The 72,089-nt window shown below is 40.3% G+C and overlaps 2 protein-coding genes across 2 annotated transcripts; both read right to left on the bottom strand.

The window, feature by feature from the left end:
• Positions 1 to 2,465: 2,465 nt before the first annotated feature.
• On the bottom strand, positions 2,466 to 2,913 carry LOC117031273 (synaptojanin-2-binding protein-like). Its single transcript, XM_033121774.1, has one exon. The coding sequence runs from the start codon at positions 2,901 to 2,903 to the stop codon at positions 2,466 to 2,468; it is 438 nt and encodes a 145-aa protein (XP_032977665.1). The 5' UTR covers positions 2,904 to 2,913.
• A 13,534-nt stretch (positions 2,914 to 16,447) lies between these two features.
• LOC117030247 (interferon-induced very large GTPase 1-like) lies at positions 16,448 to 50,642 on the bottom strand. The gene is made up of 2 exons (XM_033120180.1): positions 50,507 to 50,642; positions 16,448 to 25,531 (listed from the first exon to the last, which is right to left on the bottom strand). Exon 2 carries the CDS (start codon positions 25,527 to 25,529, stop codon positions 18,237 to 18,239), a length of 7,293 nt encoding a protein of 2,430 aa, XP_032976071.1. The 5' UTR covers positions 25,530 to 25,531; positions 50,507 to 50,642; the 3' UTR covers positions 16,448 to 18,236.
• Between the last annotated feature and the right edge of the window lie 21,447 nt (positions 50,643 to 72,089).

Here is a 72,089-nt window from a genome sequence, read left to right as displayed (position 1 = left end):
CATCAAAATCCCTATTATTAACCAAATCAAAACTTCTAGTGACGATGAGATAAGTGTTCTTTTTACGTATATATATCAACAAATGATAAATTAAATAGCTTTCCTTCCTGCTTGCCATTTTGCTTCGTTTTGCATGTCTCGGGTCCTCCCAGGAGTTAATGTCCAGACCCTGAGATGAATCCTGGGAGCAAGCAGACCCACTGCAGAAGCTACGGCACAGACCTCCAGATACAGGGAGGGCATCAGGGGCTGTGCCTCCACAACGGGGCAGGTTGCGGTGGGCACTGGAATATTCTCAGTGTTTCTCTGCAGAACCTTGAAATGCAATCGTCCGAGTGAATCTCAAAAGCACTGAACAGTTCAGGTCTAAAAGCATAAGTCACATCAGGATTGCTTAAAGCAAGTTTCTCCCTATACAAATAGTTGACCGAGAGGGCAAAGTCTTTCTGGGATTTTTATTATTAAAAGCCTTCCCTTTCTACTCTGGCCTCATGTCATTACATGACAGCTTTCTTTTTCTGAATTCCTAAAAAAGTGATGGTTGTCTGCACATCTTTGCTGCTGCATCGTGTTCTGAATAGTACCATTTATTTTATTGTTTTCAACTTTTATTTAATCTGATGATATACTTTTAACTTTCATCTATTTATGAATTCTCCTAACTAGACTGTGAGCTCAAGGGTCCACAACTTGTCCCCTTCCTCCATGGAACTTTCTCAAGTGTCTCAAATTCAGTAACCATTCTCTTTTGCTGTCTGCAATATAAGTGTGACACCAACTTACATTGCCCTGCCTGTACAGCTAATATCATTTTTATATGTATAACTTTTCTTGTCCCAACTGGAACCAAAAAACCCTTTAGGGTGGAGGCTATGTGTATTTTACTTCTTTGCAAAAGTGTCTTAACAAAGCTGATAAACAATATTTGTAAAATACTCATTAGATCATCCATGCTAACAATTAGACACAACTCATTACCTCATACTCTTGCTGTCAAGATTATATAAGGCCAATAGTCTTGCCAGTATGTTTGTAGGATGGAAATAACTTTTTTTTTTGGAAATTATTTCCTTGAAGTAAGAAAATTAGCCTTGGGAGCCCACATTAGTGCTTGAAAACCAACTTTCCATTCCCATCTCATTAATAACCTTAGTATTTCCTAGCACCCATTCATCTATATCCTTCTCTCAAGCTTTCCCTGTGAAACACCCACCAAACTTCCCTATCCCCTAAAACAAACAAATCTCTTTTTTCCCAATTTTCCTGCAAAATGGTTTATTCATTAAAAGCCATAACCACTATGTAGAGCTTTTCAAAAACACTAACAATCCAAACGCTCTAAACTTAACTGAAGCAAGGCTGATGTCATGCCCATCCTGCCAGGGAGCAGTTCGTTCTCTTGGATTCTGCCTGTTACTAGAACTGGAGAAGACCAGTAGACTGCCTGAGAGGGTTCAGGTGCCCCCTTGGAGGCACTGTCTTTTTAGAGTATTTTCTTTTGTTGGTTTGGCCCCATCACTATAGTTTTGACCACAATCATTCCAGCCGATCCTTTCATAGGACGTGAGGTAGCAAAAAAGTCACTAGGGTAAGATTTATTTATCTTTAAATCTCAAAGGTTTTTGAACAGATTGACTTGTGCAAAGCTGGATTATGGCATTTTACCTCAACTTCACCTTAGCTATTATGAGAATAAGATTTCTAAGATTTTAAATTACTTGCTTCAGTTTTCTTTTTTTTTTCAATGACTCAGATTGGGCATCCTGTAAGGCTCACTCTCTCTTACTCCCACTATATATCAAATACTTCAATTAAGATCACACCTTACATCATACTTTAAGATCACACCTTACAGAAACCTAGAAACTATCATACCTATTAAAGGCATTACTATTACACCATCATATATGCATATGTGTGTGTGTGTATATATATATATGTATATATATATATATGTTTTTAAAAGAAATAAAAATGCTCTCCTCATTATCTTTTGTTTGATACAGGCACCCAAGTGTGTAGTTAGAAAGTAAATAAAGGCCACAAAAACTTCCCAAGGAAGATCATTAAAAAGAAAAATCCTTTCTTTGTCTTATTTCACACAACAGGCCTTTGAGGCATGCCAGCTAAGAAAACCGGTATCACCTGCGGTGATGGAAAGACTGGACCTTTCCCTCTTTGGGTTGTAGCTGAACTTCTATTGGCAGTCTTAGTGAAATATATAACTGTTCATTTGTTCTAAGCAAGTCTTTTCTTCATCTTTCCTTCAAACAATGCCTTTACTTTCCCTTTAGAATATGAGAATTTGAAGATTTTGAACAGCAAGATCTGGTTGGGAAGGAGTCTCTTCCAATCATGTGTTGGCTTGTGCAGAGAGAGGGAAAGATATGGAAGAATGGCAGAGGAGCTAGTAGGAGAAGGACGAAATGTGTCTTCATCGGGAGTGCGGGAAGAAAGGAAGCTTTTCAAAGTTGTTGCCGGTATCTCATGAAGGCCCAGGCCACTACCATGGTGAGGGAAAACACTGGCACCAGCACCATGGCTCTGGGACCACCTCTCAGTTCCCCTTCACCTCGAGGTGCTATAGGCCCATTCTGCACCTGTAGCCTGTGCTGCACTCTCAGGGACACGGCGTAGCCTGCGTTACGAAAGAGGTCTGCAGCACCCTGGTGTAGCAGGTTCTTTAGGTCTTGACCATTCGCCGAGAGGATCTTATCATCCTTCTGGAGCCGCCCATCCAGGTCCACAGCCCCGTTCTCTTTGATGCGACTGACGTAGATGCTACTGTCATTGGAGACATCCTGCTGGTCTGTCCCACCGATGATGTTGAAGCCCAGTCCTGAGAGTCCTCTGGTAAGAGTAATCTCTTCCTCAGTGACCAAATAATCCACTCTTCTGTTCATGTTTTACTGCCTGTCTGGCTTCCTACCTGGGTCAACCAGGGCTCCCACAGGTGAAGGTGAATCAATCTCTGCGGGGCGCCCAAAACACACCACACTCTCCTTCAATTTTAAATGATAGCCTTGCTGGATAAAGCAATCTAGGTTGTAGGCCTTTGTTTTCCATCACTTTGAGTATCTCCTGCCACTCTCTCCTGGCCTGCAATGTTTCTGTAGAAAAGTCCTTTGATAGTCTTATAGGAGTTCCCTTGTATGTAAACCGCTGTCTTTCTCTTGCTGCTTTTAGGATTCTCTCTTTGTCTTTAACCTTTGCCATTTTAACTATAATGTGTCTTGGTGTGGACCTGTTTGGGTTTATCCTGGTTGGAACTCTCTACACTTCCTGGGCTTGTGTGTCAGTTTCCTTCACCAGGTTTCGGAAGTTTTTGGACATTATTACTTCAAATATGTTTTCGATCCCTTGCTTCCTCTCTTCGCCCTCTGGTATTCCTATGATGCGCATGTTGTTGGTCTTGATATTATCCCAGAGGTGTCTTAAACCATTTTCATTGTCTTTTATTCTTTTTTCTTTTTGCTGTTCCATTTGGGTGATCTCTGCTAACTTGTCTTCTAAGTCACTGATTCGATCCTCTGCCTCATCTAACCTGCTGGTAATTCCTTCAAGTGTGTTCTTTATTTCAGTTATTGTATTCTTTAGTTCTAACTGGTTGTTCATTATGATTTCTCTATCCTTCTTTATGTCATCACTAAGCTCCTTAAACATGCTTATCATCAGTGTTCTGAACTCTGTCTCTGATAGGTTGGTTACTTCTATTTCATTTGGTTCCAATTCTGTAGGTTTCTTCTGTTCTTTTATTTGGGACATGTTTCTTTGTTTCCCCATTCTGGCTGTCTTTATGTGTTTCCTTTGATGTATTAGGTAGATCTTCTTGGGTTCTTGGATTTTGCTGGATTATCTTATGTAGTATGTGTCCTTTATGTTTGACCAGCACCACTTCAAGACTTGCCAAGACTTGGAGTAACCCTGATGAGTTTCTAGGTTAAGCCTCTGAGGAGGTGTTGGTAATGACTATAGTTAGTCTGGCAGAGGTGAGGAAAGTGGTCCCAAGCAATGTCTGGGAGGCAGCTGAAGAAGAAAGATCCTAGCCTGTAGAAAAAATGTTAAGCATAAAATTTCATAGCTTCTGCTGTGAGAAGGGAGTTGAACCTGCCCGCACTACTGCAAAGAACCCCCGTGTGCTGTGATACAATAAATTGTCTTACATGCTGGTTCCTGACACAGACCATCAAAAACCCTTGGAACATCCTCAGTGATAGGTATAAAGGAGCAATTTTTGTTATTCATAAAATGTCCATTTCAACTATACCTGAGTTATACTACTGAGGTGACTTTTGGAGGATGAGTCCTGGATGAATCCATGTGATTAGAGTGATTAGAGAGTGAAGATTTCAGCATTTCCCCAACCCTAACCCCATAGGAGATATCTGAGATGACATAATCACCAATGTCCAGTGATTTAATCAATCACGTTTCCATTAAAAACCCTAATCAACAGGGTTTGGAGAGTTTCTGGGTTGATGAACACGTTGAGGTACTGAGAGGCTTAGCATGCCCAGGAAGGACATAGAAACTCTGCATTCCTTCCCACACACCTAGCCGTGTACATCTTTCCCATTTAGCTGTTCCTGAGTTACATCCTTTATATAAACCTGTAATAGTAAGTAAAGGACTTTCCTGCTGTTCAAGCTAATTATCAAAGTTGAGGAGTGGATCTTGAAAACCCCCAATTTATAGCCAGTTGGTTAGAGGTACAGGTGACAACCTGGGCCTTGCAATTGGTGTTTGAAGTGGGAGACTGAGCCCTTTACCTATGGTTCTGTGCTATCTTCAGGTAGTTAGTGTTAGAATCGAACTGTAGGACACCCAGTTGGTGTCTGTAGAGAACTGGAGCATTGCTTGGTGTGGAAAACCTACATATTTGGTGTCAGAAGGGTTGTAAGTCGAGAAACAAGCTTTTCCTTTACCCTGAATAACTGCATCTTATTCTGCTGAAGCCTCCATGGAGCAATGTCCTGGGAACCAGTACAGGAAGCTCAGCAAATGTTCAGTCAGGGATTTAGTGGTGAGCATGGGAAGCATTTGCCAGTTGGACCTCAAGCCAGCTTTTGTTCTATGCCAAGAATCAGAAAGATCTCGAAGTATAGGGACAGGCTCTTTCTTGATATTTTTTTTTGATTCTCAGGTCAGGGTCTTAAAACCTCTCTGTATCTAATGTTCTGAGAAGGACCGAAGAGAGACAGAGCTTATCTTTGGTATGAGATGGAATTGTGATATTAGGCTCAGTTAAAATGAATTTCTACGTTAGAATCACTAGAATATTGAAGATAACAATAAATCAAAAATATCCCAAATGGAATAAAGAAACCTTGTAAACAGTTGAGTTTAGGAGGATAAGTTCCTGATCTATATGCAACTGAAATTGAGGTGGTCCAGGGCTTAGAGGGACATGGAGTTTGGATAGAAATCAGCGTAACCCTCTATGGTGATGATGTTCCTCTGGAAATGATGACTAGCTATTTCCAACTTGGCGTACTCTTTTTTTTTTTTTTTTTAAGATTTTATTGGGGAAGGGGAACAGGACTTTATTGGGGAACAGTATGTATTTCCAGGACTTTTTTCCAAGTCAAGTTGTTGTCCTTTCAATCTTAGTTGTGGAGGGTGCCGTTCAGCTTCAAGTTGTTGTCCTTTCAGTCTTAGCTGTGGAGGGTGCAGCTCAGCTCCAGGTCCAGTTGCCATTGCTAGTTGCAGGGGGCGCAGCCCACCATCCCTGCGGGAGTCGAACCGGCAACCTTGTGGTTGAGAGCCCACTGGCCCATGTGGGAATCCAACCGGCAGCCTTCGGAGTTAGGAGCATGGAGCTCCAACCGCCTGAACCACGCCTGAACCTCTTTTTTTTTTTTTTTTAACAATATATCTGTGCCCATTATTTATTCATGCCCAAATCACATGGATGAAAAATACTAACCATTAACACCAGAACAGCAATCTTATGTTAATTGGGCCATTGCTTGCTTGCTTGCTTTCTCTTTCTTTCTTCCTTTGTTTCTTTCTTTTTCTTTGTTTCTTTCTTTCTTTCTTAATTTTTATTTAATTAAAGTTTATTGGGGTGACAATTGTTAGTAAAGTTACATAATTGTATGCCTGAAATCTATGTAACTTTACTAACAATTGGCTTACTCTCTTCATGTGGTGTTTTTCCCCCTCCCTGCTTCATTTCCATATATTATTAGTGAGATAACCGCCTGCTGTGGACATTATAAGGTCCTTCAGGTCAGAGAAGGACTCTGACTCATGGGTCCCATCTCCTCTCCCTCTGCGTCAGCTCCAATCTAGTGCTGTGCTTTTTCCCCCCTTTCAATACAAATTTGTAAGAAAGACCAAATTTATAAGAAAGACAAATTTGATTTCTTGTTTTGTCTGTGTCCCTTGATGATTTCACCTTTACTTAGAACAATTGTTTATCCTCTTCCTTGGGAGGAAAACACAAGGAAACAGATTTTTCCCTTAGAGACTCCAATAGGAGTGCAGCCCTGAGAATAATTTGTGTTTAGCTCCATAAAAGCCAATTTAGACGTTACCTCTCCAGGAATGTAAAGTAATTAATGTGTGGGTTTAAACCACCAAGTCTGTGATAATTTGTTACAACAGCAATAGTAAACTAACGGTGGGTTACACCGTGCTCTGTGAATGTGTATTGAGTGAATGGTCAAGCTTCCAAAATGTCTGATTCTGAATTATGTGAGAATTCTAGACCAGTAGTAGGTTGTGATGTGACCAGGCGGTTTTCTTCCAGTCTCTCTCCCTCTGCTCTTCAAACCTCCTGAAACTTTCCAGGCTGAACGGTCCGAAGCTGAAGTGAAAAGAGCACAGGCTTTGTAGTCATCAGACTGCAACAACATTGGGGATGAGGATGTGGATGAAGGTGGCATCCTTAGTCCATGACAAGAGTTTTCCTTAGCACATGAGAAGTGTTCAGTTATCAGGAGGGAGATTAGAATTCTTTATAAAAGAAACATAGAAAGAAGACTGAGGTAATATTAGTCTTTGGTATCCAAAATGGATTTGGCCATGTTTCAAGTTTAGGACTGAGTCACAGAAATGTAGTACATCGTGATCAGGAAGAGGGAGGCCCTGGGGTTTAGCTTTGCAAAGATGCCCTGAGTATTTGTGTGCTGTGGATGCTCAGCTGAAACCCAGTGGGCTGCCATAGGGCTACTGCAACAGACTGAGTGGATTCAACCATCACGTAGTGTGGACTGCTGGGCCAACTTTTGGGGTGGAGGATGTGGCAATAAACTCAGGGGATGTGCAGGCGGCAGAATCCATCTTCAGCTCAACAACACTGTCCCTGCTGAAAGTCTAGACCGAGGTTACCAAGCCAATTCAGCAGCAGGGGCATCCTGCAGCATGTTCAGCAGTTGGGTCCACAAAGGAGAGTGCTCCAGAGACCAGCAGGTGGCAGCCACCACAGCAGGAAAACCTTTCTCAATGCCAGGAGATTGCTGGAGCACACTCTTTCCCCCATACTTTAAAGAGAGACACAGGGAAGGAGAGACTCTCTGACTGTGAAAGCATTTTTTTTTTCCAATGGGGACCAAACAGTTCCTAAAAATATATTTAAATTGTCAGATTGGATTAAGTTTAAATTAGATTGAAACTTTAATTTTTTTCCTCCTGCTAACCACTGGATGGAATTTTGGAGGGATATTAGATTCTAGAATATTTTTCTACCTCATTTGAGTTGTAGTGTAAGCCTTAGGATTCATCCCAAATTGCCCTACTGTAGAGTCATTCAGATTTCTTCTTGGATAAGCTTTTCAGAAGAGGAAGGAGAGGATCAGAGAAGTAGATATTAATTTACATTTCACTCTTCCTCCCTCTCTTGCCCATCCCTGTTTCCGGGTCTGTCTTTGAGTTTGGGAAGTTGAGAGGGAATTTAAACTTGTATCCATAGCCAATTTGCTCCTATGTGATTCTCCCTTCTCTGTCTTTAGGAGAATGGTTTCCAGGCAGGAAGGTTTCCAATAAATATCCCCATTCAGCAAACCTTTACTGAAGACTCAGTATGTATGAGGCTCTGTGATAGGTACAGGCTACTTATAGAAGAAAATCTGGCCTTGGCTAATACACAGGGAGCAAAGGCAGGGGGAAAGAGGCATTTAAACACATGGTTGTTATAAATAAACTTTGAAGAAAAGGAACTGAAATTAGCTTTTGTACTGACTCTTTCTAGGCCCATGTCTGTGAAGCCATACCTGACCCCCATCAGTTATATTCTTTTCAACTTTAGCTAACATTTCTACCTTGCATTTCCATGCCACTTATCGCATTTTATTTTATTCTGTGTTCATTTTCCCTGCCAATCTGTGTACATCTTTGGAATGAGATCTCTACCTAATTCACTTTATCAAGTTCTGAGTCCTGGCAATATTCTAGATACACAGAATATGTTGAGTGTGAAACAGTGTCATTTTCGGCCTATGCAAAGATGTATGTTCAAAGATATTAGTTGCAGTGATATTTATTTTAGTGAAAACTTAGGAACCTGGTTGCCAACCCACAAAGATCTGGTTAATTACATACAACAGGATATTATGCAGGAATTAAAATTAATTATTAAAATAGACCAATATTGTTGATCTCGAAAGATGTCCATAGTAGACTTTGAGTGGAAAAGGAGATTGTAGGAGAGTATGTATGCTAAACATTACCATCTGTGCAAAATTGTACATATTTAGCTGTGTCCATGCTCTTGAAATGATGGTCATTAAAATGTTCACAGAAGTTAATCTGCATGGTAGGATTTTGTGCTTTTAATTTTTTTGTATTTTTTGACAGTTTTGAAGCCATTTCAATAAACACACATTATTTAATAAACTAACAGAGCTTTTAAAAATTTTCATCAAAATTTGATTTGGTTTCTCTTATGAAACCCTTCAGGGTCTCAATGCATAGTCGTTCTCAACTGAAACATTCCACCTGTCTCAGGGGCATGTGGCAATGTCTGGACAAATATTTGGTTATCATGACTACAGGGAGTGCTAATAGCATGTGATGGGTAAAGGCCAGGGATGCTGCTAAACATATGCACAGTACAGTCCCCACAACAAAGAATCATCTGGCTTCAAAGGTCAGTAGTGCAGAAGTTGAGAAATCTATCAGCGTTATTCTGCTCAGGTTCCTTCCCACCATCCAGTGGTAAGAGGAGGGCCTGCAACTTCCATGGAGTTTCAGCGGGAATCCAGATGTTTGAACGAGAGCCTCAGAAAGAAGATGGGAGGCTATAAGAAGGATAGCTATGGTTAGAATGGAAGGCAGGGGAAGAGGAAGGAAAATTCGTTGTGGAGAGGGTCTGTGGTACTATTACTGAGACCAGTATTTGCTTGTGAGACAACCATTCTGTATTTGTAAACCTACATTAAGAGTCTCAGTTTCCAGTTTTATTGTGACTCTAGAGACCCAGAATAACTAAGTACTGAGGATAGAAAGGCTTTGGGTAAACTTTATGGATATAACTTGGAAAACAAAAGTGGTTGGGAGAAGATCTGCAATTATACCCGTAGGTACCTCCCCACTACATGAGATGATGAAGCTGCTCTTCCAGGAATAATTCCAGCCTGGAGCACATAGGACTGAGGCTGGACTGCTTGTTTTGGCTCATGGTAACTATTACCTCCATTTCATTCCTCCTAAGGCATCCATGTGCAAGGTCTAGGCTTTCTTATTTGATCCCACCTTTCTTATCCCTACCCCAAAGGCCATTGGACAAAATCTATTCTTGCTCCGCTCATCAGTTTTACCTCTCTTGTTTTCACCCTCCAGTTTTCTGTTTTCTAATTATCACTTACTTATGAGTTGCCCATCGGGTGACTGTGTCACACTCCTCTCCAAGTTCCCAACAGGGCTGTGGCCACTGCTTACTTTCCTGCCTGCTGGTCACTTCTGGAAGTCCTGCATTCTCTCACCTCTTGAATGGATGCAGTTGTCTGATCAGAGTAGGAATGTTATGCAGACTTTATTTCCTTTTTTTGCAGTTTTCTTCATTCTCTACAACCCCATTGCTCAGATCCATTTGGGTGTAGCAGTCTTTACCAAGACCATGTTCCATTAGCCATCTTTACAACTCCCTGGGCTTAACGGACTGTTGGCTGTGCTCCTGTTCCTCTTGTTAGGGTACCTGCTGCCTCCTGGTTTCTGGTGGTTCAGTGCTTGCACATGACTTTTAGTACTTTAAATCTCCATCGTCATCCCCATAGGTGTTAATGAGCCCAGCTCTGGATCAGCACTTCTGTCCTCACCCCTGGCGTCAGAGGAGAGCCACCACTGAACTTCTTAGTGACATGGTGCCCCTCTCATTGGTACATTCCTATGCCTTGGTGACTGTTTTGTCTTTTGGGCTTTGCCATGAAATGTAAGTCTCTTGTGGGTCTCCTGGCCCTACAGAATATAATTACCCAGCATGCCCATCCTCCTGTCACCATTTAATTTTTTCCCTTATTACCTTCCAAGAACCTCAGGTATTTCTACTCTGCTCAGTGTGGGCTTTTGATTTCTCTAAACTTCTAAGAGCCTCCCTACTTTCTGTGATCCTCCATTCTACAGTGTATCCAATCCCCTAGGTCCTTGACTAAGTATTAAAACTCATATCCTGAGAAAGTGTCCCCAAGTCAATGAATTATTGCATATCCAGTCTTATGTTCTAGCTCCCTTGATCAGGCACCCTCAAAATCCAATCCTGGGGTACTCCTTTGGCTCCTGCTGAGATATCTTGTGGCTCTTTTGGGATGTAATCTCTTTCCTTTTTTAGTAGGCCCAGCAGGTCACCATCTGGGTTCTTCTGGGATTTTACCCTAATTAACTACGACAGTCAGGAGAGGTAGTAAGGTAGCTTCTTCTCTCCATTCTGAGAGAGGCACTTATTATTTTGCAGAGGAGACGCTTCTGCAGTATCATCCCAGGCATGAGAAATGCCAGCTCTTACTGTGGAGGGATGAGCTTCCTCTGCAAACTCTGAGGGTCCAGGGAGGCCTGCAGAGCTGCAATCCTTGGGGGTATATGCTGAGATGTCCAATTCCTGTTCCAGGTGGAAGCTGATGGAAGCAGAAATAAAAGCAGATTGAATTAATGGAGAGCTTGTGAGAAAGAAGATGGAAGCTCAGGGAAGTGGTCAGTCAGGTTAATGAATAGAAGATCCATGAAAATTTCTGACAGAGAAAATCAAACAGCTTGCTCTAACTGGCATTTTATTTTTAATGGCATTCTTTACTTGTGTTTTTCATAGATTCTATTAAACTATTCCTTTTTATAAGACCTACTTCTGGAATAGCAGTGTGTGGAATTTATGGAACCATTCCTTAGTGAAACAGAATAACTGGTGAAAGTGATTTAAAAAACCAACCCATTAAAGTTCCTTGGAAGTTGTCCTAAGTCTGTACCCCAAAGGAAAGAACGTTTATTCAGGAAAATTTATTAAAACTCGGTAAGAACACTGAAGGAATCTATGGCATGGGCCAGGACAGCTCCTTTCCTCCATTCTGAGCAGGTGTGGCCAAGAAGATGGGGCTTCCTGTCCCCTAAGGTCCCGGTCAAGAGATAGGGACTCTCAAGAGATAGGGTCAGGAAGCCAGCATTTCTCACCCGCTCCAGCACTGAGTTGCAGAGGCTAAATTTCGGGAGAGTGATATAGAGCAGTTGGGGCTCCCTTCTTTTTCCCAGCCCTACTCATAGGTACGCAAGTCCTCCCACAGGGATGGTCAGCTGAAAATGCTGGGACTTCCATTGTCCTTGTGTCAGCTCATCTGTGAGCAGAGCTTCCGGATGGGAAAGGCAAGCCAAAAAGACTAGAAGCACTAGCCTCACCCAGTGCCTGGATCACTGGCTCTGAGATTGTTCCCAGAGGAAAAGGTAGTTCATAAGAACAGAGAGCCCTCAAGCTCTACCCAAAGGAGTGACTTTATTTGAAACAGAATGTGGGAAGTTCAAGCCTAAGGGTGTTCTTGAAAAAAATGGAGATTCTGGTGGTAAGCAATTAAGAGGAGGCTGATAACTCAATGACAGGAAAACAAAGAATTGAAACAGTGGTTTTCCATTTAACTGTAACGAGGAAGTCTGTCAGTAGGGCAGGGTGAGAGGATATTTAGAATCCACTTCTGAGCTTGCACGAAGCTGGAGATATCTTTAAGACATCCAAGTGGAGGTGTTAAGTAGGCAAGTGTTTGATTTTGGGGAGCGGTGTGCCTGAGATACACGTATTAGGAGGCATGAATGTGTAGGTGGTATTTAATGCCACGGGAATGGGGACACATTAAGGGGGAGAGTCTAGATACAGAAGGAAGACCAAAGATTGAGCCCTTGGAGGGTGCTAGCACTGAGAGTTCTAATAGAACAGGAAGACCCAGTAAAGCAGAGTTATGTAGGAGGAAAAGCAAGAATGCAATATCCTCAAATCCAAGTGAAGAAAGTGCTTCAGGGAGGAAAAAAGTGATAAAATAATGCCAGTTCAGCAAGTAAAATGATTGAGAACAAAAAATTGGATTTAGAACAATAGATGCCATTGGTGACCTGTATTTAGTTAATTTCAGCTGCATTATATTTTTGAAAAATCAGAATCATCTTTGATTTCTTTTTTCCCCTCTAAATGTCACCACTTCCACCTCCAATATCTAGTCCTGTCAATTGTATTTAACAGCCAGCATTCATCATCTACACTGGGGTAAATACCATTCTATATGCTGAGCATATGGAGACGAACAAGACTTGGACCCACTTCTTCAGGAGCTCACAGTTGAGGATGGGGTCCAGGCATAACTGTATTTCAGTATAATAGCAATGATAATATTATTAATTACTAGAGTTTCTTCTATTAACATGACTTTTTCTGCTCGTGCTGCTGCTACCACTATTACCACCACCTAACATTATTGGAACACGTACTCTGTGCCAGGCATATGAATTATCAGAAGCTGTCTTCACACCTCATTTTGTAGCGGTAAAAAGTGAAGCAGAGACAGGTTGAGTAACTCACCCAAGGACATACAGCTAGTAAATGGGGGAAACTCTATGCAAAACCAAGCAATCTAACTTTCAAGGTTGTGTTCTTCACTTCAACTGCAAACTGGCATTCCATAACTCTGAAAAATTGACTTGTACCTACCAATTTATTCCCCTACTTTAAATTACTTCCCCCTTCTTGCTTCTCCTTTTAAATTTCTATTGGGATAACTTTTCTAATAATTCACTTGGACGTAAATCTGTGTCTTCGGCTTATTTCTGAGGAACTGTAATGACGAACGGGGAAAGGAGGGAGGAGGACACATGCTAGAGTGGGACTAATGAATTTATTTAGCAATATCTAATGAATTTATTTAGCAATATCTATTCAGTTTATTTAGCAATATGGAATAGCAAAAAACAAAGGCACTTAAAAATGTGCTAATGACAGAAAATAAAGGTGGTTAGGACTAAACTGTATACATTGATACCAATGTCATGTCAAAGGAATATACATACATATAAGTTTAAGAGATCCCAACATATGTTTACTATTGTTCAAAAATCACTTGGCTAAATACACAAATAACATCAGTAAGGAGTATCGAAAAGCAGTAATAAGTTTTATAGGATAGTAACTATTACAGTAGATGTCAAAAGCTCACCAAACCAGGGGAGGACAGCACTAGAAAAGTCATAAATCAAAACCTTGCCAGGTTCTGCAGCTGAGAGAAACTCAGGCATCTCACTGTTGCTTGCTAGTTCCCAGAATTCTGCTGCTGTTGTCGTCGTTGTTATTGTTGCTAGAAGTTAAGGCGTCATTTGATGTTGTAAGCTGAAAGCTATACATAAGTTCTCAAGATGCTAACAAGTTCTCAGGAATGTTGCTGCTGTTGCCGTTGCTGCTATGGTTGTTGTTGCTGGAAGTTAGGGCATCTTCTGATGTTACAAGCTGCAAGCTGCATACAAGCTTCTAAAATGCTAACAAGTTCTCAAGCAGACTATCCATGGGGAACAACACTGGAGAGATCGGGAACCAGCCAGACCTCACCAGGTCCGCGGCTGGATGTCAGGACATCTCCTGGTGTTGGGAGCTGCATGTTGCTGAAAGTCTTCAAAATGTTAGAATGATGAAGAATCACCAATGACAAATGACCAAATGATGAAAGTTTACACTGCCAACTGAGGTTTATCTTATTTTCTCAGGTATATTTTCTCAGATATACCTTAGAGCCAAGCTTCCTATTCCTGCCTCCCGCTCCAGGGATGGCCAGTTCCGGGAGGGTCCGACAGTCAATGATAAAAATATTGCTTATCTGGCTGAAGGCCTAGTTCATCCGGACAAGCAACATCTACTGTTCCTGCTTGTGGCCATTGGCCCAAGATCTTCCAAAGCCTGGCAACATGCCTGTCACGTCATCCTGATATAACTTAGCTACTTCTTCACATCATCTTCTGATGCAGGTGACACAGACAGAAAGCAACATCATCTTGTATCTCCCTACTCAGGAGAATGAGACCAAAGGGGGAATTTACTCAACTGCTAATCACAGCACAGAATTCTTTTAACCCTAAGCTAACCATTACCTCACATGCAGTAACAGAAAAAAGCTAATAGACAAAAGCTCACATCAACCAATGAAGAAAAATTTTCTTTAACATCTTTAAAGAAACTACAGGACCTACACACACTATCCTCCGTACTGCTAAAGAATTGTGACAGTGACTTCTCTACACCTTTGACTGGTTGATTACTGTTTGAAATAGGTGTAACTAGTGATAAAGTACCAAAGGACATCAATATCTTGAGATGTATTTGAGGTATACGTTAAAATCACATTTATTTAGAACTTACTGTGACCTCAACTGTGATTTCCCAAGGAGTCCTCGTTGAATATTCCTGCCAGTGAAGCCCAGATGAGACTATCTCAAGTTATCAATGTGGTTGTAATAAAATGTTACTCAAAAGCAAAGGAACAGGGAACTTGGTAGAAGTAGTGTAACATTATAATTACTTATACTTAGAGAATACTTATTCAGTGTATGGCACTGTACTAAATGCTTTCTCTATAGCAATTCATTTATTCTTCCCAATAATAGCACGAGAAATGTACTATCTTACAGATAGGGCACTTGAGCGCAGAGAGGTTAAATTACATGTCCAAGGTCTCACAGGCATCACTACTACAAAGATAGTCGTATTGGTAATTAGCATTGACAGTGTCAGTGATGGTGCACACACTTTCCTTCACTGCCTTGTCCACTCATGCAGCACAGCACTACCAGAAAGGGCTGAATGGCTCTTTCAGATCTTAGGGAAGGGTTAGAGTGATTAAAGGGAGTTATAATTTTGAGGAATGGGGAAAAAGTATGATTCATGTGTCTTTCCTATAGTCCCAAAGAAAAGTATACCAAAACTTAAGGGGGTCAATTTTTAGACATACGCTGTTGTAGTCAGCTCAGGCTGCCGTACTTAGATTACAGAAATTTATTTCTGACAGTTCTGGAGCATATAAGATCAAAGTGCTGGCTGATTTGTTTCCAGATGAGGGCTCTCTTCCCGGCTTGCAGATGGCTGCCATCCTGCTGTGTGCTCATGCCTTCCCTTGGCTCATGCATGTGGAGAGAGCGAGAGCGAGAGAGCGAGTAGACAGAGCTCTCTTGTGTCTCTTCTTATAAGGGCACTGATCCAATAATGAGGGCCCTGCCCTCATGAACTCATCATACCCTAATTATCTCCCAAGGCCCCCTCTCTAAATCACATTGTGAGTTAGGCTTTCAACATATGAATTTGGGGGAGACTCAAACATTTTGTCCAAAACACACCCCATTCCCTAGGCTTTCTCAGATTTATATCCTCTCTCTGAAAGAGAGAGACCTACTTCAAAACTCAATACAAGTTTTCCTCTTCATTTAAGAAACTCACATCTTATTGATGTGATTAGATCAGGCTTTAGAATCCACCACCCTCCTAACTCCATTCCTACAGGCCTCATGACTCCTTCTTTCCCACTGCACTTGGGATCTGTTGCTTAACTTACTCTGGAAATCTCCTCTATTTACTGATGTGATGACCCCCAATTCCTGTATTTCTATGTTCCGCACTTTCAACGACTCTGATAGACTCATTCCATGTGTGTCCTATCTCTACTGACCTCACAACTCTGGCCACCTCTAATCTTGTACCTACACGTGGGCCCAGTGTCTCCTGCTCTTTCTGATCATGTGATTCTCATCCTTACTGTCACCATTTCCCCAATTCCATTGGTCCTCAGGGCTCCTCCCTCAGTGACCCTAATCTAATAACACTGTAATCCCTTTAATCCTGACCCCATCTGATGACAGCTTTAGTATCTCCACTACTATCATAGGAAACCCCATTCCTATATAGTCATCTTCTCTCTATCCCGATTTACTTCTTGCCAGTTTTTTTTTAAATTTCTTGAGCACAGCCTTTGAATCTTATCAAATAATCACACTGCTTAAATACCTGAAGAATTTATCAAAGATATTTTTCATTTATACATAACAATTTTGCTTGAAAATCAAAGTTAATATATGATATATGATACTTGTTAGAACACCTTAAACTAATAATAATAAAGACATTATGGATTCATTAAACAAGTACAAAAAGCATTCAGCAAATGTTAACTGAATATTGCTGTTTTCAAGAATGTAGTGATGTGAGAGACAGGCACCGTGCTCTGCAGGGGTCTGTTTCTGTCACCATTTCAATGTGATCATATGAGAAGGTCCTTTCAACTCTTACTGAGACTATTTTCCAGAGAACAAAAGGAAAACCATACTGTTCAAGGACACCTGTGTCCTTTATAATTTTTCTGTTCCAGGATTTCTTCTGCAGACATGGGTCATTTGACCTCAAACTGGGAGTGTGCTTGAAGCCCTTTGAGGGTACAAAGATAGCAGAATCAGCACTGCTATCTCCCAGCTCTGAAGATCCGAGTTTGGACTGCTGTTCCATGGCTTGTCTGTTTTCACTGGCTATGGAGGGGTAGACAGTGTGCCTGTAAATTGAAGCCAATGGATGTTCTTGTGTCCAGCATGAAGAAACTTTCTTCTTTGTATCAGGATTCCTTTAGATGGTCAGCTTTGAGAACCTAGCATAAGTCATTGTTTCAGAAGGTGTAGCTACGATTGCAGAATGGTGATTTCTTTCCCTTCTCAGGTTCTTGGTGTCTTCAGAGTGTCTTTTATTTTTATTCTGATTGTGATCCTATGGCTTGAATAGTATGAAAAGTCACAAGGGTGACTGTTTTAGACATAAGCATTTTCTTCCATTGTAATAGAAAAAAAGAATTTCTTATTGAAATATCAGAACCTAAAAACAACATAATCTTTGCTATTTTATTCTTGAAGGAATAGTTTTTTAAATCATTAATGGTATAACCAAATTAAACATTGTCCATAGCCTTGATTAAAATGGCCCTTTCAACTGGTCATAAACCTTGTTCCAAAGCTAGTCCTTCTTTGATTTGTACAAGGCACCAGGCTTTGAATAGTTAAACTCCTGTGAACCATATTATTTTTAAAAGAATGCACAGGGAACTGAGAAGATGCCAGGGAAGAAGGTGATGGTTAAATGAGAAAAAAACAGTTACTTAATTTCTATTTTTCATATTTGCTTGATAATCTTTCCTGAATTGATGCAGGCTCTATCCTGGTCAAATCTCTTATGTTCTTTCCCAGAACAGAATGTGTCTAAATATCACTATGCTTGGGAATCGTGAACATTCCATGAATATTTTTTCATTCAAGGGTTAGTAAATTTTTCTCACAATTTCAGAGGGTGAAAAAAACACATTTTAAAAAAGGCAATTTGTAGCTTCCAGCCAAGAACTATATATTGGTTTGACATATCATGTATTTAATCTATAGAAATTTGTAGCAGGCTGCAATGATTTTGATTTCCCTCAATGAGGATGACTTTCTCTGAGACTTTATATAATATATGTTTAAAATAAAAGAACATTGTGAATAATAGCTTAACCTATAAAGTAGGTATTATATTTTAAATGGATTTTATTTGATTTTTCTCATATGTTCATATATTTTAGTAACTTATATTTAAACCAAAATGAATTGAGACAAAGAAAAATGAAGTCCTTTCAACATAAAATCTTCAACTCATGAAACTTTTAGATGTTTCATTTGAAAAATAGAAATAATGAAGGTTTTCACTGTGAGGAGGAGGTATCTTAGGAGGGTTTAGGTACTACAACTCTTTTGTTCACTTTCTGGTACTCCTTTTTGGTCATTGAGTATTATTCTTTTTTCAAGTCATCAATAACATCCTGCTTTTTGATATTGTGCCAAGGACCAGGGATTTCACCTTTACCTGTAAATTTTCCCTTATATTTTTCTTCTAGGTTTTGTCTGAAGTGACAGACAAACCATTTCCAGTATGGCTGGGTGGATGAGTCTGGGGTGATGCTCCATTTGGCATACTTTTCTCCTCCCTGTCGATAGTTCTTATATGGGATCTTGTGGTCATCACTCAAAACTAATAAACAATCACTTGCTACCAAACTAGTACAGGTATCAATGACAAAATTGTCTGTTTTATACCATTGAATTCCATTGACAGCCTGAGGACGGTGGAAGGGAACGCTGTGGTCTCCGTCATGAGGGGGGATTGTGTTTGTACAAATAGCTCTGCAGAAGGGACACTGTTTCCAGCAGCCACAGAGATGTTCATAGAGCATTTTCTGGATTTCAGGAATCATCTCTTCTACAGACATACTCAAACGATTCTGTTCTACTGTCTTCATTGCGGGATCCAAAGCTTCAGTCATGGTTTCTTTGAGAAACTCAATATCTTTTATCTCCTGGTGTTCAATGCTTTTCAATTCATTTCGTGGAAAGATCAAGTTACTTCCCAGGTGATCACAGAACAAATCCAACCACCCAGACACAGTGCTGCTTTTATCTTTAGCTATTGCGGTGGATTCATGAATAGCTAACAGGATGACATTCTTGATGTCATCTAAACTTATTTTAAGAAAAGTTTTCATTGTTTCACTTCTTTGGTCTGAACAATATCTTTTAATATGGTTTTGAATGTAATTCCTAAAAAATGATTCTGGCTTATGAAGGTACTCCCAGTAATCATCGAAATTTTCTTTTTCTGCCAGAGAGATAAGAATGTGTTTCTCCAGGTTAACCCTGTTTCCATTGAATGCGGAGCAGTTAGCTCGCATGTCTCCAGCAATTAGAGGAGCCATTTTTCCCCATATGGCAGTGGAGACAGCAGGAGTGAGTTTGTGCCACAGAAAATCAACAAATGTTTTGATTGAGGTTGCTCCTTGACAAGAGATCTTAAAACTCATGAAAAAATCATCTTTCTTGCTTTCCAGATGGTTTACAGGATCATTTGCTCTTTTGAATGCCCTGTGCATCTCCTTAAAATTCTCTGCTGCTCTTCGGAATAAACACAAAGATAAGTCAATTTTATATTTACTGGTAAATGTGTATCTTTCCTCAGTTGGGGCTGATTTCACCTCCTCTTCTATTATTCTCAGGATTTCATGGAAATAACTTGGATTGTAATCATGTTGTTGCCTCTGAATGTTTTTAATAGTTTCAATAGACCTTGAAATAATGAGCTCAGTGGTCCTCTCTATGGACTCCTTATCATGGACATTTAATGACATTCTATATACGTAAAATTTCTTATTCATTTTGACATGTTCGTCATAATCGATGTGAAATGTTTTTCCAAAATTTTTCTTCAGTATGTTCACCCTGTCTCTCTCCTTTTTAAAATATTCCAAAAGGATGCCTTCAGAATCCACATCAATGTCAGGCTCTGTGACTGGAGGGAGAGCTGAGGATACAGCATAGACCCATTTTTCCCAAAGTTGATTGAATTTCTCATGTAACTCTTCATCACTCAATTCCTTGTCCTTTACAGTTGAAGCCAATTTTCGGCTTTTTTCTAATAATTCCTTTTCATAATGAGACTTTTCATTATCCAGTCTTTCCTGACCCTTTTTATAATTTATAAGTCCTTCGATCTTTCTTTGGCTGTCTAAAGTAAGTGCCTCTTTAAGGATCATTAGCTTATTTTCAAAATTTGCTTTCCACTGAATCAGTATTTCACTCTCTGGATCTTCATTAAAATATTTTTCAAGTTCTTGCTTGATGGCTTCATATTTTTCTGCAACTGGAGCCTCAATTGTGCTTGTTCTGAGTGTCTGGACTTTTCCATTCTGAATCTGGTTCATCAGCTGGTTCTGTAAGCCCAGCACATGACTCCTCAGCTCCCAGGTCCAGCTGTTATACATGGTTTCCAGTTTGCTCATAGCCATGACCTCTCGGGTATTCCTGAAACTGAAAATAAAGTTCTCATTCACCAGGGCTCTCCATAGATCTTGAACTCGTGATTTTACATCTGATATCTTCATGATGCTTCCCCTGGATTCCTGTTTGGCAGTCATAAGAATTCTAGTTTTCAGTTCCTGGACGTTGTGGCTGTAGCGAGGATTAGGAGGGGCCATTGGGGGATTGCCATCCCAGAGGTGAGCAAAGTAGTAGACATGAGTATTGACATCAAACTTAATGACATCACTAAAGCGAGTAACATCTGAGCACTGTTCTTGCTCAGCCGCTATTGCTGCCATTTCATCTAGTCTCTGCTCTAAGCGCCTTCGTCCTTCCATAGTTTGGTCTTTAGCTGTAACTTCCCCCACATTCTGATGGACAAAGAGGCAACTTGGGGAAATTTTTACTTGTTTCATCCTCAGAAAGGCTTGGACAACGATTTGAAGAATATCTTGCATTTCTGATGGATTTTCTCCAAAAATATTGATCAGAGTCAAGTTTCCAAGTCCAATGACAAAGGTTGCCAACTCATTATCACGATTCTTGGATTTGTTGCTCAGTTCTGGGGCCCGAAGCCCTTCTGTATCCACAACAAGCACAAAATCAAAGCCAAGTTCCTCTGAGAATGTCTCCTCCACCTTCAGGAGCTGCATGTAGGCCCCCCGGGTACACCTCCCAGCACTGACAGTGAACTGCAGCCCAAAAAGTGCATTCAGCAGGGTGGACTTCCCTGAGCTCTGCAGGCCAAGGATAGAGAGAATAAAAAGTCGTTTGTTTCCAAGTTTCTCAGAAAGCTTGTCAAAAAGAGCTGTCACCCACTTCAGAGGCACATATGAAGCATCCCCATCCATCAGCTCAATGGGAATACCAGATATCATTAGATCTGCAGCAATCTGGGGAAGGGAGAGAAAAAGGATATCTTTTGTGGAAGATGCTTCTTCCAGAGCTTCATAGATCTGGCCAACCTCTCTCAGAAGTTGCTCAATTCCCAAGGTACAGTCATTAATCTCTACGGAGATAGCTTCTATCCTATTTTGCCAATGTTTCAGGTTGTTGCTATTTGGTGCCTTTTGCTTTTCTGTTTGTATACGTGACCACAAAGCCTTTTGCTTTTTATTCAGTTCTTCCAAGTGTCCTGCAGTCAGGTTGTCTAAAAACATACTCAGCCATTGGAAAAAGTAGAGTGTGGTGTGAGTTTCTGAGTGTGTTTGGAGAATTTCAAGGACAGAGCACATTAAATCATTGAGAGGAAAGGCTCTGGTCAACTGATGGCGCCGTATTCTTTGTTTTTCTGTCTCAATCTCACATTTGTGTTGTTCAATGCTCCGATTCCCCTTTTCTCTGAGATGATAGAGTTCTTTGTCCTTTTTACACCAAAGGTGCCACAGTTGTCCTTGAAGGGGTAGAAAATTTTCCTTCACTTGAGATATCTTCTTTTCTTTCAGAAGGGCCATTAGGATTTCTGCCTTTTCTTTGGCTTCCCTGCAATCTCTCTGGTCTTCATCAATAAAGAATCCTTGCTTGCGAGCAATCTGGGAACAGTCCTCTATGCTCAGAGCAGTGTGTGAGAGCTCTAGCAAACGTCTGATTGTAGTAGCGAGCTCCTCTGTTAATTCAGCCTCATTTCTGTTCCTGATCCCAATAATTGCTTTCTGGTTAGAATTATTGGCCATGGTTTTTTCTTTGTTATCAAGCAAACAGATCAGAGGTCTTGGTGACTGACTCAGGTAATGGACAATTTTCCGGTTTTCTTTATTGTCATCTAAAGTTGACATGAGGACAACAACGAGAGAAGAGACCTCCTGCAGGAAGGTGAGTTGCTTCTTATGTTCTTTTGCATCTCCATGAAGATTGGTGAAGGTCAAACAGTTGTCAAATCTGTCCTCATCTTCCCCCCCAGGACAGAACCAGCAGACTTCCACCACACCTCCCATCAAGAGACAGTCTTTGCTGCTCCCTCTGCAGTGTCGGTGAAAAAAGATATCATGTTTACGTTTACTGAGGAGACAGTTCATGATCTGAGATTTGGAAGCAGAGAAGCCATTTCCAACTCTAATAAAGGACACAATGGGGGTAGAGACACGACACATCTGCTTATTCTTGTAATTGTTCTTCTCCTCTTTTGGTGATTTCCTGGCTTCCTGCCAACTTCTTCTAATTTGACGGAGAGACCAGAGAGAGAATTCAATTTCAGAACTGCAGGGATTTGGTATGAGAAAGGGGAGGGCAAACTGACAAATGGCAAGTTTGCCCAAAATGTATTGTCTGGCAAAATCGTCTGCACAGTGAAGAATTGCCATCTGAATATCCATAGGATGAATATGAGGACTAGGATTACTGGCTGAAGGATTAGTGGGAGCATCAGTGTCTTCAAACAAGTCTTCATATGGATCAAAAGCCTCATTTTGCTGATTCAATTCAGTTGGATAGACTTCATTCTGTGTGTTTCTGTCATCTCTGAAGACCAGGTATCTCAGCCCATAATCCAGCATCAGTAGCTTCTGCAGGAAATAGAAGGGAAGCTCCTGTTCAGAACTAGGCTGGCTGTTGTACACAGAAGCCTTGTAGATCAGGTGGAAGTTAGCTCTGCTCATCCTTTTTGGGTAGTAACGTTCCAGGCCTAAACGCTGGAGTAAATCTTGGAAGGCTCCATCTTCTATGACTTCCCATTTGCTATTTTCATTATCATGTGGTTCCTGGGGCTGTTTGTTTTCATGGAAGATGCTTTGCAAATTTTTTCTCACCTCATCCATTTGCAGTGAAGAGATGGTGGCTTCATAATTCCCATCAATGAGCAATCTCAAGTCTTCCTCTAGGTCTTTCCAATCATGATCTTCTTCAAGTTTGGTGAGGACATGTACAACTTCTTTAGACAAAGATTGGCCCATGTGTTGTCTTATTAATGCCAAGCGTTGTGTTTTCACCTCTGGAGACACAGCTGTGACTCCTGCAGTAGCTGTAAGACCTATGAGTATCAGGAATGCCTGAGCTCTGTAGGTGCAAATAGTTTTGAGCTCCTGGTATTTATCTTGGGCAGTTTGCATTTCATTCAGTAGGAAGTCTATCTCATCACACCCCAGGAGATACTGAAAAGTATGGTTTCCCATATGATATCCTGCACCAGCTGCAATGTTAAGTAGCAAGACCTGTGTGTCGGACTGCTCTGTTTCCTGGAGGTAATTCAAGAAGCAGCCAAGAGACAAGCTCACCTTATAAGTGGCCTTTCTTTGAGCTTCCTCCACTGTTTCTGCAGATCCAGATCTGGCCTTCACTTCGCTGAGGTCATTCTGTGTTTCCTTTAAGATTTTAATTAATTCAGAAAACTCAGAGATGTTGATATGCTTTCCCTCTGACTCTGACTGGAAGACCCACTGCATGATGGAATGAACCTGAGGAAAGTCTGTCACTCTGTAGATGTGAGGATCCAAAAGGCTGCGTAACTGAGATTTAATAAATTTGGTTTTATAAATGGAAGAGTCTTTGCAGAAGTTAACAGTGTTTATTAGAAAATTCTGCAGACCCCCATCTGTGAGGCATATATTAACCCAAGTGTCATAACTTTTAATTTTTTGACTCAACATTTGCATGAAATTTATAAGCCTTTTAAGCTGCTCTTCTGGATCAGATACCTCCCAGGATTTCACTTCCTCTAGGAAAACCCTGGCCTCCTTCGCAACACTCAATAATTCTTCTCCATCTTGGATCTGGGCAGTGAGGCCAGTCAGAGCAGTGTAGCTGTCTTTCAGGAAGTTAGCTACCTGAAGAGGATCTTTAAAATCCCTTCTGTGACTAGAGAGGATGATGTCCCAAATAGGTACCAGCTGAAGTCCCCGGTCAATGACACACCAGGTTTGATTACTGGCAACTAGGCCAGCTTTCCACTGCAGAAAGCCATTTGCTTCTGGTGGGCCTCCTGTCTGGGCCACAGATAGTTGGACTTTGGTTTGGAGATTTTGGCAGGTTGTGTTTTGGGAGGATGCGTTTGAATGAGAGTCTGACACATCTACACCTGCAGCGACGTTCACTCCAAAGCCACTGTAGCTGCCCCTTATGTAACTATTCAGAGACTCTGCTGACAGCTGTTTCACTTCTGCCAGCTGCTCACTTCGGAAACCCTCTGAAATGGCTTTCCACCAGTAGATTCCTCCCAGGTGCAGAGGGCCCTGGTTAGCATGAGAGCCAAACTTGTGGAAGAAAGCTTCAGCCCTGTGCCTTAGCAAGGGGAGTCTGTCTGGGCCTGCAGGCTGACCCAGGATGTCTTCAATGCATTTCAATTCCTGGAGAGCAGCCTTGGAGAATTGGAGCTGATCATTGGGAAAGTGGAAGGAGGCGAGTGGGACATAGATGAACTTGGTAGAGCAGAAATAAGAGTGATTAGAATGTGATTGATGTGTTTCCTTGGATTCTTTATGTTTGGTGTGATCCATACCAGCTTCCAAGCTAAACCCCCAACCTCCGCCCTTGGCTGAAGCTGTTACGCTGATGCCCAGCTTCTGTAATGTGTGGGTGAACATAGATTCTGCTTGAGAAGATGTAAATTCCTTTGTTTCCATTCGTGTGCCCTGCTCTGGGCCAAAGAGTAAGAAGTCCGTGGGGACACTGAGTAGTTCCTCTCTCTTCTCTATAATGTCCCTTTGGTATCTGGTTTTGTAAATTCCCTGCAGGGCCAGGCCTCCAGATGCCCATCTCACCAGATCTCTATCTGGGAGGTTTTGCCTGTGAGACAGTGTCCCCTCCGTGAGGTTGAGTTGTCTCTGCATGTTTTCCATGACTTCTCTTAGGCACTTTTCAGAGGGTGGCCAGTACTCTTTGGGGATCTCCATTGCCTGCCTCAGCTCTGTCTCTTTTTTCCTCACTGCCTCTTCTTGTTGTTGTCTTCCTTCTGACAGTAAGTCTTTTAGCTCCTGCAGCACCTGCTCTGCCTTCTTTTGCTTTTTCTTTATCATTTCCACCTGAGACTCCTGGAACTCTGAAAGACTATTTGAGTGTGACAGGTTAAACAGCTTCTCCAGGGCCCTTTTCTCCCAGGGGTATTGTGCCTGGGATTTCAGCTGCTGGAGGTCTTTGTCTTCTAGGTGTTGTAAGGCCTGGGCACAGGTCACACCCAGGTGTTCCTGCAGCTTGGGCAACCAGTACTCAACCTCCAGTCCTACTTCTCTCAGCATCTCTTGGAGGTCTTGCCCTTTTTTGCCTCTAAGAAGGGGCTCATCAGCGGTGGACTTTGCTGTGTCCATGGCTGTGAAAACAAAAGATACTCAGTTAGCCTGTGTCGTGCCCTAAAGAAGTGTCAGCCACATTTGCCAACAGGGTGAGTAGTAAAGATGCAAGTCTTTAAGGCTTTTTCATCCCCTCCTTTCATTGTTCCAACAAATACATTTTAACACTGCTTAAAAATGTGTGTGTGTGTGTGTGTGTGTGTGTGTGTGTGTGTGTGTAAGACTTCTTTGTGGGTGTTCTGAACATGGACTGCCATTTTAGTTGCCAGGGTGTAACGTCGTGTGGGAAAAAGAAAGAAGAGCACGCACTAGAGAGGTACTAATTAATTTATTTAGCAATATCTAATCAATTTATTTAGCAATATGCAATAGCAAAAGACAAAGGCAATTAATAGATTGTGCTAATGACAGAAAGTAACGGCAGTTAAGGCATATATATATATATATATATATATATATATATATATATATATACACACATATATATTAACAATGGTACCCCAAAGAAGCTCACCAAACCAAATGGGGAAACAACACTGGAAAAGTCAGGAATCAAAACCTTGCCAGATCTGTGGCTGGAAAAACCTGAGGTGTCTCCCACTGCTGCTTGCTAATTCCCAACCATGCTAGAATGATGAAGAATCACCAAGGATGGATGATGAACACACTGCCAACTGAGGTCTGTCTTATAGCTCTTTTTAATGTGCCTTACAGCCAAGCTCCTTGTTCCTGCCTCCCCCTCAGAAAATGGTCAGTTCTGGGAGGGTTTGGCAGTTACTGTGATAAAAATATTGTTTATTTGGCTGAAGGGCCAGTTCATTTGGACAAACACTATTCTTGCCTGACACCATCGGCCCAAAGCCTTCCAAAGCCTTGCAACGTACCTGTCATGTCGTACCTGTCATGAATATCAAAGGGAATTAAAGGATATAACTTAGTTACTTCTTCACCTTATCTGCCGATGCGGGGAAACAGACGAAAAGAAGCTTCATTACCTCTTATCTCCCCTACCGGGGATGAGACGAGGGAGAATTCTCTTAACCTTAAGCTAACCATCACCTCACATGCAGTCTCTCATGTGAGGGAACAACAACAACAACAAAAACTAACATCAGCCAATGAAGGTGAATTTTCTTAACATCTTCCCTACATAGGGTGAATTGCAACTTAAAAGCCTGGCTTTTGACACTTCCTATTACACAGAATCAATTGCTTGGAGAGTGTTACGCTGAGAATTGCCGTTTGAAAATATACACGAGTTTGGTAGCTTGATGTTTATTTTAAAAACAGAATGGTACCACCATTTATCATTCCTCAGTTAGTTTCTCTTGAACCTGTGTGAATACTTCCTTCCTGTCTCTGTCACTCCTTCTTAGGCCCTTTTGTGATATTTATTTACTTTCCTGTCCTTTAAAATGCACTTCTAGATGTTAGCATCGTGGTGGCAGATCTTCTTCCTTTTTGTCCCCATTTTAATACAACTAATCAGACAAATATCCAGAAACAAAAGTGCCCCTGTGGGAATTGTGGGATGTAGCAGCATATACCAAAGGATGTGAAAGGATTCTCGCCCCCCTGTATCTTGTAATAGGCACAGACCTCACTATGGGCTGTGGAAGCAGTAGAGCCAGCAAAGCTGTGCCCACCATTTGCCAATGGTTGGAAAAACACCGTTAGAGTGCTGACCTGGGCATATACCCACAGATGAGAGAGAATTTGTAGAAGTCCAGTCTTCCCAAGGAGAGTGTCCAGCATGAGTTTGGTGACAGTACATAGGCTGATGTATCTCGTGCTGGCGATCTTTCAGTGGGGGAAATGGAAAGTGGTGTGTCAGTGCCTAGGTATCCCAGTTGTGTCAGACAGAGGTCAAAATACATGTTGCTTTCTAGCAGCACCCAGAATATTGGGGCATGGCCTCCATGACTGTGGGGAGGTAAGAGATGGGACAGAGGCAGATAAGAATATCAAAGGGCATTAAAGGAACAAGGTTCCTCCTGATCCTGTTCAGGACTTTAGCAGGAATGCCTCCCATGTGCCTCTGAGAGAACCTCACCTGAAAATCTCCCCACTGGGTGTGCAGGCACCCCCAATACTCCGAGGGCTGAACCCATAACTCTACCTACCTTGTGGCTTGCTCCTTGTATATGCTTCTGGGCTCAGCAATGAGAGCTAGTATGGTAAATGTATTGCTATCAAAAAACACTAGGATCTGTGTGCAGGGGAGAAACCACACACAAGAGCTATCGCTCCACCTTCTGGAAAACAAAAGAGAAGTTTCCAGTAGCCACACTGGTGAGTTGTAAGATTTAGAGAAGACATAAAAGCTTAAGAACTCTGCCAGAAGAGAGAGCAAGAAGAGTGGAGTAGGTGGCCATACAAAGGCAGCTAAAAACTAGATATAATTAGCACCAATAAACAGAATTGCCCATCTGAAGGCAACTAGTAAAGATTTAAGGAGGTGTCTGCTACTTCAAATGCAAAGGCAACGATGCAATACTACAAGGTCATGAAAAATCAAGGAAACATGTCATCACCAAAAGATAATAAGAATTCTCCAATAAGCCAACTTAAAGGAATGGAGTTTTGTGAACTGACTGACAATGAATTCAAAAAAACTGTTTTGAAGAAACTCAACAAGCAACAGGAAGGCTCAGAGAGACAATTTAACAAAATCAGAGAAAAATATGTGAACAAAATGAGACATACACCAAAGAAATAGAAATCATTCTGGAATTGAAAAATTTAATGAATGAAATGGAAAATGCAATAGATAGCATCTTTATTAAAGTAGAGTAAGTGGAAGATAGAGTGAGTTAGAAGGCAGGAAGCTTGAAACAACATAGAGAAGAATAAAGAATGGAAAAAAGGAAAGAAAGCCTCCATAATCTATGGGATTCCATAAAAAGAACAAAAATTGGAATAAACGTGATTCTACAAGAAGAAGAGGGGGAGAAGGGTCTAGAAAGTTTATTTAAATAAATAATAGCTGTGCACTTCCCAATCCTGGGGAGAGAATTGGACACCCAAGTTCACAAAGCTGATAGATCACCCTATTATCTCAATGCAAAAAGACTGTCTCCAAGACACCATATAATGAAACTGTGAAAAATCAAAGACAGAGAGTATCCTAAAATCAGACAGGGAAAGAAAAAAAAGATTGTAACCTACAAAGGAACCCCCTTTGTAGTTCCTTTGCTATCAGTGGATTTCTCAGCAGAAACCCACAGTCCTGGAGAGAGTGGGATGACTTATTCAAAGTGTTGAAAGGAAGAGAAATTGCCAGCCAAGAATACTCTGGCTAGGTTATCCTTCCGATATGAAGGAGAAATAGAGACTTGCCCAGACAAACAAAAGCTAAAAGAGTTCATCACCACTTGATCTGCCTTGCAAGAAATACTGAAAAGGCTTCTTTATGTTGAAATGAAAAGATGCACCATGCCAATGCAACATGAAAACATATCAAATTATACAACACACTGGTAAAGGTAAATATTTAGACAGCTAATTTTGTAATAGGATGGTATGTTAACCAGTTAACTCTAGTATAATGGTTAAAGGAAAAGAATATGAAAAATAACAATAGCTACTATAATAGTTAATAAACACACAATATATGAAGGGGTATATTATGACATTAATAAAATAAAGAGTAATAAAAGGGTGGAACTTTTATAGATGATCAAAGTTAAGTTGTTATTAGCTTAAAATGAACTGTTTTATCTATGACGTATTTCATGTAAGCCTCATGATAACCACAAAGCAAAATACTATGAACAATTCTATGCCAACAAATGGGACAATCTGGAAGAAATGGATAAATTCCTTGAAACATATAATATTCCAAGACTGAATCAGGAAGAAACAGAAAATGTGAATAAACTGATTAGTACTAAGGAAATTGAATCATAAATCAAAAAACTCCTAACAAGCAAAAGTCATGCACTGGATGGCTTCACAGGTGAATTTTACCAAACATTCAAAGAAAGACTAATACCTGTTCTTTTCAAACTATTCCAAAAAATTGAAGTGGAAGGAAGAGTTCTGAACTCATTTTGCAAGGCCAGCATTCCCTGGATACCAAAACTAGGTAAAGACACACACACACACACACACACACACACACACACACACACACACACACACACACTTGAATATTATTCAACCATGAAAGAGAAGGAAACCCTGCCATTTGTGACAACATAGATGGACCATCAGAGCATTACGCTAAGTAAAATAAGTCGGGCAGAGAAAGACAAGTACTGTATGATACCACTTATATGTAAAATCTGAAAAAGCCAAACTTGTAAAATGAGAGCATAGAATGATGATTGTCAGGGGTTTGCAGGTGGGGGAATAGGGTAGATGTTCTTTAAAGGTACAAATTTGTAACCAGTAGGTAAATAAGCCCTGGATAGCTAATGCTTAGTATAGTGATTATAAAAAAGTACTATATTATAAACTTTAATGGTGCTAAGAGACTAGATCTTAATTGATCCCACCACAAAAAGAAATAATTATGTGACATAATAGAGGCTTTAGCTGACTTTATGGTGGTAATGATATTGCAATATATAAATATATCAGATCAGCGTATTGTGGACCTTGAACCTAGACAATGTTATATGTTAATTACATCTCATTAGAAAGAAATGCAATGCACTTTTAACCTGGTTTATGCTTGACACTCCCTTTTTATTCTTCATCTGCCCTAATTAACATCATCTTTGCATTATGAATAACTGCATGTATTATGAACTGTGTATGTATTATGAACAACTGTATATATACTGATGTCATCCTAATCTGTGTATATAGACCCAAAGATACTCTTGAATTCAATGTTTTATCATTGTCATGCTTTGCCACCCACTGCCTTCAAGACATATAGTTGGCCAGCAGATGAGATGAGGTTTCACATGTCTCAACTTCACACAGTATTCACGTTTCCCCTCTTCCTGTAATCCCTGTCCTAGTGAATGGTACTTCCATACTTCCAACCAGTGGGTGTCCTACTCATCTTTCTTCTCGGTAGAAATATCTTTTAAACTATAAATATAGTTTACCATGCCTCTTTAATTTACCCAGTTAAATCGCTCTTCAATCTCACTTGTTTTTCATCCCTCACAAGCTCTCCCTTCAATTTTATCTGCATCATGTCTTTGTTGGATTTCTGTAATTGTCATCTCATTTTACAGCCATTCTCCTCTTCTGCTTACCATCTTTCCCAATATCACTAAAATTTGAACCTAGACTTTAATGGCAGACTCAACAATTCAGATCAACCTTCCCAAATGAAGATATCTAGGATAGAGGTTAATAGATAAAAATAAGGTAAACTCTTTAAAGCCTCAAAGAATTTAACAGATAGTGAAAAATATGTGATAGAAGAGGTAAAGAATTTGAAGCATAATGACTGAATCATTAAAGACAAAATTTAAGACCTTGCTAAACACCAAGCAGGAAAATAAATGAAATTCACATTCAGATATATCATAGTGAAATTGAAGAAAACAAAACAAAACAAAAAAAAGAAAGCATCTAAAGGAAAACAGAGTTCATCATCAAATGATGAACAGAGAGACAGCTGACATCTCAACTGTCTTCTGATGGAACCAGAAGACATGGAATGGTATCTTTAATTTATTGAAAGAATATAGCTGAGAGCTAGGATTCTGTGCAGCTTTAAAGAACATCAGTGCAGAAACCATAATTTTAAACAACAAATTGACAGAATTTGCCAATAGGAAATACACATTGAAGGAACTACTAAAGTGTGTTTTTCAGGAGAAGGAAAATGTTACCAGTAGAAGGTCAGAGTTGCAGGAAGAAATGAGCAAACATATATATATATATATATATATATATATATATATATATATACACACATACATATATATATATATAACAGTGGTGTTTCAAATATATAGCAATTGCATTCAAGTTGGAGTGTGTGGCTAAATGGATTTAAATTGCCCCCATGTTCTTGCAGTATTTGGGAGGAGGGCCAAAGATTCAGTTCATTTTGATATGTTTTGTTAAATCATGGATACATGTTGCAATTTCTAGTATAATATGCAAATACAAGAGTCAGAGAATGTATAGCTGTCAATCTAATAGAGGAAAAATAAAATAATAAAAAATCTTGATTATACAACTTATCAAAATTTTTGTAATACAGTGAAAGCAGTGCTTGGAGGGAAATTTATAGCATTGAATGAATATATTAGAAAAGAATAAAGATCTGAAATCAATAATCTTATCTTCCACCATGGGAAATGAAGAGAAAATTAAATCCAAATAAGCAGGAGAAAAGAAATAATAAAAATTAAAGCAGAGGATTGACATCATAGAAATGGCAGCAGTGAGGTGGGCTTCTTGAGTTCTCCCCTGGAAGTTACCACAAATTGAACATCTATAACTTATCAAAGGATTCTCTGCTCATCACACATAACAGCTAAGAGACTTGCACGAGGATTACATGAAATTGGGCAAACTGGGCCAGCAAGGGAAGAGGGAAGGGAGAAGTGTGGAGATGTGTCCCACAGCCAGGGCTAAGGAGATGCGGGGCTCCAGGATGCAGACTAGGGGATCCACCGAATACATCGAAGCAAACACAGAGAGTCAGCCAGAGTGAGGAAACAAAAAAACATGTCCCAAATAAAAGAAGAGAAGAAACCTTTGGAATTGGAACTAAATGAAATACAGATAACCAACCAATCAGAGACAGAGTTTAGAATACTGATGATATGAATATTTAAGAAACTTAGTGAGAACATAAAGAAGGATAGAGAAATCATAAAAAACAACCAATTAGAACTAAAGAATACAATAACTGAAATAAAGAACACACTTGAAGGAGTTACCAACATATTAGATGAAGCAGAAGATCGAATCAGCAATTTAGAAGACAAGATAGAGATCACCCAAACAGAACAACAAAAAGAAAAAAGAATAAAAAACAATGAAAATAGTTTAAGAGACCTGTGGGATAACATCAAATTTAACAATGTGCACATTATATGAATACCAGAAGGAGAAGAGAGGGAGCAACGGATCGAGAACATATTTGAAGTAATAATGACCAAAAACTTCCTTAACATGGTGAAGGAGATTGACATACAAGTCCAGGAAGTGCAGAGAGTTCCAACCAAGATGAACCCAAACAGGCCCACACCAAGACACATTATATGTTAAAATGGTAAGGTTAAAGACAAGGACAGAATCCTAAAAGCGCAAGAGACAGACAGCGAGTTGTTTACAAGGGTGCTCCCATAAGATTATGAGCTTCCTATAAGACAATCAGCTAACTTTTCTCCAGAAACTTTGCAGGCCAGAAGGGAGTGGCAGGAGGTATTCAAAGTGATGAAAAACAAAGGCCTACAACCTAGATTGCTTTACCCATCAAGGCTATCATTCAAAATTGAAGAAGCGATAAAGAGCTTCCCAGAAAAGAATAAGCTAAAGGAATCCATTACCACCAAGCCAGCATTGCAGGAGATGTTAAAAGGGCTTCTTTAAGCAAAAGAAAGATGACAACAATCTAACTAATTAAGATCAGAAACACAAATAACAAAATGGCAATAACTATGTACTTATCAATAATCACTTTAACTGTAAATGGATTAAATGCTCCAATCAAAAGACATAGGGTGGCTGAGTGGATAAGAAAACAAGACCCTTGCATATGCTGTATATAAGAGACTCACCTCAGATCAAAAGAAACACGCAGGCTGAAAGTAAAGGGATGGAGTAAGATATTTCATGCAAATGGAAATGAGAAAAAACTGCAGTAGTAATACTTAAACCTGACAAAATAGACTTTAAAATAAAGAATATATTAAAAGACAAAGATGGGCACTACATAATAATAAAAGGATCAATCCAACAAGAGGACATAACCCTAGTAAACATCTATGTACCCAACATAGGAGCACCTAAATATATAAAACAGATATTGACTGACATAAAGACAGAGATCAACAGTAACACTATCATAGTAGGAGACTTCAACACACCTCTGACAACAAGGGACAGATCCTCCAGACGGAAAATCAACATGGAAACAGTGGCCTTAAATGACACATTAGACCAGTGGGATTTAGTTGACAAAACTTTAGCCAGACTCATCAAAAAAAGAGAGGACCCAAATTAGTAAAATCAGAAATGAAAAAGGACAAGTGACAACAGATACCACAGAAATAAAAAGATTTTCAGAGCAACTACAGTTCGCTGTATCCCGGAACTACCGCAGCTGTGGGAGAGGGAAGAACTCGGACTGCTAGGGCTCTGTTTATGGCCCACAGGGCTGAGGGGACAGCATGTAACACGGCTGAACCCAAAGCTCATGACAGAGACCTCGGAGCAAAGACTGAGGGAAGAAGGCTGAAAACGGTGGTTTCACCCCTCACTTCCAAGCAGAGAATGGAAGCCTTAGGCACTGAGAATAGCTGCCCCCTCCCGACCCTCCCAGAGCTCTCCCTGCCCTCACCAGCCCGGTGCTAGAAGCAGAACAGTAGCACTGTAAGATCAAAAGAACAGAATATTTGCAGTTTTCAGAACTATGGTCCACAGACTCGGACTCGAAGACCAACTAGTTCTGGCAAAGGGGAGGGAGCTGTGGAAGCAGGACTGGCTGTGGTGGTGGTTGCCACCATTGCTCTGGCCACCTATCACAACCCACCCCGCCCCTGTCCCCACCTATCAGGGCGGATCTCTGCATGAGTAAACAGAGCTGCTGAAGCACACAGGCTCTGAATCTCAGGCAGGAAGAGCTTTGAAACCTCAGAAGCTCTCCACATCTCCTCACAGAGGTGGTGCTGTATGACCAAGACCAGATGTTCACAGAAGAGAAGCTCGTCTTGCAGGGAATCCACCCATTGTGTGAGAAGCCAGAATAGTGCAGAGAAAACATAAAACTACAGTGTGAGAGAAAATAAAAGGCTGCATTCAGAGAAAAAAATAAAACATTCTACCAACACCTACTGGAAAACAAAAGAAAGACCTCTTTCTATCAACCTGTTGCAGAACACACTCCTGTAGATGTCTAGGAAGAGAAATAATAAATCATTGATGGCTATGAGTACCAAGGCAACAAGACAGCTCAGAAAGAAAATGAAAAGTCTCCAGAAAATGAACTTAAAGATATGGAAATATGTGACTTAAATAACAGAATTCAAGATTGCAGTTCTTAAAAAACTCAACGAGATGCAAGGAAACACAGACAGGCAGTTTAATAAACTCAGAAACACAATCAAAGAACAACATGAGCATTTTACCAAAGAGATTGAAATTTTAAAAAGAACCAAGTAGAATTTCTGGAGATTACTACTCATTAAAAGAAATGAAGAATGAAATAGCCAGCTTAGGTAGTAGATTTGACTAGATGGAGGAAAGAATCAGTGACATCGAAGACAGAAATCTGGAAATGACACAGATGGATGAAGAAAGAGGCTTGAGACTTAAAAGAAATGAAAGAACGCTACAAGAACTTTCTGACTCCATCAGAAAGAGCAATATAAGAATAATGGGCATACCAAAAAGAGAAGAAAGAGAGAAGAATACAGACAGTATATTTAAACAAATAGTCGATGAGAACTTTCCAAACTTGTGGGAAGAACTGGATCCTTGAAGAAGCAAATAGAACACCTAATTACCTCAACCCCAACAGGCCTTCTCTAAGGCATATTGTAATGAAGCTGTCAAAAATCAATGACAAAGAAAGAATCTTCAAGGCAGCCAGGGAAAAGAAGACAGTAACCTACAACAGAAAGCCCATTAGAATACCATCAGATCTTTCAGCAGAAACTCTACAAGCCAGGAGGGAGTGGAACCAAATATTCAAACTATTGAAAGAGGGAAATTATGAGCCAAGAATAATATATCCAGCAAAGATATCCTTTAGATATGAAGGAGGAATAAAGACCTTTGCAGACATACAGAAGCTGAGGGAATTTTTTAACACATGACCTGCACTACAAGAAATACTAAAGGAGCCTATTTGACCACCATCAACAGGGACAATTTGTGGCAATCAAAACATACAAAAGAGGAGAGTAAAGGCCTGAACTGGAACATGGGAATGGAGAAAGTAAGCATGCTGAAGAAAATGGAATACTCTAAATATCAAACTTTCTTTTACATAAACTTAATGGTAACCGCTCAAAAAAAATCCAGAACTGAAATATATACTGTAATAAAAGAAGAAACAGAGGGAAAAATCATAGAATACCACCACACAGAAACAACAGACAACAACAGAAAGGCAAAGAAACAAGGCAGACACAGTCTTACCAGAAAACTAAAGATACAATGACAGGAAATCCTCACACATCAACAATCACCCTAAATGTAAATGGACTGAACTCACTAATAAAAAGGCACAGAGTAGCAGACTGGATCAAAAAACTAAACTCAACCATATGCTATCTCCAAGAGACACATCTCAGCTACAAGGACAAACATAGACTCAAAGTGAAATGGTGGAAATGGACACTCCAAGCAAATGGCATCCAGAGAAAATCAAGTGTAGTAATACTGATATCAGATGAAACAGACTTCAGGGTAAAAAAGGTAAAAAGAGACAAAGATGGACATTTCATAATGGTAAAAGGGACTGCACAACAAGAAGACATAACTTGATTGATGAACTCATCAATATTTATGCCCCCGATCAGGGAGCATAGAAATATACCGAGCAACTACTAACAGAACTAAAGGGAGAAATTGACCAAAACACAATTATACTAGGGGAACTAAATACATCATTGACAGCTATGCACAGATCATCCAAACAGAAAATAAATAAAGAAATATCAGCCCTAAATGACACATTAGATGAAATAGATGTAATTGACATTTATAGAGCACTTTATCCTAAAACATCAGACTACACATTTTTTTTTCTAGTGTACATGGAACATTCTCAAGGGTAGACCATGTATTGGGACATAAACCTAGCCTCAGCAAATTTAAGAAGATTGAAATCATACGAAGCATATTTTCTGATCACAAGGCTTTGAAATTGGATATCAACGGCAAAAAGAAAGCAGGAAAAACCATGAATACATGGAGATTAAACAACATACTTTTAAAGAACAACCAGGTCAAAGAAGAAATAAAAGGAGAGATCAAAAGATACATAGAAACAAATGACAATGAAAATGCATCCTACCAAAATTTTTGGGATGCAGCGAAAGCAGTTTTAAGAGGGAAATTTATATCATTACAGGCCTATCTCAAGAAATAATAAAAATCCCAAATAAATAACCTCACATTACACCTTAAAGAACTAGACCAAGGTCAGCAGAAGAAAGGAAATAATAAAAATCAGAGCAAAACTAAATGAAATAGAGAACAAAAGACAACAGAAAAAATTAATGTGACAAAGAGCTGGTTCTTTGAAAAGATTAACAAAATTGACAAACCCTTGGCTAGACTCACTAAGACAAAAAGAGAAAAGACACTAATAAACAAAATCAGAAATGAAAGAGGGGAAGTTATTACGGATGCCACAGAAATACAAAGGATCATCCAAGAATACTATGAAGGACTATATGCCACCAAATTCAATAACCTAGAAAAATGGACAAGTTCTTAGAAACATATAGCCTTCCTAGGCTGAATCATGAAGAACTGGAAAATACACCGATCACCAGTAAGGAAATTGAATCAGTCATCCAAAATCTTCCTAAAAGCAAAAGTCTGGGACTAGATGGCTTCACTAGTGAATTCTACCAAACCTTCGAAAAGGATGCAATACCTATTCTGCTTAAACTCTTCCAAAAAACTGAAGAAGAGACAGTACTCTCTGACTCATTTTATGAGGCCAACAGTACCCTGATACCAAAACCTGGTAAGGATAACACAAAAAAAGAGGACTACAGACCAATAACTCTGATGAATACAGATGCAAAAATTCTCAACAAAATTCTAGCAAATCGAAAGCCACAATACATTAAAAAGGTTTTTCATCACGACCAAGTGGGGTTTATCCCAGGGGCACAAGGATGGTTCAACATATGCAAATCCATCAAAGTGATACATCACATAAACAAAATAAAGGACAAAAATCACATGGTTATATCAATTGATGCAGAAAAAGCATTAGACAAGGTACAACATCCATTTATGATTAAAACACTTAATAAAATAGGTATAAAAGGAAAATACCATAACATAATAAAGGACATATATGACAAACCCTCAGCTAATCTCATAATTAACGGTGAAAAACTGAAGCCCTTTGCTCTACATTCAGGAACACGACAGGGCTGTCCCCTATCACCTCTGCTTTTCAACATAGTGTTGGAAGTCCTCACCAGAGCATCAGGAAAGAAAAAGAAATAAAAAGCACCTAAATTGGGAATGAAGAAGTTAAATAGTCACTCTTTGCAGATGACACGATGCTATATAGAGAGAAAATCCTGAAGACTCCACCAAAAAGCTATTAGAAACAAACAACGAATACAATAAAGTTATCAACAGACAAAAGTCCATTGCATTTCTATATACTAACAATGAAATCTCAGAAAAACAAGTAAGAAAAACAATTCCTTTTGCAATTGCAACAAAAAGAATAAAATACCTAGGAATAAACTTAACCAAGGATGTGAAAGACCTATATGCTGAAAACTATAAGACATTTTTAAAAGAAATTGAAGACGACACAAAGAAATGGAAAGACATTCCGTGCTCATGGATTGGAAGAATCAACATAGTTAAAATGGCCATGTTACCCAAAGCAATATACAGATTTAATACAATCCCCATCAAAATTCCAATGGCATTTTTTAAAGAAAAAGAACCAAAAATCATCAGATTTGTTTGGAACCACAAAAGACCCCGAATAGCCAAAGTAATCTTAAGAAAAAATTATAATGCTGGAGGTATCACACTCCCTTACTTTAACTTGTACTACAGGGCAACAATAATTAAAACAGCATGGCATTGTCAGATAAACAGACACATAGACCAATGGAATAGAATTGAGAACCCAGAAATAACACCACATAAATATGGACAGATAATTTTTGACAAAGAAGCAAAAAAACATACAATGGAGAAAAGACAGCCCCTTCAATAAATGGTGCTGGCAGAATTGGAAAGCCACGTGCAAAAGAATGAAACTGAATGGCTATCTGTCACCATGTACCAAAATTAATTCAAAATGGATCAAAGACTTAAGCATAAGACCTGAAACAATAAACTGCATAGAAGAAAACATAGGTACTAAACTTGTGGACCTTGGGTTCAAAGAGCGTTTTATGAATTTGACTCCAAAGGCAAAGGAAATAAAAGCTGAAATAAATGAATTGGATTATATCAAACTAAAAAGCTTCTGCACAGCAAAAGAAACCATCGACAAAGAGGCAACCAACTGAATGGGAGAAGATTTTTGCAAACAGTGCCTCCAATAAGGGGCTAATATCCAAAATATACAAGGAACTCATACAACTCAACAACAAAAAAACAACCCAACTGAAAAATGAGCAGAGGACTTGAATAGACATTTCTCCAAAGAGGACATACAAATGGCAAATAGACATATAAAAACATGCTCAGCATCACTAATCATCAGAGAAATGCAAATAAAAACCATAATGAGATATCACCCTGGTTAGAATGGCTATCATCAACAAAACAGATAATAAGTGTTGGAGAGGCTGTGGAGAAAAAGGGACCTTCATACACTGTTGGTGGAAATGCAGATTGGTGCAGCTGCTATAGAAGGCAGTGTGGAGGTTCCTCAAAAAATTAAGACTAGAATTACCATATGACCCAGCAATCCCTCTCCTGGGTATCTACCCAAAAAATCTGAAAACATCTATCCATAAAGACAGGTGTGCTCCAATGTTCATTGCAGCTTTATTTACAGTGGCCAAGACATGGAAACAACCAAAATGTCCTTCGATAGATGCATGGATAAAGAAGTTGTGTTATATATACCCAATGGAATACTATTCGGCGGTAAGAAAAGATGAAATAGGACCATTTGTGACAACATGGATGGATTGAGATTATAACGCTAAGCCAAATAAATCAGACAGAAAAAGTAGACAACCATATGATTTCACTGATATGTGGTATATAAACCATAAACAACAAAAGAACAAGACAAGCAAATGAGAAACAAAACTCATAGACACAGACAATAGTTTAGTGGTTACCAGAGGGTAAGGGGGAGGGGGGTAGTAGATGAGGGTAAAGGGGATCAAATATATGGTGATGGAAGGGAACTGACTCTGGGTGGTGAACACACAATGTGATTTATAGAGGATGTAATACAGAATTGTATACCTGAAGTTTATGTAACTTTACTAACAATTGTCACCCCGATAAACTTTAATTAAAAAAAAATCAAAACAATCTGATTAAAAAATGGGCAGAGGACCTGAATAGACACTTTATCAAGGAGGACATACAGATGGTCAACAGATAGATAAAAAGATTGTCAAAATTACTAGTTATAAGTGGAATGCAAATCAAAACCATAATGAGATACCACCTCATACTTGTTAGAATGGCTATTATCAATAAGACAAGAAATCACAAGTGTTGGAGAGGGAATAGAGAGGAGGGAACAATTGCACACTGCTGGTGGGAATGTAAATTAGTGCAGCCACTGTGGAAAATTACCATATGACCTACCAACAACCCCTCTTCTGGATATCTACCTGAAAAATTTGAGAACACTTATTTGTAATTATGTATGTAGCCCTATGTTCATTGTAGGATTATTCACAATAGCCAAGACATGGAGACAATCTAGATGTCCTTTGACAGATGACTGGATAAAGAAGGTGTGGGACACCTGTAAGATGGAATACCACTGAGCCAAAAAAAGATAAAATATTGCCATTTGTGATAATATGCATAGGCCTTGATAGTATTATTGTAAGTGAAATAAGACAGATGAAAAACTCGAGAGATGTATGATTTCACTCTTGTGGGATATAAAACAAAAAGTAACAAATGAACAAACAAAACAAATAAACTAAAATATAAACTAATTGATAGAGACACTAGAATGGTAGTTATCAGAGGAGAAGGTGGGTGGGGAGAAGATGAAAAGGGTAAAAGGGGGTCAAATGCATGGTGTTGGAAAGAAACTAGGGTTTGGATGGTGGACACACAATAGAGTATACAGATGTCATATTATAAAGTTGTACACCTGGAATTTATATAATTTAATTAACCAATTTCACCCCAATAAATTTAATAGAAAAATAATAAATTGGCCATTCTGGGTGGCCTGGACATGAAAATAACTCATTTAAATGTTTTACTTCCTAGTTTCCAATTGAAGTATTCTTTCTGGATGAATATTTGAATGAATACACCTGCAGGTTCAACTACTATGCTAGCATGTTCAACTGAGGGATTTTTCAGAATTTAGCTTCCAAGAATAAAGAAATTTAAAAGGCTATTCAGAGATATGGAGCTCTTAAAGGAGACGAGTAGGCTAGATTGAGAAGTGTTGCCAACATCTGACTGACTAATATGGTTTCCAGATGGGTAGATCAAAAAGAATATTGGAGAAAAATTATCAAAGAAACAGTAGAACATTTTCCAGAGCTACAATATAACCTGATTTTTTTAATAATGAAAATATACATAAAATGTTGAACACAATAATAATAATAATAATAATAATAATAGTAATATTAAGTCTATTTAGATATATCCTGGCAATATTCTCATACTCTTCGAATAGAGTAAAGAGTTTAAAGATTAAACAAATGAATAAACTTGTCAATTATACTTCAATTAAACAAAAAACAGACAAATACCAAATGAACAAATTATGTTATTCATAGGTAAATTAAAAGCAGACTGATATCAGAGTTCGCGCAGCAGCATGGAACATTATATGGTATTACAACACTACTTTTAAAATTCTGAAGGACTATGATTTGAAACCTTATATGTCAACAAAATTAGTAAAGAAACAAGTAAAAATAGTACTGGAATAACTGTTATATAAAGTATAAATTAAGACCAATCTGTAATTAAAATTCCAGCTGGTTCAATATAGGAAATGGTGGTATGTGTGAAGATGTGTGTGTGTGTGTGTGTGTGTTTAGACTGAATATGTACAGGGTTGATAGAAAATTATTTTTGGATGTATAGGATAAAAATGGAGGTTAGTTATGGCATAAATGGGTGATTGTATCTTCACTAATGTAATAACAAAATGAAATTAAGAAATCTGAATTAGTACCACAAAGGTAGGACAGAAAAAATCCAAACAAAACCAGAAATCATGGAAATCACATTAAAAAAAAAATAAAACGACAGTTAGTAGCCAAGATTTTTATTCCTACATATATGTCAATAGAACTGTGTGTACACATGCATCAAGATGAATCCACTGGAATATTTATAGCAGTGCTACTCCTAACGGTCATAAATTGGAGTCAACTGATATGTCCATTCACAGACAAAAGGGTAAATAAATTGTGGCATAGTAATACAATGGAATGTTATACATAATGAAAACTAAGGTCACAGCTACACACATTACTATGGGAGAATCTTGCAATATTAAGTTGTCAGACAGAAGCCAAATACAAAACAATGCATGCAGTATGATTCCACATAAAGAAAGTTAAACAACTGGCAAAATGTAACTTATACTGTTAGAAGTCTGAATAGTGACTAGTGTAAACTTTTGGGAAGTAGAGAGGATTAATAATAACTAGATACAGGTATGAGAGATTGTTCTGGGATACAGGCAGTGCTCTAATACTCCATCTGGGCATGCTTACATGGTCATTTAATTTGTGGTACATTACTGAACTGTAAATCCTAGTAGGCTCTACTGTGATGGGATGATCTCTATAGCTTGTGAAGTCATTGGCAAATGGAGGAAGGATCAAAAAGACCAGGAGAAAGGACCAAAGCACTCTTTGTTTTGTTTCCATGACAGTTGGGATAACCTGCATCCTTTCTACCTATAAGTAATGTTGCATGCACGTGTTTCCTGGTTTTGAGGTTCAGATCTCTTGCAATCACAAAACAGAAAGCAGGCAATCTCAGACCTCATATGGAGAAACCCCTGAGAACTTGTGTCCTATTTCTTGAGCTGTCTGTGAAGCCTGGGCATGGTCAGTCTGAGAGAGATTTAAAGGAAATAGCCTCATACATATATGGTAAAATGATTTTCAAGTGGGAAAGGGAATTCTTTCAACAAATGGTGCTGGCACAATTAGATATCGACTGGTACATAAATAAACATTAACACTACATCATACCAGACACAAAGTAATTCAAAATAGACCAAAGGCTTAAACGTAAAAGCTAACATAAAAGTTTTAGAGGAAAACATAGTGAAAATGTCCATGGCCTTACAGTAGGCAAAAGTTTCTTAGGACACTAAAATCATGAATCATAAGAGAAAAACTTGATCAATTAGACTTAATCAAAATAAAAACTTTTTGCTCTTTGAAAAATACCATTAAGAAAATTAATAGCCAAACAAATGAATGGAAGAAAATATTTGTAATGCATATATGCAATAAAAGACTGGTATCCCATTTATACGAACACTCTTGCAGCTCAACAATGCATGAGAATGCAATAAAAAATGGGCAAAAAGTATGAACTGACAATTCACAAAGAAGGTTTGGAAGGGTCAACAAGCACATGAAAAGATGGTGAACATAATTAGTCATCAAGGAAATGCAAACTAAAATTGCAATGAGATCATATTACACACTGATTAGAATGGCTTACATGAAAAGACTGACAATATCAAGTGTCACGGAGAATGGAGAGAGCAACTAGAACTCACACACTGTTCTTGGTAACCTCTTTAGAAGATTGTTTGGCAATTTCTTAAAAAGTTAAACATACACCTGCCATACAATTCATACATTTCACTTCTAGGTATCTACCCCAGAGAAATAAAAATATATGTCCTCACGAAGTTTTCTGTATAGATATTCATAGCATCTTTTTTCATAATAGTCCCAAATTGGAAATTGTCTAAATGTCCATCAATAGGTTAACAGATAAAATATGGTATGTAATGAAATGCTACTCAACAATAGAAATGAATAACTACTCTTACAGACAACAACACGGTTGAATTTAAAAAAAAATATGATGAGTGAAAGAAGCCATCAACAAAATAATACACAACTGTATTATTCCGTTTATAGGAAATGCAAACTAATTTATAGTAAGAAAAAACATTTCAGTGGTTTCCTGGGGCTGGGTCAGAGTGAGGCATAGATGGCAAATGGGCACTAGACGTTTTGGGGGATAATGAAAATGTTTTGTATCTTGATTGTAGGAATGGTTCCAAGGTTTCAGTGCTTTCAACTTGGCAAAGTTCATCAAAATATGTACCTTAAATGTATGCATTTGATTGTGAATAAATTATTTCTCAATACACTTGACATAAAACAACAACAACAACAACAACAACTTTAAGCCAGGATAGAGGAAGTCACATGAAGCCATCTCCTATGTACATTTCAGTGGGAGACATAAGGCCCATTTATATGGGAGTATATGCTCATACTTAGACATGACATTCTTAGGACGAGTTTATCCCATATTCTAATTTGCTTCCAAACTACTGAGGTGTCTGGGATGTTACCCAAAAGTATTCTGAAGCCAAATAGCAAGAGGATAATTTTTCCCTTCCCTTGGTTTTTATATTTCTGGCCTTTTATAGCTAGTGATTAGTAGTAAATCCCCTAGCTACAGATGAAGCAAGAGGCATTGTTTTGAGGACAGAAAGGAACTGAACTGGACCCCATACCAGGATCAGCCAAGTGCTTAGAGGATGTTTGTGAATAATTGAGGAGAGTGAAGAAGAAAGCTGAATCCCTAGAGGCTGAAGGGAATGAAACACTTCCAGGGCCAGCCTGGCACATAGATGTGCTTCTCACCAGCAGGGTCCCGTGAAGTGGGATATAAATAAGTGCATCCCAAGTTGCACCCCCCACCTTCTTTCCAAACTTTTTCCTCTTTTGGTTTCTCAACACACTCATTCTAGTCCCATCTTCCCAGGGTCTCAGGCCCCAAACAATGTCATCTTTGACTCTTCTGTCTTCTTCACTGTCCACAGTCAGACATCACATCTTCATAGTTTTACATCTAATTTACATACACTTATCTCCTCCTAAATGCCAGGCACTTTGCTAGACAATGAGGTTAGAGAAATAAGTAAGAAAAGTGTGAGATGGTCCCTTGAACCCACAATCTTGAAGCACAGAGAGAGGGCTAGGATTGCAGGAAAGATTACATCCAACAGCATTAGTTGAGCCTCCTCTTTGGTGACTTCACTTTCTAATTCTGGAGAATGCAGAAGCCATGTGGTCAGACCTTTAATTATTTTTAGCTTCAAATTAAGACTGTAATTTCATCCTTGTGTTTTTCCCTGCGTTCTTTAAGGAAGAAGTGTCCCTAAGTCCTTTGCAATACTAACTGTCCTCTAACTCATGCTCCTACTCAACTCCTCTTGGGTCTTGTTTTCTATTATCTCAAGTCTAAAATATCTTGAGTACCTCACTTTCATGGTTGCTTAGCTCTGGACAAGAAAACATACTCAAGCCTTCCCATTCCATTTAAAGAAAGATTGGATCCTGCCTCCTCCATAAGCTTTTATCTCCTTTATATTCCCTTTGTTGCCACATTTCTTACAAAGTATTTGCAATTTAGCACTTCTGACTCAATAAATGTTTGTTGATAAAGTGAATCAATGAATGCATCTCATCCACTTATTAGTCTCATTTCTGCCCCTATCTTTTAAAGATAAATTCTCTATAAGCCCTGTACTCACAGTCCAGTCACCCAGCCCAGAAGGCCCCTCCAGCATTGTCACCCTGCTCACTCTATGGACCTTCTCTTTGTGGACTATCTCCCCTCTCTTGTACCCATCATGATAATGTGCCCTTAAGCAAACTACATCATATAAGTATTATGGATGTGACGCTTAGCAAAGACATGTTTAAAATTCCAGCATTTATTCCACACATATGTATTGAGGACTTTCAGCATGCTGGGAAGCGCTCTAGGAGCTGTGGGGTGATTGATGAATACGAGAGGTTAGATCCCTGCCCTTTGAAAGTTTGCATTCTAGTCAAAGGAAGCAGCCCATAAACTTGTAAAGAATTGAATAAGCACAATAATTTCATATTGTTAAGTGCTAAGATAGAAATAAGCAGATAATGGGATGGAGAGTAACTTGCGGCTACTTTTGATAATGTCGTTAGAGAATATGTGTTTGAGGGGTTGTGACTCTGGTGCCGATAATGAGCTGCTGTAGACACTTCTTGCCGTGTCCAACCTTTTCCAGTAACTATCAAATTTAATGATTCATAAATTCTATTTCTGGGTATATATCTGAAGGAAAAGAAAACACTAACCAGAAAAGATCTACACACTCATGTTTATTGAAGTACTATTTATAATAGTCAAACATAAAGTAACCTAAGTATCCATGGATGGATAAATGGATAAAGAAAATTTTATATATAAAGTGGAATATTATTGAGCCATTAAAAAGAAGGGAATCTTGCCATTTGCTACAATATGGATGGACTTTAAAGGCATTATGCTAAGTTGGTAAGTCAGTCAGCAAAGGAAAGGTATGACCTCACTAGTACGTGGAAACCAAAATCACACAAACAAACAAAAGCAACAATGGAACCCCCAGAGAATAGATTGGTGGTTGCCAGAGGTGGGAGGCAAAATGGGTGAAGGAGGTCAAAAGGTCCTAACTTACAGTAATAAAATGAATGAGTCCTGAAGATACAATGTACAGCATGTCGACTTTAGTTGATAATACTGTATTGTATATTTGAAAGGTGCTAAGAGAGTTAATCTTAAAAGTTCTCGTCACAAGGAAATATGTAACTATTTGTGGTGATGGATGTTACCTAGATTTAATGTGGTGATCATTTTGTAATATATACATATATCAAATTATATGTTGTACAATAGAAACTAAGGATATATGTCAATTATATCCCAATAAAAAAAGGTTTAAACAAATTTTAGCTTGCCTCTTAATCTCTGCCTTGGTATCCTAGATCTTATTATTCCTTTTGTATTTGGAGCTGCCCATTGGACTTGTTGGATGAATTATGTAGAACAGCTTGTCCAATTAGAAACTCATCCTAACTTCCTGGCTCTACCCATTTTGGGGTATCCATCCAATTCTGAAGGGGGAAATGGTGATGTGGGTACCTTTTATGTCTTGAAGCCCATTTCTTTCCTATTTCTTTCCGTAAACTGTGGTCACTGTTGGATATTTATTAAATATTGGGCATTAGTAGGTGTATTTATTTGACTGATCTCTATGAAAAGTCCTTGAATCTGTTATCTAACTTCTTATTTGGTCCATTTTCTACATGGCATCCTGAAAGTTATATTTCAATCATTTGTTTACAAAAATTTGAAAACTCTTTGTGGGGACAGAGCCACGAGTGTAGTTTCTAGGCTCTCAGCCTCACATGGAAAGGTGCTGGCTCAGGTAGTAAATGGCCATCAACTGTGATTGGATGGCCATCAGCTGTGGCTAGTTGGTCATCAGCTATAACCAGTGAGCCATTGGCCACTAATATAACTGCTTTGGCTACCCCAGCAGAAAATGGGGGCTAGCAAGAAGATGGTGGCTGTGCTAGCAAGCGTGGATTGCAGAGGGGTGCGGAGTATAGTGGTATGACTCCCCTATCCATGTCTCTGTGGGTGTTCCTTTTTGGCCTCACCATATCCTGCGTTCTTATGTGAGGAGCGGGACCAGGGACCCCGCATGACACCCTGCATGGCACATGGCGCACCGAGCAGGGTACGGTGCCGGCCAAAGCGCTCCGAAGGGCAGTGGAGCAGTTTGTGCATATGAACACTCAGTCTCAGGAAGACCAGGAGGAACGGCTGCCGGAGAGCTGGACCCCCATGGAGGGGTGGGAAGACATGGACGGTTCCCCAACCAGTATAGGCTGGAGAAAGCGAAGGTCGTTGTGGCCCTGTGGGCTGGGAAGTGCTTGCCGAGGCCCTCACCCCCAGGTTGGGGAGGACTTGGAGCCCTCGCCCTGTGGAAGGGGCACTGTGGAAGGGGCACTGATTGTGAGGCTCACAGCCCTCGCAAATGACTGTGGACTATGGGGAATTGCCATCCATCCCTGATTTGATGGATTGCTTGACTGTTTGCTTGGGAATGTACCACCATGTAGTGGAACCGGTGGATGTTTGCTTCCTGTGTCTTGACCGGCCGCCATCGAGAATATGTAAGCACCTTGACTGTGAGCCGCTGTTGTTCCAGCACGGTACCCTGAGATGCCCAGAGAGTGGCAGTGCCCTGAGAACCTGGCTGAGTCCAGGAAGTCTGGCTGAGCCCAGAGAGACTGGCAGTGCCCTGAGAGGCCCTGGCTATGCCCGGGGAGACTGGTGGTATCCTAAGAAGCCCAGGAAATCTGGCTGTGCCCAGAAGGAATGGTGGTGCCCTGAGAAACCCTGGCTATGCCCAGAGAGCCTGGCTGCGTCCAGGATATTGCATTCACCTCCAGGCTACTCGCACAGGGCCCCTTGCGGAAGACACGCTTGTCTCGCAGATTGTGAGGCGAGACCCTGTAGGGGTGAAGTGTGGGGACAGAGCCAGGAGTGCAGTTTCCAGGCTCTCGGCCTCACGTGGAAAGGTGCTGGCTCAGGTAGTAAATGGCCATCAACTGTTATTGGATGGTCATCAGCTGTAGCTAGTTGGCCGTCAGCTGTAACCAGTGAGCCACTGGCCACTAATATAACTGCCGTGGCTACACTAGCAGCAAATGGGGGCTAGCAAGCGTGGATTGCAGAGAGGCACAGAGTATAGTGGTATGACTCCCCTTTCTGTGGATCTGTGGATGTTCTTTTTTGGCCTCACCATATCCTTCGTTCTTATGTGGGGAGCGGGACCAGAGACCCTGCATGACACCCTGCATGGCACTCTTCATTGGTTTATGATATGATCAAATTACTTGGCCCTGGCATTCAAGACCCCTCCTAACTTGGCAACAGTCAACCTAATTCCTTTCACAACTGCTCTTTTTCCTTTGCCTACCTTCTAGTTCACTTTCTTCACTTAGAAACTACACTCTGCCATCTTTCCTCAACCTCATAGTTTTCTAAATCCTGTATATTGAGGGGGAGCAGAATACACCATCCCAACGTGTGCCACTTTAACACGTGGATTGCTTTGCTGAAGGCAATTAGGACCAAGCAGACTTGAAAAACTTTTAACCTCTCTCTTGACTGCCTAAAAGCATTGATCGGGGCCAGTATTAGGAAGAGAGAAGAGAGCTATAACCAGAGACAACTTTTTATATCAGAAAGACATTATCTGCATGGCAGGGCAAACATTTGTTTACCAAACATTTGCTCTTTTCATCTTCCTCTGAATCGTCTTCCTCCCCTTTGGAGCTCCAGACCCCCACCCCCTTCTCCTTAGCTCAGGATGTCATACAAGCCTCAATTGCCAGACGGCCCTTGAGTCTTCATGTCTTTGTGGGGCTCCCATAGGTATGTGATTACACTTGGTTTTCTCCGGTTAATGTGTCTTACATTGATTTAATTATTACACCAGTCAACAAACTGAGAAGGGAAAGAAGGACGTTTTTCCTCTCCTATATTATTATATCCATCAGTCCTTTTCCATCTTCTCTGCCTACGGCCTTATATTCCTGACCCAGGTCAAGTTTCTCCTTACTTTGAAGCCATCCATTTGTCTTCCAGATTGAGTAAATACCTCTCTTCTCTGTGCTCACAATAACACCTGTTACGTACATGAATCATAATAACAATGTTAATCTTTTCCTGAGCCTTTTATTTCTGGAAAACAATTAAAGAAATATATCCATCCTATTTGCTCTAAGATATGGCTTTCTGCAAAGAACCACCGTTCCCCATATGACTTGGATAGATAAGACTCACTGCTGTCTCCTTTTTTCACTTACAACGAGGCCAGATACAAACCCTTCAAATTCCCATTTTTTTTTGCCTCAGAAATGATGAACTGAGCCGTTTGTCTCCACTGATCACTTGAAACAAACACTTGTGACTAAACCTTCATTAAGCTTCTTTCCTTTCTCCAGGCCCCTGAACTTTGACCGGCCTTCCTTCTGACCCAGGAAACAACCTGTCCTTAAAGATCCTGCCTGAGAATCAGCCAATCTCATGGAAACACATTTCGATTATCCCACTCTCTCCATACCTTATTCTTTCTAGTAGAACCTTGTTGATCAATCCACATAAAAGAAAATTCCTTTCTGCCTGGCCTGTCTGTTGCTTGCAGCTCTGTGGTTGTATTGTTTTCCTTATTTCTACAGTCTCTTTCCCCTTGTTTCAATAATCCTTTCAAATAAAGTCTCTATTTACCTGTCTAGATTTATTTGTATTTGATAACACAAATTGCCAAGTTCTTTACTTGTCTGTTGAGCTAAAGTACCTCCTTTCCCCCCACATTTGGAGCTGTGTTTTGGAATAGTGACAAGGCCAGATTCATGTTTGTGTTCTTAGCATGTCTTAATCTGTCTGTTCCCTATGACTGTTTCCATCAATTTCTGACCCCACTTTCGTGTTTGAGTCTGTCTTTGTATCTGTCTACCCCATTTTCCTCCTTCTTCACCTACTTGTCTCCTTGAAGCCTGTTAGGTCTCTGAATGTTAGAGACCTTGACTTAATATTAGGTCTCTGAATGTTAGGTCTCAGAGACCTTGACTTACAGACAGAACCATGTCTGCAAGAAAACAAAATGTCTGTTGGCCTGCACCTGCAGACAGAGCCAAACTTGCGATATCAGAAAACGCCACAAAACAGCTACTGGCTTGCAGGCAGTCAGCGTTTTCTGTTCAAACAATGCTACCCTGTCAGCAGAGCTTCTATAAAACCCTCCTAACCCCCTCCCTCGGGGCTGCAAGTCTCCTTTAGATATGCAGCCCGGGCTGCAGCTGTCTTTGTCCAGTCCGATATACTTTTCTGTGTTAACAATAAAAACTTTCTTAACTTGCCTGACCATGCGCGTTCTTTTACCAGCCGATCTATCAAGGCCAAGCTCCTGTCTTCAGGTTGCTCCAGAGAGACCTGCTTGTAGAGTAAGTTCCTTCCCTGAGTCTGGTGGGTGATGACTCACATCTCCAGCCCAGACTTTGGCTCCTTTGGTGATGGAGGGGTCTGATTTTATCCTCTAAGCCGGAAGGGAAAAATTGGTTTCACTTTTGTTTTTGTTGGTTCTTTTTTTCTTTAAAAAATTCAGCTGATTCAAGTGAAACCTGTTTGTTTGTTTTTATTGCAATCCGTGGGTTTTGTAATTACTGCAATTAGAAGACTGATGTTTGTGCATGTACATGTGAGTGTGCGTACGTGCATGTGCACGTGTGTGTGTGTGTGTGTGTGTGTGTGTGTACCAAAGGCGTGGGTGGGGTGAGCCCAAGATAATGAACATAGAAACAGGACTGGGAGAGAATTGGGAGAAGAGACATGGGCACATTTTCAAGAGCAGTGTCTTCCTCCACGGGGAAAGTGGTTTGAACTGCTTTCCTATTCTAATTCTCATCACTCAAGAACAAACAGAGAAGCATGTTCCCAGTGCCAATGAAACTTGTTAGTTTCTATTTCCTATAAAAGACTTTTCATGCAAGAATCAGTTTCAAGTCTTGAAGCTCTGAGTTCCCAAAATGATTACTTTGAAAATTAACAAATCTTCGAACATTTTATTACCAAATTTGGAGGATTCAAATCCAAAGTACTTAAAGGTGTTTTGTGGGAAAAAAATCTAAAAAATGTACAAAAACACATTCTGTGTTTATCGTGAGAAAGAGAGAATTTTATTGGTCTTCATCTTTTATATTAGAGCTTTCCAGTAATGTTATTTCTGACAGTTGTCCCTAAAACTTAAACCCATGTAAAGCACTTTGTTTCATTATATTTTTGTGAATATAATTCATTATGATATTGATTGCTGACCAGTGCCCCTGGCCTATTGTTCTATTTCAAACTTTTGTAGTCTGATGCACACATATTCTTTCAGGTGAACTTCATACTCGTTTTTTTTTCCAGTTCCTCCAGAAATCTTACCCACATCCTCCCTTTTCCTACTCTTTCCCTTAGGTAGGAGCACTGGTGTTTCCTAATCAAGATTTTTAATGTCATTCAGAGACACATTTGAGTCCAGCATCCAACAGTTACTAGCTGTATTTACTTCAGTCTTGGGTGTGGGGAGGGTGACCCAAGTAATGAGAGCAGCTGAGCAGTGGAATGAATTTGTGCCACTAGTACTATCTGCCTCACATGATGTTAAAGGGGATAAAATACTTGGCCTGGAGTAGTTATTCAAATTAAAAATTCTCCCTGACACATAATTGGTTTGAAAATCACATCTATCTAGACAGAAGGCCTCAAGGGGAAGTTTTCCAGCTACAGTGTTCCAACAAGTATTAAATTTGAACCTCTGAGAATTGCTATATTCATGCCACCATCTGACATGTCTTGGGGGATTTCCTTTTTACACTCATGCTGGGTGTTGTATCCGTGTCTACGTTTTGACTATTGCTATGCTACAAGTCTATAGAGGATAGAGTGTGTGTCTGATTCACCTCATAGTTTTTCACAGTTGAGCACACTTTCTGTATATGACAAGGTCTCAGTAAACGTTGTATACGTTAATGAAGGATGCAAGCAATCCCATGGCCTCAAAATCAGATTCACAAAGAGTTCATTTCACCACAGCAACTTCGTGTTGCTCAGGTCAACGTCCAGTACAGAGAAAAGACTTTTGGTTTCATTTCTCATTCTCATCTCAATTCCCAGAAATGATTGTTTTTCACAGAACTGTTTGTTAAGTGATTAATGAAAGTTCTTTGTCAGCTATCTCTAAGCTTTCCTGCCAATTTTCTAACTTAAGTTCCATTTGAAAAATTCTAGCCTTACTCTGAATAAACTGAAGGAAAAAGAACACACTGAGACCTCCCCAGAAATACTAGAGAGAGCCGGTGACCCACAGGGCTCCCCCAGGCCTGGGAGGCAGGTGATGCCAGAGAGGTACTTGGGGTACAAGGGAACTTGAGAGTGAGGGAGTGCTTAAATTTTACACTCTATCTGCCTTACCTGCCTCACCCTAGTTCCAGCCCTACTCCCAAATCTGATTAAAAGCCCTGTGGAGTGGGGCAATCCATCTCTAATCCATTCATAAGAGAGAAGGGCAGATGAGATTACTGAGACTCTCCTGCATGGCATTTTCTCCTTATACTTTCCTTCCATCTGGCTCATCTTTGGTAGGAGAATATAACCTTTAAGGCACTTTGTTAGCCTCATATGAAATCTGGTGGGAGATACTTGCCGGCCAAGACAGAGGGAGAAAAGGAGGAAAAATCAGATCATGCAGGTACATTAGTAACAACCCAGTTTTCCTTTGTTTCAACACCAGATGTGTGGGTGTTTTCCCTTCATTAAACAATTCTGTGACACTAACTGGGTGTACTACAATTTAACTCATTCTGACCCTTTCTATCTGGAGAGAGTGTCAGATTCCACAGGTTAAGGGTTCGTTCCCCCCACCCCACAGTGCTGCTTCAGATTCCAATCCCAAGTAGTAGGTGACCAGGGTAACTACAACTTCTGTTTCGCTTGTTTGGCTACAGGTCGGAAGTTCCCAGAAACCCCTTCTGAGGTTCTATTAATTTTTTGAGAGTAGTTCACAGAACTCAGGGAAACACCTAACTATTGTTTACCAGTTTGTTAAAGGATACATATGAAATGAGGGGATACATAAGGCAGGGCCTGAGTGCAGGAGCTTCTGTTCTCATGTAGTTGTGATTCTCACCCTCCTGTATAGGGCTGTTTTCAAGAACGTGGAAGCTCTGCAAAACCCATGCTATTGGGATTTTATGGAAGCTTTCTCATATACTTGTAGACACAATCTACTGTGAATTTCCAGGCCTTCTCTACTCTCTGGAGTTGGGGATGGAGGTGTGCCTGAAAATACCACGCTTGTTGTCAAGGCTTTTTCTTTGCGGTGACCAGCCCCCAACCAGAAGCTATCCAGGAGCCCATCCAGAGTCACTTCATTAGATCAAAAGATGCTCCTAGTGAACTTATAACTTCGGAATTTTTACAAGGATTTGAAGAGCTCTGTGTCAGGAACGGGGATGAAAACCAAATATATATTTCTTATTATATCACAGTATCACACCAGGGAAAGACACAGGCATCAGATCCTGGCTTTCGTGGACTTCTCTTCCTACCTCTGAGGGCAGTGCCCAGCTGTAACCAGTACGGTGATGGTTGTCAGAGGAGGTAGAAAGGAAGAGCATCCTCCTTTTGTTCTGTGAACCCCGAGTTTTTCCTGATTTTGGTGTCTGATCATATCTTCATCCTACTCACTTCAGAAGCCATGGATTTCTGAGCAAGTTATTAGGCGGCATTATCCTTGCAGATGACAGGGATATGAGAATTTGAGCTGATTTGTTCTGTTAAGAGAGCTATTGTCATCAGTCCCCTTAAAGTCATGTATTAGATGGAAAGTAGACTCCGAGTCTTTTGTCACTACTTTTTAACTGTGTGATTTTGGGTCACTCATTTAATCTCTCAGACTTTCATCTCACCACTTTTCATTGTATTGGTTAAATGAGATAATCCCAATGCCTAACCTGGAGTAGGGGTTCAAAAAATTAATTCTATCTCTTCTTCTCATTCAAGTCCTTCTTAAGGGACCCTCTAGTGTCAACATCTCAGACTTGTATGGAGAAGTAGAAACCAATTGTGCGAAACAGAAGATGGCGTTCAAGGAAGCTTCCACCACTAAGGCAAGGGAGAACCTCCTGTATCTTTATAGACATTATGACATAGAAGTGATGGTACTGAGCACTCTAGAATCCATGATGAATATCCGCCAATGGAGTTAGGAAGAGTAGATATAGAGAGTTTGTGGCAGATGTGGTTTGGGGTGGCCCCCACTATGGAGGACCCAGGGGATATTCAGTGTGGCCAGGTAGAGTGCAAAGAGCAAGCAAGTCAGAAGCTTAACTCAGAAGAGTGGGCACCATGGAAGTGGTAGGAATGGGTTGAGGGAAGAGCTACCCAAAATATGGCTGCAGTTGTGGACTTTGCAGGATGAGAAGGGGATTCAGCTTCATTCTGGTGCCACTGGTGAATACTGAGAACATTAAAGACATTAATCACTAAAAGTGCCCTTGGGTTTGGTGTCCTCACTGAAGAGGAACCTGAATCAGGATTTTTGTTAGTTTTGTCAAATAAGAATCTTGGAGTTAATGTAATGTGGGATGCCATTTTAGGGAAATATTTTTGAATCTTCAAACTGGTTAACTCAGACGTGCTGTTTACATATCCAATTTAAGCAAATCCTGTTGGCGCTACCATCAAAATGTATCCTGAATTAGGCCACTTTTGATCATGTAAGGCACTAACCAGCATCCTAATCCAAGCTACTATCGTCTCTTTCCTGGATTGCTGCAATAGTCTTCTAACTTATTCCCCTGTATTGTCTTTGTCATTGTGCCCTACCCCAGTCCTCTCTCAGTTTGTTCTCCACTTAGTAGCAAGAATGAGCTTTTAAAATAGAAAGTAAGATGCCACTCCTTTGCTAAGAAATCTCCAAGAGCTTCCCTACTCACTCTTAGCAAAAGTAACAATCCTTACAATGTCCCATGAGGCCCTACATCAAATTCATTTCTCACCAGTCTCTCCCTTGCTTTTTTTTATTGTTGTTATTTTTAAATTGATTTTTTATTGAGGTATGATTGACATATACATTATATTAGTTTCAGGTATACAGCAAAATGATTTGATATTTGTATATAAATTGATTTTTTTTAATTTTATTTTTTAAATTTATTGGGGTGACAATTGTTAGTAAAATTACATAGATTTCAGGTGTGCAATTCTGTATCACATCATCCATAAATTACACTGTGTGTTCACCACCCAGAGTCAGTTCCCCTTCCATCACCATATATTTGATCCCCCTTACCCTCATCTCCCACCCCCCAACCCCCTTACCCTCTGGTAACCACTAAATTACGTTCCCCAGATTAATTTTCAAACCCGTGGCCATCCTGTGGTCACCGACTGCCCTCCAATCCCCTCACCCTCCCCCCACCCCCCACCCATCCCGCCTATCTAGCAACCCTCAGTTTTTCCTCTTTGTCTCCAAAACTGTTTCTGATTAGTTCATTCACTTATTCTTTTCTTTAGATTCTGCAAATAAGTGAGATCATATGGTACTTATCTTTCTCTGTCTGACTTATTTCACTTAACATAATGTTCTCTAGGTCCATCCATGTTGTTGCAAATAGTAAGATTTCTTTCTTCTTTATGGCTGCGTAATACTCCATTGTATAAATGTACCACAGTTTCTTAATCCAGTCATCTACCGATGGGCATTTTGGTTGTGTCCATGACTTAGCTATTGTGTATAGTGCTGCAATACACATAGAAGTGCATAAAGATTTTTGAATTGAAGTTTTGGATTTCTCCGGATAGATACCTAGGAGTGGAATTACTGGATCATAGGGTAGTTCCATTTTCAGATTTTTGAGATACCTCCATACTGTTTTCCACAGTGGCTGCACCAATCTGCAATCCCACCAACAGTGCACAAGCGTTCCCTTTTCTCCACATCCGTGCCAGCACTTGTTGTTTGTTGATTTATTGATGATAGCCATTTTGACTGGGGTGAGGTGGTATCTCATTGTGGTTTTTATTTGCATTTCTCTGATGGTTAGTGAGGTTGAGCATTTCTTCATATGTCTGTTTGCCATCTGTATGTCCTTTTTAGAAAAATGTCTCTTCAAGTCCTCTGCCCATTTTTTAATTGGATCGTTTGTTTTTTTGAAGTTTAGTTGAGTGAGTTTTTCATAGATTTGTTATATTAATCCCTTATCAGATATATCATTGGCAAATATCTTTTCCCATTCAGTAGGATCCCTTCTTGTTTTATTGATGGTTTCCTTTGCTGTGAAAAAACTTTTTAGTTTGATATAATCCCACATGTTTATTTTTTCTCTTACTTCCCTAGAGCGAGGGTATATATCAGTAAAAATCTTACTCCGGGTAATGTCTGTGAAGTTTCTTCCTATATTTTCTTCTAGGTATATTATGGTTTCAGATCTTACATTTAAGTCTTTAAGCCATTTTGAATTTATTTTTGTATATGGTGTAAAGAGGTGGTCCAGCTTCATTTTTTTGCATGTGTCTGTCCAGGTTTCCAGCACCATTTATTGAATAGACTGTCTTTACTCCATCGTACATTCTTGCTTCCATTCTCGTAGATTAAATGGCCATATATGCGTGGATTTATTTCTGGACTCTCTATTCTGTTCCATTGATCTATGTGTCTGTTTTTATGCCAGTATCATGCTGTTTTGATTACTGTAGCCTTCTAGTATAATTTGAAGTCAGGTATTGTTATACCTCCCACTTTGTTCTTATTTCTCAAGATTGCCTTTGCTATTCGGGGTCTTTTATGGTCCCATATAAATTTTAGGATTATATGTTCTATTTCTGTGAAAAACGACGTTGGCAGTTTGATAGGAATTGCATTGAATATGTATATTGCCTTAGGCAGTATGGACATTTTAACTATATTAATTCTTCCTATCCATGAACATGATATGTGTTTCCATCTATTTATATCTTCCTTCATTCCTTTCTTCAGTGTCTTATAATTTTCTGAGTACAGATCTTTTACTTCTTTGGTTAAATTTATTCCCAGGTATTTTATAGTCTTTGGAGCGATTGTAAATGGGATTGTTTTTTTAATTTCTCCTTCTGATGTTTTATTATTGGTATATACAAATGCAACTGATTTCTGAATATTAATTTTGTATCCTGCTACTTTACTAAATTCATCTATCAGCTCTAAAAGCTTCTTGGTGGAGTCTTTAGTGTTCTCTATATATAGTATCATATCATCTGCATACAATGATAACTTTACTTCCTCCTTACCAATTTGGATGCCTTTATTTCTTTTTCTTGTCTGATTGCTGTGGCTAGAACTTCCAGCACTATGTTGAATAGAAGCGAAGATAGTGGGCAACCTTGCCTTGTTCCTGATTTTAGGGGGAATGGTTTTAGCCTTTCCCCGTTGAGTATGATGTTAGCTGTGGGTTTGTCATATATGTCCTTTATTATGTTAAGATATGATCCCTCTATTCCCACTTTCTTAAGGGTTTTTATCATAAATGGCTGTTGGATTTTATCAAATGCTTTTTCTGCATCTATTGATATGATCATGTGATTTTTATTTTTCATTTTGTTAATGTGGTGTATCACGTTAATTGATTTGCAGATGTTGAACCACCCTTGCATACCAGGGATGAATCCCACTCGATCATGGTTAATTATCTTTTTAATGTATTGCTGAATTCTGTTCGCTAATATTTTGTTGAGGATTTTTGCATCTATGTTCATTAGAGATATCGGCCTGTAGTTTTCTTTTTTTGTGGTGTCTTTGTCTGATTTTGGGATCAGGGTGATAGTGGCTTCGTAAAAAGTGTTTGGGAGTCTTCCTTCCTTCTGGATTTTTTGGAAGAGCTTGAGGAGAATAGGTGATAATTCTTTTTTGAACGTTTTGTAAAATTCACCTGTAAAGCCATCTGGTCCAGGGCTTTTGTTTGTTGGGAGACTGTTGATTACTGATTCAATTTCCGTGGTGGTAATCAGTCTATTCAGGTTTTCTGTTTCTTCTTGAGTTAGCCTTTGAAGGTTGTTCGCCTCTAGAAAATTGTCCATTTCTTCCAGATTGTCAAATTTGTTGGCATATAGTTGCTCATAGTAACTTCTTAAAACTTTTTGTATTTCTGCAGTGTCCGTTGTCACTTCTCCTCTTTCATTTCTGATTTTATTAATTTGGGTCTTCTCTCTCTCTTTTTTAATGAGTCTGGCTAAAGGTTTGTCGATTTTGTTTATCTTCTCTAAGAACCAACTCTTGGATTCATTGATCTTTTGTATTGTTTTTCTGGTTTCTATTTCATTTATTTCTGCTCTGATCTTTATTATCTCCTTCCTTGTGCTCCCTTTGGGCTTATTTTGCTGTTCTTTTTCCAAATCTTTTAAATATGAAGATAAACTTGATTAGTGATGTTTCTTGTTTCTTTATGTAGGCCTGGAAAGCTATGAATTTCCCTCTTAGGACTGCTTTCGCGGCATCCCATAGATTTTGGGTCGTCGTGTTTTCATTTTCGTTTGTCTTGAGATATCTTTTGATTTCTTCCTTGATCTCCTGCTTGACCCATTCATTATTTAGTAATAAGTTATTCAGCCTCCATGAATTGGTGTGTCTTCCAGTTTTTTTCCTGTAGTTCATTTCTAATTTCATAGCATTGTGATCAGAGAAGACAATTGGTATGATTTCAATTTTCTTAAATTTATCAAGACTTGTTTTGTGGCCTAACATATGATCTATCTTGGAAAATGTTCCATGTGCGCTTGAGAAAAACGTGTATTTTGCAGCATTGGGGTGAAATGTTCTGAAAATATCGATTAAATCCAAGTGATCCAATGTATCATTTAAGGCTGTTGTTTCCATATTGATTTTCTGTCTGGAAGACCTGTCCCTTGTTTTCAGAGGTGTGTTGAAGTCCCCTACTATGATAGTGTTACTGTTGATCTCTGCCTTTATGTCAGTCAGTACCTGTTTTATATATTTAGGTGCTCCTATGTTGGGTGCATAGATGTTTACTAGGGTTATGTCCTCTTGTCGGATCGATCCCTTTATTATTATATAGTGCCCATCTTTATCTTTTAGTATGTTCTTCATTTTAAAGTCTATTTTGTCAGATATAAGTACTGCAACTCCAGCTTTTTTCTCATTTCCATTTGCATGAAATATCTTACTCCAACCCTTCACTTTCAGCCTGTGTGTGTCTTTTGTTCTGAGGTGAGTCTCTTGTATACAGCATATACAAGGGTCTTGCTTTCTTCTCCAGTCAGCCACACTATGTCTCTTGATTGGAGCATTTAATCCGTTTACATTTAAAGTGATTATTGATAGGTACATAGTTATTGCCATTTTTAAATTTGTAGTTAGGTTGTTTTGATCTTTCTTCTATTTACAGAAGTCCTTTTAGTATTTCTTGCAATGCTGGCTTGGTGGTGATAAATTCCTTTAGCTTATTTTTTTCTGGAAAGCTCTTTATCTCTCCATCAACTTTAAATGATAGCCTTGCTGGATAAAGCAATCTAGGTTGTAGGCCTTTGTTTTCCATCACTTTGAGTATCTCCTTCCACTCCCTCCTGGCCTTCAATGTTTCTGTAGAAAAATCATTTGATAGTCTTATGGGAGTTCCCTTGTATGTAACCCTCTGTCTTTCTCTTGCTGCTTTTAGGATTCTCTCTTTGTCTTTAAGCTTTGCCATTTTAACTATAATGTGTCTTGGTGTGGACCTGTTTGGGTTAATCCTGTTTGGAAATCTCTGCACTTCCTGGGCTTGTATGTTGGTTTCCTTCATCAGGTTGGGGAAGTTTTCGGACTTTATTACTTCAAATATGTTCTCAATCCCTTGCTTACTCTCTTCACCTTCTGGTATTCCTATGATGCGCATGTTGTTGCGCTTGATGTTATCCCAGAGGTCTCTTAAACCATCCTCATTGTTTTTTATTCTTTTTTCTTTCTGTTGTTCCGTTTCGGTGATCTCTGCTACCTTGTCTTCTAAGTCGCTGATTCGATCCTCTGCTTCTTCTAGCCTGCTGGTAATTCCTTCAAGTGAGTTCTTAATTTCGGTAATTGTGTTCTTTAGTTCTAACTGGTTGTTCGTTATGATTTCCACATCCTTCTTTATGTTTTCTCTAAGCTCGTTCGTTATGATTTCTACATCCTTCTTTATGTCTTCTCTAAGCTCCTTAAACATTCTTATCACCAGTGTTCTGAACTCTGTCTCTGAAAGGTTGGTTACGTCTGCTTCATTTGATTCCAGTTGTGGAGGCTTCTTCTGTTCTTTTATTTGGGACATGTATCTTTGTTTCCCCATTCTGGCTGACTGTGTTTATTTTGATATATTAGGTAGATCCCCTAGAGTTCTTAGTTCTTGCTAGGTTATCTTATGTAGTATGTGTCCTTTATATTTGACTTGCACCACGTCGTCCTCCTCTGCGTGTGCTCCAAAGGTGACTCTGTCCCGTTCAAGAAGATCTTTAATTGCTTTTTGCTTGTGAGTAGGTGGGGTTAACTCCTGGGCTGACCCGTTGTGAGTCTTGGCTCTGCCCCCCACAGGGCGTTCTGCTGCGTGAGGGTTGACCACCCAAATGTGGTTTGGCCTCTATGGGCTCCAGTGCCTGCAGAGAACCCCCTCTGGGTGTGTGACCTGCAGGTCAAACCCAGCAGCGCTCTGGTTTGGTCTGGAGTTGGCCCCTGGATATGCTGAATCCCGTGCCTCTTAAGCTGGGCCCCGGCAGGGCAGTTTCAGAACAAAGCAAATCACCAAGCACAACAGCAACAACAACAACAAAGAAAAAAATCAAATACATTCACATGCAAAACCACCTGATAACCCCCACTCGACACAGGCAAAGATATCAAAGATATAAAGACAAAGCAAAACAAAACAAAACAAAGCAAAACAAAAAGCAGCGACAGTCTAGGCCTAAGCCCACCAAGCAATGTCCAGGTTGTCCTCTGCTGTACCAAAGAGCCCCCTGCTTATTGCACAGGCAGAGCCGGTCACCTGGTGCCCAGAGAGACTTTGGGACTGCAGACTTAAATGCGTGTGCCTGAGGGGTCTGGATGATAGTTTTTACAAAGTCAGTGCAATTTCTGCCCTTGCCTGCACATATGCACACTGAGAGTGGCACCACCAGCCCCTTGTCCAGTACTCTTGAGTCTTAAGGCACTTCTTCATTGTGTGTGTGTATGGGTGCGGGCGGGAGATTTCTGATCTGCTGAAAGCCCAGAGCTGGGCCTGCCTCACTGCTGATCTCCGGGTGTGTCTCTGCAGCTGCACCCGCCCCGCCCTAGGCAGGCCAGAAAGGGTGGGGGCTGGGGATGGAGGGGTCTTCTCTCTCCCAGCCCAGCCGCGCGCGTCACCCTCTTCCCGCAGGCCAGAAAAGTTGGTGGCTGGGGGTGGAGGAGTCTCTTCTCTCCTAGCGCAGCCAAAATCACACACACTTCCCAGTCTCCCTGGGTCAGGGCTGCCCGTCAGGCTTTCCAGAGCCTGAGCACTACGGCTACTCTGTAATCTGACACCACTCCTCAGTTCAGGGGCGGGTTTAAGTCTCTGGAAGGGCGGGGTAGGATTGGAAGAGCGGGGCGGGGGAGGGGCCCAGGTATGGAGACTGTGTTCTTTGTCTGCCCCAGGGCCCTCTGGCCGCCCTCCCCGCGGGAGAAATCAGCTGTGTGACGCAGGGAAAGAGCCCACCTCCTGGTCTCTGTGCTTTCCGCTCCGCCCTGGGATCTCGTGCGTGCCCGGAGTTGCGGGTACCACCGCGGTTTTCGGTTTTCGCCCCCGCCAGCTGAGGCTCCGTTGCGGGCTGGGATCTCCCGCCGCTGCCGGCCGGGTGTTTTCACTCCACTCCTCTTTTCCTTCCCCTGCTCGCCCAATTAGCGCACCTTCAAGTACTCCTTAGCTTCAAGTACTCCACGAATCTCCCCGCTGTTCTGTGTGATGAGCAAAAAGTTCTTTGATGGGTTATAGGTCTTGTTTGCAACAAGATCCGGAGGAGAACTCAGAAAGTGCGCCCTGCTGCCGCCATTCCTATGACGTCCTCTCCCTTGCTTTTTGTGCTACAGCCATACTGGCTTCCTTGATGGTCCTCAGTCACTTCAGGCATACTCCCACCTTGGAATCTTTGCTCTTGTTCTCTCTGTTCAAAGAACAGTTTTCCCACCCATACCCTCATTTTCTCCAGAATTCTGCTCATACTTCATTCCACCTGGGAAGCCTTCCCTGACGACCCTGTATTAAGTAGCAATTCTCTATGCCCAGTAGTTGCCATGATCCTTGCTCCATTTTTTTCTACTTAACACTTGCCACCATTTAACATAGCTTTTACTTCCTTATTTATTTGTTATCTCTTCCCACTAGAATGTAAGTTTTTATGAAAATAGAGACTTTATGTGTTTCTTTTTTCTTAATCCCCAGCTTTTAGAATAGTAGCTAGAACATAATAGATGCTAAATAAATATTTCTCGAACAATTAAATGAACATATAAAGTTGTAATATTTTATTTTTCCATAATTGGGCCATATTATATATACCTGTTTGTAACTTACATTTTCACTTAATATATTTTCACATCTTTTTATGTAGCTATACGAGGAGTTCCCTCATTTTTCTTAATTTCTGTATTAAATTCCATAGAAGAGATATACCACTTTTCTTAGCAACCCGAAGTAATGGACATTTAAATGGTTACTAAATTTTCTTTTTATGTGCAATTCTATGGTAAATATCTTTCCATAATTATCTTGTGTATATTTATGCAGTTACTTAGTATAATTTCTAGAAGTGGAATTGTTAGGTCATGTTCTTTATTAAGGCTTTTGATACACATTACAAAATTGTCCTCCTGTGTACTAATCTATACACCTGCCAGCAGAATGTATATAAATCTTTTTCTTTTCCACCTATGCTAGCTAACATTGACTTTTTATTTATTTATTTATTTGTTTGTTTGTTTATTTATGTATTTATTTATTTTTTATTTTACTGTGGAAGGGGAATAGGACTTTATTGGGGAACAGTGTGTTTTTCCCAGGACCCATCAGCTCCAAGTCAAGTTGTTGTCCTTCAATTTTAGTTGCGGAGGGTGCAGCTCAGCTCTAAGTCCAGTTGCCGTTTTCAATCTAGTTGCCGGGGGCACAGCCCACCATCCCTTGTGGGAGTCGAACTGGTAAACTTGTTGTTGAGAGCATGTGCTCCAACCAACTGAGCCATCAGGCTGACTGGGAAGTCAGCGGCAGGTCGTTGTCTTCACTCTAGTTGCAGAGGGCACAGCTCACTAGCCTATGTGGGAATTGAATTGGCAATCCTGTTACTCAGAGCTTGCGCTCCAACCAACTGAGCTATCCGACCGCCCTGACATTATTTATTTGAATCTTTGTCAACTTTGTTTATTATGTTTTATTTTAAATTGATTTAGATATTAATAATATTTAAATTTATTTATTTATTTATTTACATTTTGTATTTTAGCTGTTTGGATATGCATTTTAGTATTCTAGGTATTTTCTTTTCTTTTTTTTTAGGCATTTTCTTTTTGATGTGTTTATTTTTTCATACTATTTAAACATTTTATTTAATAAATTCTTCAATATTGTGATGGAAAATTTATGCCTTTTGAAAAAAAATGTTTTTAAATTGTTATTTATTTTAAGTGTGTTTTTCCAGGACCCATCAGCTCCAAGTCAAGTAGTTGTTTCAATCTAGTTGTAGAGAGCCCAGCTCACAGTGACGCATGTGGGGATCGAACCAGCAACCTTGGTGTTATGAACACTGCACTCTAACCAACTGAGCTAACCGGCTGCCCCCATTTTTTGCCTTTTTCATGTATTGCAAATATTTTTCCCTTTCTGTCATTACTTTTAAGTTGATTTTTCTTTTGTTTTACTTTATTTTTTTCTACATAGAAGTTTAAAGTTTATATGAAATCAGATCTATCAATATTTTCCTTAATATTGTCTGACTTTGGTTTTCTTATAAGGTCTTTCTCACTGAAAGATTATAAATTACTCAAAGTATTTTTTCCTTCCATGGGATTTTTATACATTTGTATTTTTATTTTATGTAAAGTATATGGTAATGGTCTAATAAATATTTTTCTGAATAATATGCCATTTTTTCCCCAACCCCATTTGTTGAGCAACCATCCTCTCTGTACTTACTTGAAATGCTACTCTTATCTTGTATCAAATTTCTGATTATCACCTTCTTCATCGATTCCTTTGAACTTTCTGTATCTGGTCAAGTAGCATACCATTTTAATTGCTGGTGCTCTAGATATAAATGTAGTGTAGCATATAATGTGGGCAATTTTCCTATCATTATTCATCTTTAAATTAATATTTAATGGCTGTGGAGACAGAGTCAGGAGTGCAGTTTCCAGGCTCTCGGCCTCATGTGGAAAGATGCTGGCTCGGGTATTAAATGGCCATCAACTGTGACTGGATGGCCATCAGCTGTGGCTAGTTGGCCGTCAGCCATAACCAGTGAGCCACTGGCCACTAATATAACTGCCGTGGCTACGCTAGCAGAGGATGGTGGCTGAGCTAGCAAGCAGGGATTACAGTTAGCAATTGAGGTTGGTTGGCAGAGAAGCGGACGGCAGATTGCGGATCATGTGGCTCCTGCTTCCTGTGGCTCCAACCCAGCCTCCAGTGAGAATATAGTGGTATGACTCCCTTATCTATGTCTCCGTGGTTGTTCCTTTTTGGCCTCATCATGTCCTGTGTTCTTATGTGGGGAGTGGGACCAGAGACCCCGCATGACACCCTGTGTGACACATGGCGCAGCGAGCAGAGTACGGTGCCGGCCAAAACTCTCCGAAGGGCAGTGGAGCAGTTTGTGTGTATGAACACTCAGTCTCAGGAAGACTAGGAGGAGTGGCGCTGAAAGCAGGAGAGGACGTGGATGGCTCTGTGACCAGTATAGGAAAAGCCATGCAGCTGCTGGAGAGCTACACCCCCTTGGAAGGGTGGAAAGACATGGACGGTTCTCCAACCAGCATAGGCTTGAAGAAAGCAAAGGTTGTTGTGGCTCTGTGGGCTGGGAAGTGCTTGCTGAAGCAGCCTGGATGCAGGACTTATAGTTCCAGGAGGAAATGCTTGCTGAGTCCTTGGTGGAGGATGTGGGTGAGGTCAAGGTCGTCCCTCACACCCAGGTTGGGGAAGACTTGGAACCCTTGTACTGAAGAGAGGGCACACGTTGTGGGGCTGGTGCACAGCCCTGGCGAATGACTGTGGAATATGGGGAATTGCCTTCCATCCCTGATTTGATGGACCGCTTGACTGTTTGCCTGGGAACATGTCACCATGTAGTGGAACCGGTGGATGTTTGCTTTCTGTGTCTCCACCAGCTGCTGTTGAGAACATGTAAGCACCTTGGCTGTGAGCCACTATTGTTCCAGTACGGTGCCCTGAGAACCCTGGCTGTGTCCAGGAATCTGGCTATGCCCAGAGAGAGTGGCAGTGCCCTGAGAAACCCTGGCTGTGCCCAGAGAGCCTGGCCTTGTTAAGGATATTGAATTTACCTCCAGGCTCCTCGCACAGGGCCCCTTGCGGAAGACACTTGTCGCGTAGTTTGTGAGGTGAGACCCTGTAGGGGTGGAATGTGGGGACAGAGCCAGAGTGCAGTTTCCAGGCTCACAGCCTCATGTGGAAAGATGCTGGCTTGGGTAGTAAATGTCCATCAACTGTGATTGGATGGCCATCAGCTGTGGCTAGTTGGCTGTCAGCTGTAACCAGTGAGCCATTGGCCACTGATATAACTGCCGTGGCTACACTAGCAGAAAATGGGGGACTAGCAGCGGAATGGTGGCTGCAAGTGGTGGATAGCAGTTAGCATGTGAGGTGTGTTGGCAGAGAAGCGGCCGGCAGATTGCGCATCGTGTGGATCCTGCTTCCTGTATCTCCAACCCAGCCATCAGTGAGACTATAGTGGTATGACTCCCCTATCCATGACTCTGTTGGGGTTCCTTTTTGGCCTTGCCATATCCTGCGTTCTTGTGCGGAGAGCGGGAGCATAGACCCTGCATGACAATGGGTATTCTTATAAACTATTCTTTCAGATGATCTTTATAATTGGTCCAATTCTATGGATTCTGAATATAGTTTTTAGTATCTCTTGTAGCCAAAGGTCCACCTGTGGGGAACTACTTATAATCTTTTTCTTTCTCTGATCTCATATCATCTCTTTGATAACTTCATAAGTGGCTGCATGATGTTTTTGGTGCCTTTTGTTTGTCTGTCTTCCCTTGGTCACACCCATTTAGAGTGAGATGCTCTCATATTCATTTTTATCTTCTTGGCAGTTGGCTGAGTTCTTAGACTATAATAGGAGGTCATGAAATAATAGCTGAATTCATTGATGGTTTTCTCTCTTCTTTCTCAAAGTTGAAGTTTTTGCAGCTTTACAGAGGGTTAATTATGCCTAAATGTTTTGACTAAATAAAAAAAAGAATAATGAATTTAATGGACCTAGCACAGGGCTTCCTTCACCAAACAATTATGTTTTGCTTTTTGTTTCCCTCTCCTCTGGTGTGGTTTCACCAATGGTAAGAAAAATAAGAATTTTTAAGTCAGATATACTTAGCTTATTTATTGAGCCCTTCCTGAGGTTTAAATTTCATCTGCTCGAGAATTGTGTGAGTTAATGCAAGGAAGTCACTCATTTTACGGTTTATAATGTAGTCGACACTCAAATCGGATTGTAACCCTGAAGATCAAATCTGAGCATAACAGAAAGCATCAGACAGGGTCCCTTTGCTCCCATGTGTAATTTGAACCTCTGTGATCCTCCAGAAGGAAGGGACCACATAACTTGTTCCATATCTTTCAGGCATTTCTCCCCCTATTTTGTGCTTAATTCTGCTCCGGTTTGTGATTTATCTTTGATTTCTCTCTGTGCTGGGGGATGCAGAGGGCTGGACCAGATGAAATGTCAGCCTGTTTCTCATTTCCCCAAATTAAAACTACTGTAGCTTCACAAGTGTGGGGACAGAGCCAGGAGAGCAGTTTCCAGGCTCTCGACCTCATGTGGAAAGGTAGTGGCTCGGGTAGTAGATGTCCATCAACTGTGACTAGTTTGCCATCAGCTGTAACCAGTTAGCCATTAGCCACTGATATAACTGCCGTGGTTATCTAGGGGGTTGGTTTGGTTGGCAGAGAAGCTGACAGTGGATTGAGGATGGTGTGGCTCCTGCTCCCTGTGTCTCCAACCCAGCCACCAGCGAGAATATAGTGGTATGACTCCCCTACCTATGGCTCCGTGGGTGTTCCTTTTTGGCCTCACCATATCCTGTGTTCTTGTGCGGGGAGCTGGACCAGAGTCATTGCATGACAACAAGTAACGTTGTCTCAATCATTTAGTGGAAAAATTATCCATAGATTCAAAAACAGGCTTACACAAATGCCCACATTCCTTGCCTGGCTTCTTCCCTATTAATCAGGGAAAAGTTCCTATTTCATTTCTTAGCTCCTAGAAATAAGCTGTCTTTTGCTGTCAGTAGGGATATTGGCCAGAGCAAAATATGGCTTTGAGTGAAATCGATACACGATTCTTTCCTTCTCATCTAGTTGATATGAGATCAGAACATCTCTCAAAAGGAAACACACTTTAACTTGGATCCAGAGACAGCTGCCTTTCTACCAACTCAGAGTTCCAAAAGGTAAAGGTTCTAGCATTTGTAAAGGTGAATATTATCTATTTTATTTAATACATAAAACCCAGAAATTGTGATGTTTGAGTCACCAAGTAGTCGATTCATTTCCCATTTGTAGTTATTTGTTAATGTTATAAGTTTGCAATAATGAGCTGTTTCCTGATTAGGTTCTCTGGATCTTCCTTCCCCTGGCTCCCTTTCTTTAATTGTTACGGGAGTCTTATTTCTTCTTGCTGGATGCAGTGAAGAATCAAAGGTCAGTAAGCTGATTAGTATGCAAGCAGGGTGTATTAGTGATACCTTCTCAGGGAAGAGAACAGGCCTAGCTGAAATGGGGTGGGGGGTATAGGCTTGCGGTATTAGTGATACATTCTCAGGGAACAGAACGGTCCTAGTTGACGGGGGAGAGAGGGTAGGGGCTCTTGGTCCCCTGTCCCAAGGACTTACAGTTTCCTGGATGGGGTAAGGGAGTTTCTTACTAATTTGGCAGGAAAAGGTGGTACATGCTTTCCCACAGGGCGTGACCTACTAAGATGGGTGGAGGTCTATTGACTCAGATCCTTGTCTTGCTCCAGACCACCTATTGTCATCTGTAGTTGTAAAAACAGATATGTGGCTGAAGGCAGTTAATCAAAGCCATTCATGAGGTTTTCCTGTAGGCACTATGGACCCCCTCGCATCCCTCCTCCTTCTACAGTCCAAAGGAAGAGCATGCCAAAACTTAAGGGGGAGGGGTCAATTTTAAGACATACCCTGCTGTAGTCAGCTCAGGTTGCCATAAAATAAAACCAAGATTGGGTGTCTTAGATAACAGAAATTTATTTCTGACAGTTCTGGAGCATCTAAGATCAAGGTGCTGGCTGATTCAGTTCTTGTTGAGGGTTCCCTTCCCGTCTTGCAGATGGCTGCTTTCTTGCTCCGTATGCAAATGGCCTTTCTTTGGCTCATGCATGTGGAGGGAGAGAGAGAGAGAGAGAGAGATAGAGAGAGAGAGAGAGAGAGAGAGAGAGAGATCTGGTGTCTCTTCTTATAAGGGCCATGATGTACTCATCATACCCGAATTATCTCCCAAGCTGCCCCTCTCTGAATCACATTGTGAGTTAGGGCTTCAACATAGGAGTTTTGGGGAGACTCAAATATTTAGTCCATAACACACCTCATTCCCTAGAGTTTCTCAGATTAATATCCTCTCTGGGAGAGAGAGACCTACTTCAAAACTTCTCAGTGCAAATTTCATCTTCATTTAAGAAACTCACATCTTATTCAAGTGGTTTGATCATGTGTTAGAATCCACCACGCTCCTACTAGCTCCATTCCTATAGGCTTTGTGACTCCTTCCTTCCCGCTGTACTTGGGATCTCTTGCTTAACTTACTCTGCAAATCTCCTATACCTACTGATATGGTGACCCCCAATTCTTATGTTTCTATGTTCCCCACTTTCAATGATTCTGAGAGATTCATTCCATGATTGTCCTATCTCTACTGACCTCACAACTCTGGCCACCTCTAACCTGGGCCCAGTGTCTCCTACTCTTTCTGATCATGTGATTCTCATCATTACTGTCTCCATTTCCCCTACTCCATTGGTCCTCAGGGCTCCTCCCTCAGTGACCCTAATCCAATGGCACTGTAATCCCCTTAATCCTGACCCCACCTGATGGCAGCTTTAGTATCTCCACTACTATCACAGAAAACCCCATTCCTATATAGTTATCTTCTCTCTACCCCGATTTACTTCTTGCCCATTTTTTTAATGTCTTGAGCACAGCTTCTGAATCTTATTTAATAACCACACTGCTTAAATGCCTGAGAAATTTATCAAACGTATTTTTTATTTATACACAACAATTTTGGCTTGAAAATAAGTTAATATATGATATATGATACTTCTTAATTAAAAGGCATTATGGATTCATTAAACATGTACAAAAAGCGTTCAGCAAATGTTAACTGAATATTGCAGTTTTCAAGGTGCAGTGATGTGGGAGACAGGCACCATGCTCTGCAGCGGTTCTGTTTCTGTCACTATTTCCACGTGATCATATGAGGGGGTCCTGTTTTTACGGAGGTCTCGGTTCTTGCCGGCGCAGTGAAGAATCAAAGGTCAGCAAGCCAGTTAGTATGTAAGCAGGGTTTATCAGTGATAGGTTCTCAGGGAAGAGAACAGACTTAGCCGAGGTGGGAGACAGGGGCCTAGGCCCCTGGTATTAGTGATCTGTTCTTGGGGGCGAGAATGGCACCTAGGCGAGGTGTAAGGGGGTGGGGAGGAGAGAGAGTGCTTGAGCGTGCTTGAGCGAGTAAAAGGGCGAGAGGACCAGAGAGAGAGAGAGCTAGCCCTTGTCCTGAGGACTTATAGTTTGCTGGGTGGAGTGAGGGAGTTACATACAGATTTGGTGCAAAAAGGGGGTACATGATCTCCAGGGGAGGGTGTGACATCCTAAGATGGGTGGAGGTCTGTTGACTCAGATCCTTATCTTGTTCCAGACCACCTCTTGTCATCTGTTGTAAAAACAGATACCTGGCTCTGTTAATCAAAGAGGCAGTTAATCAAAGCTATTTATGGGCTTTTTCTGTAGGCACTATGGACGCTCTCTAACCTCTCCTCCTTCTCCTACATTTTCTAACTTGTACCTAACACTTCCAACTCTTACTGAGACTATTTTCCAGAGAACAAAGTGGAAACCATACTGTTCAAAAACACCTGTTTCCTTTATAATTTTTCTGTTCCAGAATTTCTTCTGGAGACATAGGTCATTTGACCTCAAACTGGGAGTATGCTTGAAGCCCTTTGAGGATACAAAGATAGCAGAATCTGCACTGCTATCTCCCAGCTCTGAAGATCCAAGTTTGGACTGCTGTTCCATGCATTGTCTCTTTTCACAGGCTATGGAGGGGTAGACAGTGTGCCTGTAAATAGAAGCCATTGGATGCTCTTGTGTCCAGCATGAAGAAATTTTCTTCTTTGTATGAGGATTCCTTTAGATCATCAGCTTTGAGAACCTGTTTTAAAAGGTATAAGATTGCAGAATGGTGATTGCTTTCCCCTTTCAAGTTCTTGGTGTCTTCAGAGTGTTTTTCATTTTCTTTCTGAACATGTTCCTAAAGCTCAAATAGCATGAAAAGTTACAAGGTGATTGTTTTGGAGATAAGCATTTCTTCATGTTAATACATGAAAGAATTTCTTATGAAATATTAGAACCTAAAAACTATATACTCTGATATTTTATTCTCTGTGGCGGGCCAGCCGCCACAAATCGAACAGTACCTGAATGGGGGAGTGGGAATGAAAAAAGACACTCACACAAAATGATGATGCGGCCGGTCTTCAGTGATCCTGAAGCGCGGAGTTTACTTTCCTTTACCAATTTATACCACCTGTGTACGTGCAGCTTAACAATCACGAATGTGCATTACCTCATTGAGAGTAAAATTTTCAACTTTTACATATAAACTACAGACTCACTGAAACTTCCCCAAAGTCATTATCTCAATGACAAAGGCCACCAATTACCCTGATAATCATCAGTGATCTGTGTCCGGGAACTGGCTGTTCCCACCTCATTCCTCAGCAGCTTGCAAGCACCCTCCAGGTGCAGGCAGAGACAATGCCTCAGGAACTAAAACTGAGCCAGTCTGCAAGGCTTCAGAATAACAAGAAATCATGGCTCCCCACAATTCTCGAATGAATAGTATTCAAAATTATTAATGGCATAATGAAATGAGACCTTGTTCATAGTCATGATTAAAATGGCCCCTTCACCTGGTCATAAATCTATTCAGAAGCTAGTCCTTCTTTGATTTGTACAAAGTACAAGGCTCTGAATACCCAAATGCTTGTGAACCATATATATTTTAAAAGCAGGCACAGGGAACTGCCAAGATGCCAGGAAAGAAGAAGGTGATGGTTAAATGAGAAAAAAGCAGTTATTTGATATCTATTTTCCACATTTGCTTGATAATGTTTCCTGAATTGATGCAGGCTCTATCCTGGTCAAGTCTCTTGTGTGCTTTTTCAGAACAGGATATGTCTAAATATTGCTATGCTTGGGAAGCATGAACTTCCCATGAATATTTTTCCATTCCAGGGTTAGTGTCTTTCCTCACAATTGCAGAGGGTGAAAAAAATACACTTAAGCAAAAAAGGCAATTTGTAGCTTCCAGCGAAGAACTATATATTGATTTGACACAGGCATATTGATAATCTATAGAAATTTGTAGCAGGCTGCAATGATTTTGATTTTCCTCTACAAAAATGACTTTTTTT

Source organism: Rhinolophus ferrumequinum, chromosome 11 (genome assembly GCF_004115265.2).
Source record: "Rhinolophus ferrumequinum isolate MPI-CBG mRhiFer1 chromosome 11, mRhiFer1_v1.p, whole genome shotgun sequence".
Taxonomy (NCBI): domain Eukaryota; kingdom Metazoa; phylum Chordata; class Mammalia; order Chiroptera; family Rhinolophidae; genus Rhinolophus; species Rhinolophus ferrumequinum.
The sequence above is the reverse complement of the archived record's forward strand: the minus strand, read 5'-3'. Positions and strand labels throughout refer to the sequence as shown.

Coding starts and splice junctions, on each gene's coding strand:
- LOC117030247 (XM_033120180.1), bottom strand. CDS start 25,529: ATGGACACAGCAAAGTCCACCGCTGATGAGCCCCTTCTTAGAGGCAAA.
- LOC117031273 (XM_033121774.1), bottom strand. CDS start 2,903: ATGAACAGAAGAGTGGATTATTTGGTCACTGAGGAAGAGATTACTCTT.